This window comes from Chlorocebus sabaeus, chromosome 11, assembly GCF_047675955.1.
Source record: "Chlorocebus sabaeus isolate Y175 chromosome 11, mChlSab1.0.hap1, whole genome shotgun sequence".
Classification (NCBI taxonomy): domain Eukaryota; kingdom Metazoa; phylum Chordata; class Mammalia; order Primates; family Cercopithecidae; genus Chlorocebus; species Chlorocebus sabaeus.
The window spans coordinates 50,308,070-50,361,745 of NC_132914.1; the positions used below are offsets into that span (position 1 = coordinate 50,308,070).

Sequence of the window (53,676 nt, forward strand, 5' to 3'; positions counted from 1 at the left end):
CCTCTTCTGTAGCTCCTTGTCGAGCACTGGGGAAAGTTTTGTGGAAAGTTTGCCTGGATTTGGAGAGGGCTCTGGGTGTGTAAAATCTCCAGGCTCTCTCTCCTCCCTTGGGTGGACATTGCTTTGCTGCTCCTGGCATATGCCTGAACACCCTGCCTCGTTTGGGTTTGCGTGCTTCAGGCTGTGTCTCTCCCACTCAGATCAAGACCAAAGATGCCAATCTCATGGGCTCTCCAATAAGACCCTTTGGAAATCTGTATGGTTCTGCATGGACCCACCTTCCCCACCAGGCCTCTATATTGGCACTCCACTGGCACTTACACACTACAGCCTATGTGCTGGGGGCTTCCCAGGACCCCTTTTTGAGGGTAGGCCCCAGACACCCACTCCTCTGGTCAGGAGTCCTCTGGAAGCCCATTAATATATCCATGAACTCAGCTTACTGTCCATACATTGGAAGACCAGATGGTGCCTGCACTTCTCTCGGTACAGGGATTAACTCCATGCCATTCACACTATTACGCAGAAATAATATTTTTCTGGTAAGGAAGAGAGATGATAATGACAGAATTTTATAATGGGGACATGATGGCAGGCTTGTCTGGGCAAATTCATGAAACCAGATTACTGCCAACATTTTCCACTGCCTGGTCCTGTGCAGACACTAATCATCAAGACACACGCAGGGGCCTTTGCAGTGTCTGATGTTCTGGGTTTCTGCTCAGGCCCAAAGGGGTGGAGACATTAGTGGGCGAGCACAAAGGAGGGGAGGGCTGCTGTGGTGGTGGTGGTGGGCCAAGGAGGAGTTGGCAGGGGCAGTATAGTAGGCTATCATACTGAATGTGAGGAAGAGGGGCTCTTCCCTCCTCCCATGTCCTGGGGAGTTTATGTCACCTACTAGAATGGCCAGAGAATGTGGGGATCCTTCCCCGACCACTCAGAGTGTGAATACAATGCACAGCCTCTTCGATGTGGCATTGCCAAGATAGCAGAGAACTGTCCAGGGCCTTATTAAGACCCAGTTTCAGAGGCCCTCATCCTGCTGTCTCTGGGGACAGAGGCATGGACACAGACTGCCATGCGTGGTTCTGAGCCCAGGTACAGCTGGAGCAGGAAGGGTGGGCAATGGGCCCTTGTCCTGCCTATAGCCAGGAGCCCTGCACTCATGCAGTGGGCAGTGAGGGGTGAATGGAGGAGATGGGATGGGGAGTTGCCATCCACAAGGTACAGGAGTCCCCAGTCTCCCTGGGGAGGAGGTCTCAGCAGTGTGGGAAGGCTGGGAGACAGAGAGCTTGGTCTCCTGGGGGCTGTTCAAGGGAAGACACCTGGTGGGAGCCACCAAGAGAGTGAATCTGCCTGGAAGGAAGGAGGGGAGCCAGTAAGGAAGCACAAAATGTGAGCGCCCATCCTGCTGCCAGTCTCTAATGCTGCTGGAAGGCATGGCAGGGTGCCTGCACAGTGTTTTACAGCTCCACACCCTTGGGATTTGATCTCTTACTCACCAGTCACCCTCCTCTAGTTTCCACCTCTGCTTCCCTTCTTCCCTAGACCAGCAGCCAGGAGATTGAGCTCAGCCGGGTCCCAGGAGCCCTCCACATCTTCCGAATCCTTGCTCTTGCAGGAGTTTTCTACACTCCCTCACCCACCCAACAGCCGTGTTGCCTGGCATCCTGGCCCTTCTTGGGGACACCTGCTTTCCAAACAGCAAAACAAGGAGCATCATACTAGAGCAGGTTGGCTGTTTACATTATCCTGGGAAAGCAGACTTTGCCTTTGTCCTAAAACCCAAACGATCATCTGTCAAGGGGTGAGCAGGCTCCCCCTGGTTGCTCTGAGAGCTAGAGGAAAGAGCACTGCCAGGCAAGGGAGGGGAGGGACGGGGGTGAGACCTGATGATAAGGTTGGGAGATGCCATTTTATGTTTCCTCACTGGTGTTTCAGCAGCAGTGCATGGCACTGAGCTCTCTGGCCTGGAATTGGTGGGGAGCAACTGCCCCTGCCAGAGAAGACCAGAGTCCCTTCAAAGGACCAGAGGGCACAACTCCTCATCACTCTCCCCAGGCTGATGGAGGGAAAGAAGATTGCAAAGGAAGCGTCTGAGGCCGGGTTCGAGGCAGACTTGCCCTGCTCTACCCTGGCTGGTGGAAACCCCAGGCTTTCCGACACTGGGCTGTTGAGCCCTCTGCCTATCCCCTGAGTCTTTTCTTTGCCTTCTGTCCTCGTATAAAAAGTGACTACAGTATTCCGAGAGAAAACATTGAGAGGGATCTTCTGTTTAGGAAGAAAAGCTAAGTAATGTAATTAAAAGTAATAGCCTAAACCACAATAACTTTTGCACCAACCTAATATCACAATTAACTATCCTTGCGTGGTGCATTGTAACAAGCAAATACTGCCTGTGTACTGGTTAAGGACATGAATTTGTCCCATACACCCGGGTTGAATCCAAGCCCCACCACTTATTGGCCTCTTGGCCTTGGAAAGGTTACCTACCCTTTTGTGTCCTCCTTTTCCTCATCTACAAAGTGGGGATAATAGTAGAGTTGACCCTTTAACAACTGAATGGTTAGGGGGTATAACCCCTCTTGCAGTTGAAAATTCAAGTATAACTTTTGACTACCTAAAAACTTGACTACTACTAGCCTACTGCTCACCAGAGGCCTTACTGATAACATAAACAGTCAATACATATTTTGTATGTTTTATATATATTATGTCTGTATTCTTACAATAAAGGAAGCTAGAGAAAAGAAAATGTTGTTAAGAAAATCATAAGGAAGATAAAACATGTTTATAGTACTGTACTGTATTTATCAATACCATAAGCCTATATCATGTGTTTGCAAGGTCAATTATCTGTAATGTCAGAAATGACAGGTGACTGCAGCTGCAGACCTCCATCTATGGTACGTATCAAGCAATTCAGCATTTTTTGTAATGTCATGGCTTCTCTCTGTTTCTTGGGAGTACTTCCAGCACCACTAGTGGCACTCTGCATGGGTCCTGTGGTGTTATTCAAGGTTTACTGTAAAGCACTAAACATAATGAAAAATACGGGAGAACCTCCAGAGATCACTTTTTACTGCTATAAGCAATTTACTGGAGGAGCTAATTGCTCTTGTGGAGATGACTAGCATCACACAGTGTTTTAATCGCAACACTTGAGATCACTGAAGTAGCAACAGGAGGTGGCTACAAAATGATTACAGTAGCACATATGTATCATAGTTAATTTTATGCAGTTATGATTTAATAATGCACCTTTACAGTTGCTTACATTTCTCTTGACTTTGGCACTATGTAGAGTCCATGTGTGCACACATTTTGATAAATTTTAACTTTTCATAACAGATTTGTGTCTATTTACGGGAGTAAGTGATAAAATAGACTAGTATCTACATATATTTTATGCATTTATGACATGCCTAACTTTTGCTTAATTTTTCTGATGTTTCTAGGATACAAGTGCATCTTCACATTTTTTCAAATTGTAACAAATCTCCAAAAAGTTTTCCAACATATTTACTGAAAACAAATTCACATATAAGTGGACTGGTGCAGTTCAAATCTATGTTGTTCACAGTTCAACTATAGTACTTCAGAGTTGTTGTGAAATAAGTGATTTATGTGACACAGCACAATTTCTAGCACAAAGCAAATGTTTCTCCTTTCACATTATCTGTAGAAGTTATAGGAAGTGTCTAGAACTTCTAACATTATGTCAATTTTATGTTATTGCCACAATCTCCTAGCCTGCATCTTGCCACCTGACTATGCACCTCTTACCTTAGTTTACAAGCCCACCCTAACCCTATGCCCTGGAGCTCCTGCCCTGTCTCCAGTCCTGCTCCCAACTGGTGGTCCGCTGCTCCCTGCTCAGTCACTGACTGGCCATTCATTACAAGGCCAGTGGTCATGGGTTTAGGATATGAGCCCTCTCTTCATGAATGGGTATTTCTTTTAAAAAGAAGACTCTTTAGTGCTTCAAGACCCACAAGAATGAAGCACAGGACCCCACTTTGGTCCCCACTTTGGTCCCCAAGGAAGCAGTCCTTCCTGCGTACCCAGGCTGCACCGCTGCTTGTTGGCCCCATCCCACTCCCACCTTTGGGTGCCTTCTCAAGGAAGAGCAGCAGTGCTGATGATCACTCCTTTCATGTATTACTTCTGGTCCCTGTTGTATGGGTCACTTCACTTTGACACTCTCCCTCTGAAGTAATTAGGGCAAATGTTATCCCATTTCACACATGACCAAACTGAGCCTCTGAGAAAGTGAAGAGACCTGCCTGAGATCACAACATTAGTGGTGATAAGGCTTGGCCCAATGTCCCCAGACCCCACATCCTTCTGGGAGCCCCACTTCTGCCTTCTCCACCCTCATTCGCCTAATTCCCTGTTCCTAACACAGAGATTGAGTGAGAGTGCTCTGCCCTCCTACAGGTTCTCCACCCCACTCTGGCATCTGTGCTAACAGCTCAAAGACGTGGTAGAAACCACCGTGGCTGACATCTGCATTTCTAAGATGAAGACACTGAGTTCAGTGCTTGTCAAGACTTCATGACTAAAGGGTAACCGAGCAGGAGCCCGGCCCTGCAACTCCTCCACTTCACCACACCAGCCTGACAGCACTGAATTTCAGAGCCAGAAAAGGCCTCAGGTAGACCAAAGTCAGGGGCTTAATAAATACTGCAGTCAACGCTCAATTACCCATAATAATGGAAAATAGGAAGCAAATAGGAGTTGTATCCTTTACAACTTCTAAATCTGTCATTGCCACACTTCCCCCAGGGCTGTTAAGGCATCAGACCAACTGCTCCTCCTATTCACATCCCTGCGGATGGCCAGGAAAGGAGCGAATAGGGTGGGTACAGGGGCAAGATGGTTCAATCCTTGCTTTATCAGGCCCCTAGTAACCACAATTTGATGACTGTCCCACTATAGGATGGACTACATTTGCCCTGGTCCTGCCAGTTGTGCACCCCTCCATGGTGGCACATGGCAGGTCAGAAGTGCCAATGAGGTGGCATGAGGCTCCTGCCACACCACCTTGCCTCAAAACCTTATGTCTTCATCATGGAAACCTTGTTTATCCATTATCAAGCCAAGAGAGAGGATTACTGAGGAGAACGCAGCCAAAAACAGGGCACTCCCTTTGGAACCAGCAGGGTTTCTCCGCTCACAAGCACACCCTAGTAGTTAGCACAGTGTGAATGAAGACACCCAAATGTTCATCTGTGAATGCTAATAATGAATGGTTGCAACTACAGGATCAGCTTGTTCTTCCTTCAGGGACATGGAGGCAGATATCATGTTCTCCACTTGTCTAAAATGCTCTTCCAGCTCCACCAGGTGTAGAACAAAAGGAAATCAACTGTGCTGGCATCAGCAGAAACTTAAGACCGATAACAAGAGGGACTAACCAACTACTCCATTGCATACAGAGCAGTAATGTGGAGGGTAGGAATGTCTGGATTGTTGGGTCTGGAAAACTAAGCTAAGAACATGCCCTGCCACACACTTTCGCACTGTCCATATAATTGAGGTTAATTAAGGACCTAGAGCCAAGGGAGGGGCAGGATGGTCTCATCTCAGACCTTGTCTCATGCATACCTCTGCCTGTAGACAGGTGACTACAATCCAAGATGGAGCTTGCCTCACAGGATCTTCTTCTCAGACAAGAGTTCCCTTGCACTGGAACTGGTAACATCCCCAGGGATCCCGCCTACCTCCCCGCAATTACTGTCAACCCATCCTCCAAGACCCAACTCAACTCAGATGTTCTCTCCTCTTGACTGATGACCCTGGTGTGATGTGGCCCCCTCCTTCCTGTATTCCTCCAGTGCTTACTCTGTCCAGTTCATTGACCAACAAAAACTCACTAATCACTGCAGTAGAGTACACATTCTGCTGCATCCTCAGGATGAAAAGGTAAAGAAGACAGTCCTTGTCCTCAAGAAACTCATTATTCCATAGGTACTCATTTCTGTGGAGTAAATATACCTACCATGGTTGATCTCAAGCAATCAACATGGTGTTACTGAACACGGAGTTAGGAAGAAAAGCAGGCAATTGGCTTTCATGAGCTGGTGCGGGCTGGTTCCAGGACACTGCTGGACATCATATGCCAGAAGCAAGGAAACATAAATGGAAAAGTGAGACAGGAGTCAAGGAAGGAGAAACTGTGAACTGGCTTTTAAAGGATGAATTAGAGTCTACACACAGAAAAGGGAGAAAGGAACTCCAGGAAAGTGGAGAGACATTTGCAAAGACCTAACAACATAAATATGTGTGAAAGTTTGGTATATTTGGAGAACGACAGTACCCTCTCCCCTAAGCCTGACCCAGATGAGAAACTGGTTGACACTCAATCTCCAACAGATGCCCATGACAGGTGTCCTGTGCACATTCTCGGCCAGGACTCTGATGGCCCTGCCACCTGCTTCCAGCCTGCCTCCATCCAGCTCACCCCAACAGGGCCTGGCCTCTGTCCCATGCAATCTCAGGAGAATCTTCTCAATGTCTGTAGGTGTTTGGGCAAGACAGCTGTCTTGAGGAGAAATCATACCAAACAAGGTTTTAAACTAAGGTCAGATGTCCTTACGCATGTTTAATCATCCTGTTCTACATTTGGTGACCTTAAGGACAGATCTTAAAGAAAAGGGATGGCACTCAGTCTTCTATCCCAAAGGCCACTCATCCCAGAGATACAGCTGGCAGCACCTGTCTATGGCTGTGGCTGAACTCCGACAGCCCTTTGCTCATCTCCCTAGTAAAAAGTAAGGCACTGTGCTGAAGTCAGGAGTCCCAGGGCATCCCTAGAAAGGCCTCAGAGGTGAGGCCATCCTGACTTAGCTTTCCCTGTCCAGTTCTCCTAGAACCTACTGTTGTGACACCCACTTTCACCCCATCAGAAATTGTCCCCTGGTGAAGCATGCAATAAACTATACTCCCACCCCACCCAGGGATCCCACTTAGGAGAATTGTTACCCCCTGAGGTCTTTACTAGGAGATTGGGCCCTAAACCTTCCCAGTCCCTATCCCCTCACCTTGCTAGTTACTTGTCTCCCTAGGTAGGGATGGTCACCAAGGACCTTCCCTGGCCCTGGATTTGTCAGACATAGCTACTCCTAATGGCCAGTTGAACTCAGCCTGCAAGAGACAGCTCCCTTATAACCCCTTCACCAAAGGAAATATGGTCTAGGCAGGTGAAAAGACACCCAGTAAAGCCAATAAATGCACATTTCAGACCCTTGAATGTGCTTTTCTAGGACAAGATTCCTCACCCAAGGGGCCCAAAATTAAGGACGCCATGTGTTGCTTTGTTGAGGGATTCTTAACGTATTTTGTTGGAAATAATCAGAAATAAATAAGGCATGCCCCCACCACTCACTCACCCATTTTGGACAACACAAATCATTGGAACAGACATACTTGCAGCTACCTATATTTGTTATTAATGCCAGGTCACAGGCAGGTAAAATGGGATGGGAACACAAAAGAATGTTTTTTCCCCTGCAGGAGAGGGTAGGATTCACAGAAGTTCTGGCATTTAACTGGACCTTGAAGAAAATGTTGATGATCAATATTAAAATGCATGCTAATAACTATACCTACTTTCAGGTTACAGCTGCATTCATTCATCTTTACATAGGAAGAGGGTCTAGAATGGAAAGGAAAACTTAATAGTTCTTAGTTGAGGTGAATTTTCTGTTAATTTTGATTTTCTTTCATATGGTTACTAGGCCGTTTGTGAAATTTTTCAGTAAAGATAAAAATACATCCCAGTAATTTCATTTGTACTATTTCCCACCCCTCCCCTTTAAACATCCTTATGAGGTGGCTGGAAGATGTAGCTCCTTCAAAGTTGGAAAATTTCTGAAGTTATACAGAACTGCATGACAACTGGGCATGGTGGCACATGCCTGTACTTCCAGCTACTCGGGAGGCTGAGGCAGGTGGGCTGCACGTGCAGCCTCAGGCTGGCCTCTCCTTCATGACAGACCCCCACCTGTCAACACCCCTACGGAGTATACACAATAAGAACTTGAGCAGGATTGAACCAAATCCATCATAAACAACCCCTGCTCAAGAACTGAACTCTGACATTTTTTAACTGAACAAACAAAAATGTTCACCAAAACACCTATGAGATCAGCTCAAACCAGAACCAAACCTTTATGCTCTTTAAAAGAACTGCTCAAAATATTCTGGGAGTTGAGTCTAGGAATTTTGGGAAAGAAAATTAAAAAGAGAGAGAAAGAAGAATCTGGAGGACTTGTGAGGAGAATGGGGAAAGAAGGCAGCCTTGGGATCTCCAGGTTGGAAATGGTCGAATTTCCGAACCGGGGCTGGACTCTCTGCTCAAGTGCCCTTACCTTGGGAAAGACCCTTCTACTTGTTTCTCCAATGCAGCTTAACTCATCTCACAAGACAGCTCCTGCAATATTGGGCAACTGGGCCAGGGTGAAAGTTCTTCTTTAGAGTGATTCCTGTAACTTCCAAGCAAGAAGAGGCTGACCCTCTTCCCTACGAACTATGGTGTGGTTTATGTGGTGTGGTTTATCTTCATTGAAAGTGACCATTGGCCACGTACAGTAGTTCATGCCTGTAATCCTAAAACTTTGAGAGGCAGAGGCTGGTAGATCACTTGAGCTCAGAAGTTCATGACAAGCCTGGACAACATGGAAAATCCCATATCTACAAAAAGAACAAAAATTGGCTAGGTGCGGTGGCGGGTGCCTGTAGTCTCAGCTACTTGGAATGCTGAGGTGGGAGGATCACCTGCTCCCAGGGAGGTTGAGGCTGCAATGAGCTGAGATCGTGCCACTGTACTCCAGCTCTCAGAAACAACACCCTGTCTCAGAAAGAGAGAAAGAAAGAAGGAAGGAAGGAAAGAAGGAAGGAAGGAAGGAAGGAAGGAAGGAAGGAAGGAAGGAAGGAAGGAAGGAAGGAACGAAGGAAGGAAGGAAGGAAGGAAGGAAGGAAGGAAGGAGGGAGGAAGAAGGAGGGAAGGAAGGAAGGAAGGAAGGAAGGAAGGAAGGAAGGAAGGAAGGAAGGAAGGAAGGAAGGAAGGAAGGAAGGAGAGAGAGAGAAGGAGGGAGGGAGGGAAGGAAGGAGGGAGGGAGGGAAGGAAGGAGGGAGGGAGAGAAGGAAGGAAGAAATCATCACACCCCACCCTCAGCCATCTTCCTTGATCTTCTTTCCAGTCCCTTCTCTGCTCTAGTTCTTGACTCTGTGCTCACATTAACCTTTCAGTGGGTCACTTGAACTTCCAAGATGCTCAGGACTGAGCTCAACACCCAGGGACAAGAGCTTTCTCCCACGATCAAAGATTCTTTGTATCAGGAAGGATTTAGCTGCTTCCTTACATCTTTACAACTTGTGAACAGAATCAAGAGAAGTCTTTTCTTCTATTATTCCCAGAAAGCTTTCTGAAATATCTGAATTATGTAATCTTCATCCTCACCCTCCCTGGGAGCGGCTATATTGTGGTGACCATCACAGGTACCATCACTGTGTGTAGAGGAGCCTTTGTACCAGCAGAGGACACTCCATACTGACTAGAGAGAATACGCAGGGCCTATTGACAGATTGGAAACCGGGCGTGGGCACCTGGGAGGGGTGGGGATAAACCCACATGAACTCGGGAAGGTTGCAAGTTGACTAACACTGCACCATTTTTCTGATAATGGATTGGCAGGGAGTGTCAGGTTCCCTCCAGCAGATATGGGAGGGGCAAACACAGTGACACAGAGCATCCCAGGGCATCGTGAGGATCCAATCTTTCAACAAACAAATAAATTTGCTGGCACCACCCAGACATCTTGTGGGCATCTTTACTCTCCCTTTCACCCAGCACAAGGCTTCAGCCCACTGGGCAATTTTAGAGACCACGTTTTTGGCCTCTAATTGTAGTCAGACTATTATCCATGCCCCCTTCACCAGGAAAGGGGCCTATAGTGCCACTTCCTTCCTGTCACCTACCCAAATCTGGTCCCTATTTCTAGACTTGTCTCAACTTGCAGCTCCTCCACGACTCACATTGACTTCTCCTTCTGGCTGCTGATGGAAATGCGCTGGCCTCTTGGTTTCCAAGACACCGTGCTCTCTCACTTCTCTCATCCTCAGTGATGACTCCTTTGGACTCAACTGATTGCCCTTTCATTGTCTAATCCTTAGGCATAATGGTCCCTGCGTTCTGTTATTGATGCCCCCATCTCTCTTTAAGAAAAAAAAAAAGAGAGAATAAGTTACTTTAATGGCAAATAAAACTGAAATTAATGGAGAACTAGTTACACAGTTCAGGGGTCCACATAATCTACTCTCAGGTGGAAATATATGCTTTCCACAACCCTTCCCCACAACACACACACACGCACACACACACTAACACATATACAAACAAGTACAGTTGAAAATAGGTACCTATTCTCCCTGGATGCTCTAAAAATGTCCCCAGCCACAAAAATGTCCTAAAGCAGCAATATTGTCTAGAAATCTTTTAGAAATCTGCGGATGCATTTTTGTTGTTGTTGTTGTTGTTGTTGTTGCTGCTGCTGCTTGCCGCTGTGACATGGGGAGCTGTGACTGGCATTTAATGATCAGAATCCAGTTTATGCTAGGCCTCTTGCCCAGCTTTCGAGTGCCCCATAATGTATAATGGTTGAACCCAGAACCTAACTCTGTATCACATACAGATGCAGAGTTTCAGCACAGTTTTCAGGTACACTGAGTGGTTGAGAACTACAACTACTGTATAAATAGAGAGAAGATCATATTTCTTTTCATCAGAAGCTTACAGGAGTTTTTTGTTTGTTTGTTTTTGTTTTATTTTGTTTTTTACCTTTTTTGGAAAATTGTGTCATCAATGGCAAAACTACCAGAGTTTTTAAGTTGTCCACAGACGTCCTACATCCACCTGCATTTGTAGCTGGTTTAATGCATGGTGGTTTTACCTATAGGCACAAACGTCTGACTGCTTCATTATGTCTTCCATTGCAGTTCCGCCTAAGATCTTACAGGTTGAAATATAATGTGATATTATACCTTTTTTCCTTTTCTGTCTCCTTTATATTACAGTGGGGATTTTTTTAAATTATGTGTTATTACAATATAACTATGCTTTTCTTTTTCTTCCTAACAGTAAAGGGTGTTACTTTAATTTTTGTTATAAGACAAGAGACAATGAGACTGATACCTTTAGAACTGCTAATTTAATAAAGAATATTCTTTTCAAAAGAAAGTTTTATCAATATCCATAAAGTCCCTGTTAAAATTTTCACACTAGTTTTTGATAGAACTGGGCAGTTTTGTGAGACTTCCTCGTGGTCCCTCCAAAGGACAAACAGAAGGTTCCCATTCCAATGAAGTCTTTCCTGTACCTCCTAAAATTCCAAGAATACTACAGGCTCCAGCTCAAGACCATCATTTGGAATTATCTCTCCCAAAGTACTAGAGAACAGCCCCTGGGGCCAGTGAAGATTTCCCATAGGAAGGAGTTGGGATAGCAGATTCGGGCTGAACTAGGATTAGGATCTGAAAGGCAAGGGGTCCAGGGAGAACTACTGGATTCTGCTGTTCTCCACGGACCGTCAGTGGCTGTCTTAGGCCTGGAGTTGTTGGAGAGAAGGCAGTTAGTGTGTGGGAATGAGAAAAGGTGGGAAGTCTGTTCTCTCTAGAATTAGATGAATCCCCAAGCTCTGTTAGAGATGTGGCTGTGTAAGAGCCACACACTTATGGGGGAAAAAAAAAAAAAAAAAAAAAAAAAAAAAAAAAAAAAAAAAAAAAACTTTGATCAGTTATGGAAGGAAGCCTAGCCACTGAATTGATGGCTACAATGTTGGGGCCATTCAACAAAGAAGCATGGCCCAGAGGGAGCCCCATGACTCCATTGACCAACCAGCTGAAGGTGAGACTCTGTCCTTCTAACTGTGCTGCTATGGGGGAGGCACATGGATCTAGACCCAGGGAGAAGAGATGCCTGCAGATATCCTAAAGTAAGGACAAAATGCAGGAACTGGTCAGGTCTGGGGGCTCACCCCTGTAATCCCAGCACTTTGAGGGGCCGAGGTGGGTGGATCACCTGAGGTCAGGAGTTTGTGACTAGCCTCACCAATATGGCGAAACCCTGCCTCCACTAAAAATACAAAAATTAGCCAGGCATGGTGGCAGGTGCCTGTAATCCTAGCTACTTGGGAGGCTGAAGCAGGAGAATCACTTGAACCCAAGAGGCAGAGGTTGCAGTAAGATGAGATCGCGCCATTGCACTCCAGCCTAGGTGACAAGAGCGAGACTTTGTCTCAAAAAAGAAAAAAGGAAAAAAAAATCCAGGAATTGAGTCATAGGTTGTAATGTATGGACAGAAGCCACAGTCAGACTCCAAAAGGCCTATCTGCTGAAGAATATGCAATTCAAATCCCATCCGGGTGAAGATGATCAAGTTGGCTGTGGTGGGAAGCCCAGAGTAGCAAGATATCTGGAAAAAGAGAATTAACATGTACATTTTTGCTTGCATGTTCATAGATACCTTTTGAAGGACACCCAAGAAAGTGAGGGGAGTGGTTGCCACAGAGAAAGGGAACTCATGGCAGGGAACAGGAGAACTTTAATCCCACGTTTGCCCTTGTAGATTGCCCTCCTGCTGAGTATTGTTACCAGGATAAGCACCAAGCATCAAACACACACTAGACTACCTAGGGATGAAAGAGTACAGTCTAAGGTTTGGGGAGGTATCACTAGATCTGGGGATCTCAGTAGCTTTGGTGGATGGCCCCTGAGGAATTCTGACCAGCTTCATGTCTGTTAAACTTTGTCCATTTGAGCAAGTTTCTCCCATTTGCTTCTGGTTTTCCTTCCAGGGAGTATCAGTAGTTCTCCTTCTGCTCCTTCTTCCTGAGTTATCTGATGATTTATTCTACCCTCCAAATGCTAATAATTATTCAGTTTACACCTTTAGCCCCATTCATTACATGGATAGAGCAGATGCACTTGCTACGTAACTCAGCATCTTTCCCCGCAAGCCCTCTTGCTGGATTCTTTGTTACTACCCAGACCAGGAATGTGGACTCTCCTCTTGCCTCACCCCACCGCATCCTCATCCAATCTGTCACCAAGTCCTAATGATATGACAGCTAACTATCCCTGTAATGCATATTGTCATTTCTGACCTTCTACTACCTCTAACGCCTGGAATTAAAGTGCAAGTCCCTATCGTCTTTTGTCTTCTCCTTTGCAATAGTCTCCTAAGTCTTCCTGCCTCCAATATGGACCTCTCCGATCTGCCCTGGCTGATTTTTCCAAAACACCAATCTAACCATGACACTGTCGTATTAAGTCCTTTTACCAGTTCCTCCTCACCTATGACAGCTGTTTCAGACATAAAATTCCTGAGGGAAAAAGACACTTCCATAAATAGATCTCCCATCAGCAGACCAGATTTCTTAGGGGATATTTGGAAACAAGACAAGCTGTGGTCCATACTCAATTCCTACTCCACTAGCAGTAAGACAACCCCATTCCCTTCCAATGGACCAGTACATAGTAGGTCTAATAAGTCAATAGGTATGAAAACCCTATCTGAGAACCTCTGACCCAGAATTCAAAGTCCAGACTCCACAGGATGCCTACAAGGCCCTTCTTGATTGGATCTGGATATCTTTTCCACATCATTTCTGTCACTAATTCCATGCTTCTTCAGATGCTCCACTACTTCATGAAATTTCACTCTTCCATGTCCTTATCTATATGATTCCCTCTACCTTGAATATCCTCGTCTGCCTGAAAAACTCTGATTCATTCTTTAAAGCCCTGCCAAGCATCACTTTCCATCATCTATACTCCTGCATATCTATTTCTGTGTCTTGTATGTATCTCTACCATTGCTACCACCCAGGTCTCTAGGCTCTCTGAAAGCAAGAACCACGTCTCACTCATGATTGTCTCCCCAATGCCCAGTTCCTCATACACAGTATTTGTGCAGAAAATGTTTGAACAGAACTGAATCCAGAGTCTTCCTTTATCGTCTTTCTGATATGGGTGCATTTTGGCATTTGGTCTAACTCAGTTTACTTCTTCAATATATACTGACTTACACAGGGTTTTCATTTAATCCTTGTAACCTTACAACCTTGGTAAGTTTCCCTGCAAATTGTATTTTTCTCTGTTTCATGACCTTACCATAAAAACTCAAGTCCAAACAGGATAAACAGGAGTATTCCCAGTACTGAAATGTGACTAAACAAAGTTGTAACTTAAGAAAAACTCTAGAAAATGTGGGCCAAAGCATAAGAACACGTCAGTGTTCATTCAGTAGTGTCCCTGGGAGAGACGTGTTACATCTGTTGACCCCAGAGGTCAGCTCTTCTGTGGAGGAGAGTGAATCATCTCCCTCAAGGCCACTTAACTTTCATTGTTCTAAATCCACAGATCAAGCCAGCACTTGTGACTACTTTAGTTTCCCAGATCTCTTGATAACAGGATGGTATTTCAGTCATTGAAAGTATGTGTTTCCCCACAAGCTAATGCATGGACTTTCTGGTTGACACACCCATCATCTCTTGTGTGTTTGGTTCCCATAAATCAGTACTCAGGAGCAGATTCAACTTTGGGTACACTAACAAATCAATTTCCTGTCCCTGCAGAGCTGTCACTGAGCCACAGTGACCACATCAAGATACTTCCCCCCATGGAGGCCCTGAGCAGCCAGCTGCCTTTTACTTTTTTGTCACTCCCTTTTAATTCTTTCAGCTACTTCTTTATATAACACATTCACAATTCACAAATGTTTTCACATTATATTTCTTTTCCTCTTGATGTCTAGAGGCAAATATTCTCATCTCCATTTCCCCTCAAGACAACTTAGGCTCAGGATGGCCAAGTCACATCCAAAGATCCACACATCCTATAAGCTATAGATGCCTTTTCTTTACCTGCCCTTTAAATAGTACAGTTCCTTGTTCTTTCTACTCCACCATAGTGCTTTTCAAATTCTCACATCAGTCCGAATGGAAATGGACGTGATGAAGGTGTTTCATCCAGCCAAACCCATTGCTGGACTCACTCTGACAGTGAGAGCGGTGAATTTCCATGAGGAAGTGCCCCAAACCATCCCAAAATGGGGCCAGGTGGGATTCCAAAAAAACAAAGCACTAAACGCCAGGGTGATCAGTGTGCAGTATTTAAAAGGTGGACCAAACGTTCAGAGTGAAGTGCAGCATTCCCACAGTGGACAGGGAGATGACGGATGTTCTAGCTGGGTATGCCTGCAGTTAAGGAGTCAGGTTATGGAATTTCATAGAAGAGTTTAAGAAATTTGGCTCAGGGCGAAAGCTAGTTTCTGTGTGTTCAACAAAAGGGCTCTTTCCCAGTGTTTCCTAGCAACAACTAAACAGCTTTGTCAGTGCCTGAGAATGTCTGAGACCCACTTTGCTTCAAGTGTGCAGAGGAAAGCATGCAGCTGGCCAAATGATGGCATAGCCAAGGCACTCTGTGTTTCCAGGTCAGGACATAGAAAGACAGCAGGGGACACTGAGGTCCCTACAGAAGGGATAACTGAGAAGGAAGAATAGAGCTCACCTGAGTTGTGTTCGCATAATACATGTGTGATCTATTCTCTCCTTATTCCGTTAGCCCTGTGGGACTCTGGAGCTAAGAAGGCTTTTCCTGTCATAGAATCATTACAAAATTGATGGTAACTTGTTTCTTTGAGCAAGCATCTACTGAGCTGTATGGAGTCCAACAAGCAATGTTACATCATCATCATCATCACTATTATCATTGAAACTGGCACTTATTGAGTGCTTACTATGTGCTCAGCTATGTGTATTCATCTTATTCAATCCTCACACTATTCCCACAAGGAAGGCATTATCATCCCCAATTTAGAGATACTAAAACTGAGGTGCAGAGATGTCTGTAACTTGCACTGTATTACAGAACTAGTAAATGGTGATGGTAAGATTCAAACCCAAGCATATCTGAGTTCAGCTGTCCATGCTTCTGGCCACTATGCTATCCTCTTGTACTACTTTACAAGTATGAGATATGTGTCAACAAGGGAACTTCTTAGATTAGGCAGAGCTTTGGATGATGGCACAAAAAGAGAAGGGAAATGGAAAATCCAACGCTCTATTACCACTCGTAGTTCTTGAACTCCCCAAGCCAAAGTCTGTATTCTGGCTGCAGTAACTGCTGACCCTATATTACTCATGCCCCTCCTTACTGGCTGTTCCACGTGAAGAATTACTTTTTCGTGCCATACTCTCCCTTCTTCTCAATGCCACACCTCTCCCTCCCAACCTGCTTGCTCACTGCCCTTTTCAAGAAAGCCTTCTCAAATGAATAAAATCTGCCACCCAGTCTCTCCATTTCTCCATGACGTCCCCACCGTCTGGGAAAGTGCTTGCTCTCTCTCTGTGATTCCAATCTGGTGAAATGTTGCCTGGTTGACCTCTGCATTTTTCTCATGTTTGTGTGCATGACTCTCCCATATGCCATGTGGCTCTAGTATCTTCTTTTACCTCACAAAACACCCATCCAGGTTAGAGAGTGCCGTAAACAAGGGAGATTGAGACACATGGAGAATTTCAAATGCAGTTTATTGCAGCAAAACAAGGAAACGGGGAGTTTAAGACCTCACCACAAAAGAAAAACAACTTGCTAACACCTTATGTACAAAACCAAAACAGCACAGAGATAAGATGCTAAGGAGCTGTCCACACCCTGGATCTAACTGGTCCTACTCTGGCTGGCTTAAGAAGGTGCTTTGAATGTCACTTGGGTGGTCACTGCTGAACTGTTTCTCAGGGAAAGCACAAAGCAGGGTCATAGCCAGGGGACTGAGACTGCCACTGATCTGAAAACTTCATTGGGAGACAGCAGAAAAGAAAGAGCTGGGGGAATACGATGAGCTAGTGTAACTAACCATAGCTCTTTTCTCCAGTAAGGCTGGGACAAATTGACCTTGGTCTTGCCAAGCATATTTGTTAGTGATGCCGGGGAGAACTAGAGCTAACGAAACAGAGGGCATCTCTTTATCTGGTTACTCCGGAGTAAGTGGTAGAAACAAACTTCACGCTGGAACTGCCACCAGAGGACTTGACACCCCCAGAGCTGGATCCCCGGCCGCCTATGGAGCCTCCGGAGCTCCCGCCGCCAGAGCCCCTGCCGCCCGAGCTGCCGCCGCCGCCTCCTCCAGAGCCGCCTCTGTAGCCCCCACTGCTGCTTCCGGAGCCGTAGCTGCCATGGCCGCCGCCGCCGCCTCCGGAGCCGTAGCTGCCACCTCCGGAGCCATAGCTGCCACGGCCGCCGCCGCCGCCACCTCCAGAACCATAGCTGCCACCTCCGGAGCCATAGCTGCCACCTCCAGAGCTGTAGCCTCCGCCGCCACCTCCTCGGCCGCCACCTCCACTGATGGTTGTGTGGCTTGTGCTCACAGCTGCAAGAGGAAGCTCAGTTATTTTCAACTTCAACTCCCTTTCCAACCCAACAAAGCTTGCACATGCCCCTAAGAAATCCGCTTGGACTTACACACGCTCACGTTCGGGGCACATTCTCCAGACATCCTGTGGGAGAAAAGAAGAAAATTCCTCAGGACACTCCAGCTTCACAAGCCCCTTCCCCATTCCCCCCGCTCCGCCACCTTGAAGACTCTCCCCGTCTGGGGCTGCTCCAGTGCACCTGATCTGAAACTTCCCAGTTCCCTCAAGCCTCCCAAACCTGTCATTTTTCTCAGCAAGGGCCAAACAGGGAGAAATTCTCATATAAATGAGACAAGAGCCTTGCAGCCAATGAAGGCCCCCTCTAAAGGTGCTGACTTTAGGCCAGCCGCCATCTGAGGCAGCCCAGATATAGAATAATTTGCTCCACCTCAAAGCTCTTTCTAGATATGTTACAGCCCTACAAGAAAAAAATAAACAGCTTGGAACTCCAGCTCCCAAAGTAAAACTAGGTCTTTCCTCCTGCTCCGTGTACTTTTCATTTCCCCATACCCAGGACAAGCTGCAATCAGATGGTTGCGTCTTCAACAACAGTCAGCTTGCAAGGAAGGAAGACCATGAGAAGAGGTTCGACTCCCAGCGTCCCTTCCTCACCTGCTTTCCTCTCCCTCCAGGAGGGTCCTGTAGGTGGCAATCTCCAGATCCAGGGCCAGCTTGGTGTTCATCAGCTCCTGGTAGTCGCGCAGCAGGCGGGCCAGGTCTTCCTTGGCCTGCTGCAGGGCATCCTCCAGGTCGTTCAGCTTGTTCTTGGCATCCTTGAGGGCACTCTCACCACGCTGCTCTGCATCACTGATGGACTGCTGCAAGTTGGCGATCTGAAAAAGAATGTGACATCCTCTCGTAACATGCACTCCCCCCGTGGCCTTGTCATCCCAGGTCTCCCCACTCCAGCGAGGCCAATAATGAGTCCAACAGAGCCATTTGGCCTTAAGTCATATCACATGGGATATCGCATCACCATGTTGACTTCCTTAAAAGACCTTAGGGGTAACTCAACAGCCTCTCTTGGCCCTGAATAAGGCTCCTACAATCCTTACAGACTTGACATTCTTCTAAACACCTACTCTAAAACCTCCTGGCTGCACTTCCTCTCACTCCCCAACTCTTAAATCCACTTTGGGTCATAGGCTAGATTGCTCACATTGACCATCCCATCTTTCTCTATTAGGCCATTCTCACAGATTTCCTTTAAGAGAACCCAGCATGATGGCTGCATTCTGGAAACTAGTATAGTCACAAAAGGAACCAGGGATAATAACGTAGCCTCAGTATGAATTGCAAGATTCAAAACTAGGAAAGCACTCACCGTTTACCTGAGGGTTACCCCCACTCCATGCAGCTGAGTGCTAAAAGGAGGAAGCACATACCTGCTTCTTGACATTGTCGATTTCAGATCTAAGTCTCTGGATCACACGATTCAGCTCAGAAATTTCTATCTTTGAATTTTTCACACTATCCCCATGTCTGCCAGCGGTGATCTGCAGCTCTTCATACTAAAGATGGTAGATAGCATTTGTTAAATGTGGGCAGAACTCAGCATGGCCCAGACACACATACATGAGATAACACAGGATAGCAAGACAAGCCATTTCAGGGAAACTGGCTAGGCCTTCAGCCCACTCACCTTGCTCTGGTACAAGGACTCGGCCTCAGCTTTGCTCTTCTGGGCAATCTCCTCATACTGGGCCTTGACCTCAGCAATGATGCTGTCCAGGTCGAGACTGCGGTTGTTGTCCATAGACAGGATGACATTAGTTTCACTGATTTGAGTCTGCATCTGAGACAACTCCTGCAAGACATAATAGGTTAGTGACTCTTACAACTCTGAAACAAAAAACAACTTAGACAGAGAAAGCAGTCAGAAGATAAAAGATAAATATCTATTCTTCTGAATCGTGGTGGATTCAGGCTTAAAAACTCTCCATTTAGAAAAACTTGGTTGAAGCTAGAAGACTTACTGCTTGGTAGAGTGCTGTAAGGAAATCAATTTCCTGCTGCAAGTTGTCAAGTTTGGCCTGAAGGTCCACCTTGGTCATATAAGCACTATCCACATCCTAGAGGAACAAAGGGCATCATGAAGGCACATTCTCTCCAGGGCAGCTCCCTCTCATTACCTGTAAGGGGATTCTCCAAGCAAAAAAGGAGCTTTGGGTCTACTCCACTCCTTTTTACCCCAGGTAGATCACAGTTCCCTGACTGCCCCACCCCCAGATAGCACCATCAAGGGAGTACGCCTGGCTTGCTGAGAACCTGCCTCTCCACCTACTATGTAAGGTGCTGAGAAATACGGAGAAGCCAAGTGTCTGGATCAGTCCAGGTCCATGATGATGTGAAAATACAGCCCCACTCCAGATACTCCTCAGGTCTACTCCCTGGCTCTCCATATCATGGCTGCTTTCTGCTTAGTAATTGGAGACTCTCTTCCATTATTTATTTCAAATGTGAGTTCCATTGTACAGAATTCGCTCACCTTCTTGATGGTCACAAATTCATTCTCTGCATTTGTCCGCTTGTTGATTTCATCCTCATACCTGCAGGAAAGCAGAAATAATTAGGAGATTCAGAGGGGGTAAGACCTGAAGTCCAGCATTCTAGACTAAAGGTGGCATTGCCTATCACTGCCTTTCTATTATGAACCTGGGACATATTGGCCACTCCTTTCTACTGAGCAATAAAACCACTAAACTATTTCCATCTCCTGAGAAAATGAAGATTTCTGAAAAAGCCAAATTGATGTGCCTCTAACCTAAGAAAAGACATAGCTACATACTGCTTCATGATCTTAGCTTATCACTTTCTGGAACTCTTTTGGAGCAAGAATTAAGAATGGCCCAGACAGGGTCCCTTACTTGTTCCGGTAATCCTCCACCATGTCCTGCATGTTCTTCAGTTCTGAATCCAACCGAGATTGATCGCTCTTCAGTTGGTCCACTCTCCTTCTGAGATTGTTGATGAATGACTCAAAGTAGGGCTCTAAATTATGGGTTCTAGTGGAGGTATCTACCTGCTGCAGCAGCTCCCATTTTGTTTGCAGTACCTGGTTCTGCTGCTCCAGGAACCTCACCTAAAAACACAAGACCCCATTACTCCTGATACAGAAAAGGGGTCCCATAGCCATGGAGGCCTCATTTGGAAAAGAACTTCAGTTCCTATCTTCTGACCATGACAGATAAATAGGAAGAAGATGATCAAGTTAGCATCATCTGCATAACAAAACCCAACTCGGTAATTCAGAGAGGGCTTGGAAGGGAGTAACTAAACAAATACCAATAGCAAAGTACATACAGAATTATTGCAATTATGTTTCGAAATAGGTGCATGGTATTTAAGAGATTTGCCTTCCAAAATTTTGTGAGGTATATTACCATAAAAATTGGTTTACATCGCCAGGACACACACACATTTCAAAAGCATATCAGGAAAATTCAAAATTGGATTTGAAATTTGTTGTGGATAAGCTTGGATTGGCACTATTAATGATTAAGCAAAAAGTTAAAAAATAGTTTCTCTGGGTTTTTTTAGAACTGATTTTTGGAGATATTAGTGTAAAAAAGCTCTAGCCTCATCCAGTACCAATGTAAAATTATTACAAGGCAGAGCTCCCCTCTGACAGCAAAAGATGTTTGGCACTGACTTACTACATATTTTCTGCTACAATAATACTCTATACTATGTTCACACTCAGCTCCCTTTCTATGGTTAGGAAGACCTTTCCAGGGTTCTCACTTGCACCCTGGAAAGTTCAGTTAGCCCCATTTCTATTATCTTCATTCAACAGATATGAGTCCCAATTCAGCTCAAGAACTGAATAAAAAACACTTAAATGTTAATTTCACACTGATCCATCTTTAGGTAGACCACAGAACCCTTTGTCCAAGAGAGAGTCATTAGCACCATTCACAAGCATGCTTCTAACATATCTCCCAGGAGACCATTCCACAAAACATCCTTTTAACCATGTAAACATGGAAACTTGAGGTTCAAACCTACATGTATTTTGACTGCACCAGTCCCAAGTGGACCAGCAGCAGCCCTACCAGTGCACTGAGCAGAGAAACTCACCTTGTCAATGAAGGAGGCAAATTGGTTGTTGAGTGACTTGATTTGCTCCCTTTCTCGAGACTTCACTTTTTGGATCTCAGGGTCAATCTCCACATTGAGGGGCTGAAGAAGGCTCTGGTTGATAGTGACTTCTTGTATGCCACCAGGGGGGCAGACAGGCCCATAACCACCCCCATATCCACCACCACCAAAGCCACCTCCACCAAAACCACCACCACCACTGCCAAAACCACCAAAGCCACCACCCCCAATGCCACCACCACCAAAGCCACCTCCACCAAAACCACCACCACCAAAGCCACCGCCACCAAAGCCACCACCACCATAACCACCGCCAAAGCCACTACGTCCACCTCCTCTAGCCACACTTATGGAGATGCTTTTACTGCCACCAAGGTTAACAAGACTCCGACTTCCAAATCCACCACCAGCACCAAAGCTACCACCACCACCACCACCACAGCTTGAAAATCTCCCACCACCTCCTCCACTGCGGCGTGTGGAGCTGCTGGTGGTCCTGCGCTGGTAGTTGACTATCCCAGCAGAGCCGGAGCTGAAGCCCCCTCCACTTCGGTACCCAGACCTGGAACTAAACTGTCGACTCATGTTGACTTAGAGAAAAGTAGGAGCAAGGTAGAGTAAGGGAAGGAGCTAAACACTCCTCTACCCCAAGCATAGACACTTCCCCTTATATACAGGGAAGCAATTGGGCTTGGTCCTCCAGAGTCAGCGGAGATGCAGTGCCTCTCAAGGGTTTGGCTTGCCTGCAGCCATACAAGATTTTTACGAGCCTCAACAATACGATAAACACTACACACCTAGCTCCCAGGATGGGCTCTCAAAATTGCTGTGCATGCAAGATTGGTTCATGTGGTAATTATTTTATCACACGAGATCTTCCTTCAAGCGTTTGTGGCTTTGGGAAAACAGGACCCCACATCTGATACCTGGTGTTTCTTGGTAGGATTTCATAACCCCCATCACAAAGGTATGAAAGTTTCCATTCTCACCTTGCCCTTGTGAGCTACCAAGCACACTGTCTTACCATGCACAGCAGGTGCAATTCCCTGTGCTTGGATCTCAGAAGGAGCTCTCTGGCCCACTTCTAAGATCTGCCTTCCAAACTCCAGAGCTCACTCAGTTACACCCTGACAAAGAGTAAGGGCTTTAATAACTAAAAAATTTAAAGATCTTTTATAAATATAAAGATCTTTATAAATATACCACGTTGATTAATTAAAGGAAGAGAAGCTGTCATTGAACAAGATGGATGAGTGGGTGGTCTGGAAGAACCAGAAGGGAAAGACAATTTTTTGTCTCTGTTTCTCAGTTGTTACTTTTCTTGTTCCTTTTCTTCAAAGATGAAGCAGGAGACAGACACCAGCAACAGAAAACAGGTGGCAACGGATAGCATGCAAACACCCATGAGTGAAAAAGCCCACAGAGCAGTGAGATGAGTAGACAGAAGCTCTAGGACATTTTGTAAAGCACAGGGGTGGAGGTGAGGCTTGACGGGTGATTTAAGCCTCACACTGGACTGTAAAGAGGGAGAAATAAATGCAGATTTGGAAAGGAGGACAATGAGAAGTATCTGGAGAGCCTGATCTGAGAAGTTTAAATTGTTTCTGGAGGTAATAATAATGATAATGATAACACCTAACAGTATCAAAAACTGACCATGTACCAGGCACTGTTCTACGTAGCACATATGTATTAACTTGCTTAATTTTCACAACTTTGAGATAGATGGTATTTTTCTCCCCATTTGTAGAATGAGAAAACTGAGACACGGGGTTGAACAACCTGACCAAGTCTACACAGTTGGTAAGTGGGGTGGCTGGGATTTGAAGCAAGGATACCTAGCTATCGTGTGTAAGATCCTAAACAGCATGTTGTACGACAGCACAGCAGCAGAATTCAAGTCATTCTGCCTGCTGTGTGTAAAGCCAGACAGCACAGGAAGTACCCCACCACAGAGAGTTCTGAGGGCAGAAGGCCTGTTTTATCACTCTGAATCCTTGGCTCCTCGCACATGCAAGCACTTGGAAAATGTTTCTTCAATTCACTCTGAGAAGGGGATTTTGGTGGTGCAGAGTTTATTGAGGAGATTTTACTTCCACCCAAGTGCAAGAGCCCCCGGCATGCATTGCAATGGACCAGGGAACCTCAGGGGCCTTCCTGGAGAGCAGCACTTGATCAATGTCAGTGGATAATAGTGGCACTGAGATCTGGACAGACCAGAACCCCACGCAGACTTTCATTTGAAGACTTCTTAGAAGCCTGGCATGGTCTCCAGGCCTGCACATAAACACAGAATTGAAGACTCAAAGGGAAGAAACCAGCTCTAACTTCTGCTGGCTCCAAGCAATTCTGTAAGTGGCAAACCATAGATGTACTTGACAAGTCTCCACTATGGTGTGCAAGATCTATGGGAGAAAGAGAGTCTGTGAAGATCATCTGATCCCATTGCTCTGTGGCTCTGAATCGGGTTGGCTGTGTTTGTCCCTTCCATTGCACTCTTCACATTGAGCCTTGTTCCTCTTTTCCTCCCACAGTTTTTGCCGTATACCCTCCTCCAGAAAGTGCCCCTCACCACTCCCCTGCTACCCCGCTCCCTCGCCATCTCCATGGCACTGCTATGTGGGACTCCGTCCTAGCACTAAAATCCTTCGGCTGCTAAACCAACCATCTCTTTAGGGAATGAGTAATTCAGGTCTTGTTAGGAACAATGGAGACTGGGACAGTCTTGACATGGTAATGACTGTTGCCTAATCATTTTCTGACAGGCAATCAAAATTATTTTAGTTCAGCATACTCCCTCATGAGACATATTGTTCTGCACCATCGATTCCTTCTAGCATTTTGGAGGGGTGTGAGTATGTGTGTGCACACATGTTTGTGTGCATGTGTGTGCCAGCCAAAACCAGATCCTGGCAGTGATCCACACTCCCATCTTTGAACTAAGAAACTGACACACAGAAAAATCAAAGGTTTGGATGGTCAGGGAATTGGTAGACAACTTAGCTGCAAAACATACTCCAGGTGCTCCTGTGAGAAGGGAGAAATGCAGGACTAGAAGGAATAAGTGCCGTAAACCTCACCATAGCTTACATTTGCACAGCTCACCCCACCAAACACATACACAAAGAGCATCCCACAAGAGCCCTGAGAACTGGGCAGTCTAGCTGTTCTCAACCTATTTCATGAAACAGAAAACTCATGCTCAGAGATTAAGTGGCTTCCTCTAGACACTCCAGCTAGGAAAAGACACATCTGGGACCAGAACCTGGGTTTTCTGATTTCAATTCAAGTGATATTCCTCCTAAACTGGGAAGAGGCTCAAAGACAGGCAAGTGGAACTGGGCCCTGTAAACGAGTACACAGAGAATTACAGAATGCTCCCATCCGTAGAGCCGCAAAGGTCACACCATCTAACCTGCCTCACAGAGAAGTGAGAGCACAGGCCCAAAAAAGTAAAATAAATAAATAAATAAATAAAAGTCTAAGTCATAAGTCAATTTCTGAGACTCTTCCCATCGCTGAATCAAACTCCTATTCTTTTTCCACTGCCCATTTTCAAGGCAGCCCAACAGAGCTGGAGCTGCAGTGCTGCCAGACCAGACCCGTCATCTCCTGTGATGTCCCCAGGATCAGGGTGGGTGTGTGGGATATGAAAAACCACATGCAGGAAAGGTGTGAGCCACACACTCTCTCCTGGCTTACTTATGTACTGTGCATTTATGAAATAAAGATAAAATGAGAGAGAAAGAGACACTAACATCTACAGGCAGCAACTATGTTGTTAGGAACCACATTGCATTTAAATACCACACAAAGTCTGTGTGGTGGGAGCTCTTAGCCCCATTTTAGAGAAAAGGCATCTTAGGTTTATAAAGGTTGAAATATGTGCCCAAGGTCATCCAGCAGGTAACTGACAAGCCACGCTTGCCTCACTCCAGAGTCCAAGCCCGCTGCATCGCATGGCCTCCTTCTGTCATCGGCCTGCTCACACCACCCGCACCTCCTACATCTTGCCCTGCTCACCCACTCCCCCAGCCTCACACCTTGACCACTTCACTCTCATGCTTTGCCAGACTGTTCAATCTTCTTCTTCCCTTTCCATCCCTGTTCCTCTCTGTCTTCCAAGCCCACTTCTACTCTTCTCTTCTCTGAAAGGTCTTCTGGTTGCCTTGGCAACTTGCCACAAAACCCTACCCTTAGTCAAGCCCTGGGCCACCAAAGATCTCAATTCCTGAACATTTGGTCCTGAATCTGTTTTTGGTCCATCAGGCCTTGCAGGCAAATGCCATCTCCTACAGGAAGTTTTCCTCAATCCACATCAGGCAAGTGCTCTGTTGGTCTCTTTTTCCAAGCTCAGCTGCTGCCAGACTCAGTAGATATTGATGCATTGCTTGGCTCATTTTCATGCATGTGCTGTGTGTTTCCTGGCCCTTCAATCACTCTGTAAGCCTTTTGAAAGCAAGACTGAGTCCCCTGTGTCTTTTGATGCCCTCTCAGCATCCCACATGTCCCTTATACTTGAGAGTTACCCCAGCGGTGCTGGATTACAGAGCACCAAAACACCCCCACCCAAGGACTCACACACACAACCCAGAACTGATCATTGAGATGAGGCTGCCAGGGGCTCGCTGTGGGGCATAGGCAGGAGCAGGTGTGGTGATGTTTTGAGAGCTTTTTGTGGGATGGGACCAAGAAAAGAGTGAAGAGAGACATGCAATGACAAGCCACCCAGCCCTGAGGGACTCCACCAGGGACGTGGAACAGGGAAATCCCAGGGGAGTGGGGAAAGCTGAGGCCTGGGCGGAGTGCAGAGAAATCACAGACAATGGGGAGGTAGGGTGAGATGTTGAAAGCAGCCAGGCAGCAGAGGAGGGGCCAAGGCTTCTTATGTAGGAGGGAGAGGTGCAGACAGAGGGGCAGCCCTATTTAGGACAGACGGCAAAGAAGGAGGTCCCCAGGAGTCACTCACTAGCAAGGCTGGAGCAGAGCAGAAGCCAGGAAGGAGGAAAACAAAGATGAGTGTGGAGGAGAGAGGCGGTGGGGCCCATCTTACTCCGTGCCATGGAGGCCACCAGGCCTGGGCTCTGCTCCGCTCCTGATTCTGCACTTCTCTAGGCAGGTCACTGACCATCTCTGAGCCTAAGTTTCCTTCCTCTGTAAAAAGGGGGCTCTTTGTACCTTCCAGGGAAACTGAAGCATAGTAGAGGATAGATAAAGAAAAAAGGAGCCGGGCGTGGTGGCTCACGCCTGTAATCCCAGCACTTTGGGAGGCTGAGGTGGGCAGATCACGAGGCCAGGAAATCGAGACCATCCTGGCTAACAAGGTGAAACCCAGTCTCTACTAAAAATACAAAACAAATTAGCCCAGTGTGGTGGCAGGTGCCTGTAGTCCCAGCTACTCTAGAGGCTGAAGCAGGAGAATGGCGTGAATCCAGGAGGCAGAGCTTGCAGTGAGCCAAGATCATGCCACTGCACTCCAGCCTGGGCAACAGAGAGAGACTCCATCTCAAAAAAGGAAAAAAGGAAAGATTTTTCCCTCACTCTTGCATTTGAGAGAACCCAGAAGCTGATATAATAATCAGACAAAAAAAAAAAAAAAAACTTTAGAACAAGCCCCTGCTTTACTGGAAACAGTGAAAAGGCTGGAACAGGACATTTAAGCTCTTGACATTTGAGAGAACCCAGAAGCTGATATAATAATCAGACAAAAAAAAAAAAACTTTAGAACAAACCCCTGCTTTACTGGAAACAGTGAAAAGGCTGGCACAGGACATTTAAGCTCTTGACATGGGCCCATTTCCTCATCTTGTGAGAGAAAGCCTTAAGGAGTCCACAGACCTGCCCTAGGAAAGCTAGGCACCATCACGTGGAAGAAGGGATGCTGGGTGCACCTGAGGCTGGAGGGAGCTGGGGCCAGATGTGGGGAGCCTTTGCCCTTGCTGCAGAGTGATTGCTCTGCAGGGGGAGCACAAACACTGAGGGCTGAGCACACAGGGGCAGGCGTGGAGGCCAGAATGCACACTTAGAGCCCCTTGGAAACCCTTCCAGGCTTGGGATTGGGCCACTCGAATCCGGTCCTCCACGCTAGAAAACCTCCCAATACCCCAAATTCCTAGCCAGCCCTGCAACACAGCATTGATCAACCTGAAGACATCCATTTCCCAGACTGATCGGAAAGCTGATACAACCAGGGAAACCTTGAAGAGGGACCTTCAAGTTCGGGGTAATGCCCAGTAATTTGTTGGACTTGTTTCCCTGGGACCAATTAATGAGCAAATGGCTCATTAATTTGAAGATGCATCCTGGGCCAAAGGGCTGGGTAACTGAAAAGAGATGACATTCTCAAGAGACTCTTCCTTAGACCAGGAACTTTCCCAGCCCAGAAACGCACACCTTGTCCAAGGTCAGATGGAGTTAGAATTTTACTGAGTCAATGATTGCTCCTCCGGTTCACCACGTCCTCAGATCAAAATCTCTGTGGATGAGAAGCTGGTGGAATTAAATTTATATTTCCAGAGTGCCCCACCCTGCCACCCTGCCTCTCAGAGCGAAGAGTAGCTGGTGGCCTTTCCCTGGGACTCTCACCAACCCAGGTGCTTGCTCCCTCCTGCCAGCCTCTTGGTTTGATTGATGAATGCACCTGCTTGGCTCTCCCTCTAAGTATCTGCCTTGTGGGAATAGCATTGATCAGGGGCAGGGATAGAGAACTCTGTGGTCCCTGGAAGGACTTCAGACCCCCACACCTGGTCTCCCCACTCCCAGGTACGGTGGGACTCAGGTGAGATATTGCACGTGTGGGCATTTCCTACATGGTTTATAGAATTGCTTATTGTTTTCACTGGGGTGAGCTGAAAGTGACAGACATTTTCTCCTGATGGGATTTCTTATTGTCTCTGATGGAAATATTATCTGTTTCAGGAAATCTCCTCAGTGTCTTAGTGCTAGCCTTCCTTGTTTAGGTCCCTAGAGTTACTCCCTCTTGCCCTGAACTTCAAATTAAGACTACTCATTTAGACACTGAGATAACTTCTTTGACCAACTCCTCTCCTCTCTGTCCTTTATTTCTCCTGCCCCTGCCTTGTGGAATCTCTATTCCAATATTCTTCAGATTCAGGCACATGATTCCCTCCATCTGTCCCCCAGGCCTCCATGACTGGACAAAATCAAGAATTCTGAAGAGAAAAGTCAGGGCCACATTTTCTGGGACAATCCCAACTTTTTCTCAGGAGAGAATGAGAAAGGTGAGCTGTGGTTGGCTTTACCTTTGCGCTTTTTATCAGAGCCAACCTGGATCCCCTTAGAGTATCACACACGCATGACCCCAGGGATAATCAAACTCACACCCTGTAATAGACCCTGTGCTGCCAGAAAACTTAGCTTCATTTTACAACCCTGGCTAGGGCCCTTGGCCTCTCTGTGACTTCAGCTTTCGCTGGCACCTGACCTTATTCTTCCCATATAACACGGAGAGTAGAATTTTTTTTCTCAGGCTCCACCACGTGAACTCAGTACAGCAAAGATGTGAGACACCTTCATACACATATCCCCGCCCATCTCCACTCCCGCCCTCAACCTCTTGCCAAACGGTGAGCCAATCTCTGCTTGAAATTTGATCACTCCCCAGGTAGTCTCTCCCATGTTGGGATCAATAGAAAGGTACTTCTTATATTGAGCCAAATTTGTTGTAGCTTCCTAAAGCAATATTGATGGAATCTGGATAGGGGATTCATTGGAATAAGACAGCAACCCATATGAATAAAACATTGTGTTCCCAGGCACGCCCCTCCAGAAGTCTTTGTGGGGGATGTGGCAGCTAACTGCAAACATCGTATCAACCCGTAGTGATAAGACACTCTGTTCCCAAGCACACCCCTCTATTCTCTCTGAGAAGTTTCTCCCCGTTTCACCTGTCCTGGCAGCAGGCCTGTCAGAGGACAGGCAGAAAAGGGAAAGGTGGGCAGACAGTCTGCCCACATGTGGAGGAGAAGCCCACCTTTCAGGGGACATGTGGGAACTAACTGCAAAGACACTGCCTGATCTAGGTCATCAGCTAGAGCCAGCCACCCTTCCTGTGGTCCCACGGAAGCCTTTCAAATCTTTGCAGTTAGCTGCCACATCTCCCTCAGAGTCTGCTCTCCTGGGCCTTTCACCGGTACTCCTGTGACCAGGCTTTGGTTCCCCACCATCACGGTCCTGGTCACCCTCCTCTGAGTAGGCTGTTTATTACTACTGTCCTTGGAGATCAGAGTCCCCAGAGTGATCTGCCTCCAGAAGAGCCTAAACAAGCTCTAGACGTGACTCTCTTCCTGATTCCCACGGCTGCCTCCAGCAGCTGCCACACCTTCTGACTCACGTCTCCTCACCTGCCAGCTGGACACTCGAAGTCATATTTATGCCCACTGCTCTCCATCCATGTCTTCCTAGTCCTTGTGATCTTGGCTGTTGGCTGCAAGTGTGCTACACTGCATCTGTCTGCTCCCTCTCTCCTTCCCTTCGGACAGCCTCTCTGCCCATCTCTGCCTTTCCCACCCATCCCCTGACAGGCCTGCTGCCAGGACAGGTGAGATGGGGAGAAACTTCTCAGAGAAAATGGAGGGGTGTGCCTGGGAACACAGTGCCTTATCAATATGGGTTCTAGTCATATTCGAATGAATCCCGTATCCAAATTTCATCAAAGTCCCTCCAGGGAATTAGAAAGTAGATCACATCTTTTTATGTGACTCTTTTACATGGACTCAGAACTACCACAAAGGATGAGGTGGTGGCTTAACTTGCTCCATTCTGGAATTTCTGCATCTCTGCTTCCCTCAAGTCATCGATTGAAGATGTCTCTGCCCATGACCCCACTCAGTTTATGGGCCTCAGCCCCTTCCCTCCCCAGCTCAGTTTCTCCCGTCCAGCTGCTCCCTCTCACCCCCACACTCACTCTTATTTTAAGTCTCTGAGCGGACTATTCCCCTGTTTGGAAGGCCCTTCCCTCACCTCCCCACCCACACCCCCCTTCCTCGGCCCTGTTCCATATCCCAGTCCTCCAGGAGTCTGTTGGAACCAAACATCCCTTCCCCAGCACTGGCACCTGTCGTAAGTCCCACTGTTCCTGTTTTTGGGGGTCTGCCTGTGTCCTCAGAATAGGCCTTGCTTCCACTCTCAGGCTAGGAGGTCCTTAGAAGCACACTCAGATTTCTCTTCTCTCTGTATTTTCCCTCCCCCATAATATGTCATTTAGTTGTGAGCAACTTAAGATTCAGAAACATGTTCATTCAACATTGCATTCCCAGTGCCTAAGCCACTGCCTGCCAGACAGTAGGAGCTTAATAAGTGTTTATTGAACAAATGTATAATTGACTTTTGAATGATCAGCCACTTTAAGGATTAATAAGATTATGTCTGCAAGATTCTTCAAGACTGTGTATTACTATACAATAAAAAATAAGAAGAAGAAATTTTAACTTCCCAAATATGAATAATTTCAGGTCTGCAGACATTTTAAAAGAAATGGCCCAGGTACCGTGGCTCACACCTATAATCCCAGCACTGTGGGAGGCCAAGGTGGGAGGATTGACTGAGCCCAGGAGTTCAAGACCAGCCTTGGCAACATAGTGAGACCCCATCTTTATTTAGGAGAAAGAAGAAAAAGAGGAGAAGATGAAGATGAAGATGAAGAAGAAGGAGGAGGAGGAGGGGGAGGAGGGAGGAGAAGGAGGAGGAGGGGGAAGGGGGAGGAGGGAGGAGAAGAAGAAGAAGAGGCAGAAGAAGAAGAAGAAGAAGAAGAAGAAGAAGAAGAAGAAGAAGAAGAAGAAGAAGAAGAAGGAGGAAGAGGAGGAGGAGGAGGAGGAGGAGGAGGAGGAGGAGGAGAAGAGGAGGAAGAGGAGGAAGAGGAGGAGGAGGGAGGAGGACGAGCAGGGAGGAGGAGGAGGGAGAAGAGGAGGAAGGTGAAGGATAAGAAGGGGAAGGAGAAGAAGAAGGGGAAGGAGAAGAAGAAATAATACATCTCCTGACCAAACAGCAGTTTGAGATCACAGAAAAATTTATTATAGAAATACCAGAAATGCTGCCCCTTGACGGTACAATTTTGAACCAGGAAATGATGAAGTCACAAGCACTGCCTAAGAGACCCACACTGAGCCCATCCAATGCCCCAAGAGAATCATGGACTTGGAAGTTGTGTTAGGACTCAGCTAGCAAGTGAAGGTGACTCCAGATCTTAAAAGCAAAGCTACATTCTGTCTCTCAAGACCTGTTAGTTGGCTGATAACTTTCCTCTTCCTGCCCTCTCCAGCACATCTCAAGCCTCTTACATAAGATTCAAAATTAAGAGTCAAATTCTCACAAAGTGCTCACAGCCACAGAGAACAGAGGGCGGGAGGGACTAGAGAGGTCTGAGAAAGGGCATTAAACTGCCTTGCAAAACAAACAAACAAACAAACAAACAAATGGGCAGCTTCCTGACTGACTTGGGGTTGGAACCCTTCCAAGACCCAAGTCAGATCCTCAGACTCCTCAGGCCCAAGGCACCTGGATAGAACAGAGCTGGGCTTCACGTGCCCACCCCATGGGACAATTCTCAGAGTGGTTATGAAGCAGAGCTTAGGAAGCGTCAGGCTTTCAAGGAATGGAGCTGTCAGGAGGAAACAGGACAGAAGCAGAACTTGCTTGTCTGTTCATCAACTCGCGCATCCACTGCTAAAACAGGCTTCCCTCTGGGTGAGGATTCGTGACCCCATGCCCTCTGAAATACTCCCACCTTGAGTTGTTTACACAGGGGAGAATGCTTCCTGAGACGGAGGTTCAGAATCAGGACAGTGATGCCTTACAGATATCTGATGTGGGCAGCAAATCTACTCTACTTTTCATCAACCTGAGTGCATGAGGCTGTGGACCAAGAGGCAGGAATAGGCGGCTGGTGCAGAGGTTTTCCTTACCAAGCTAGCTTGTCCTGCAATCAGCAACTTCCCCCAAAGGGATCATCTTGTGGCCCCCAGAAGGGCAGGGGGTGTGGATTCTTGTTCACAGAGCAGCCCAGGTGCGGCAAAAGGAGCCTGGGGCTGAGATACCAACTCTCCATTATGCGCCTTGTCGATGCTTTACAGGCTATTTCTCTCCATCGCTAAACTAGATGCCTGGTGTCTTTTAGCATTGTGGATCAATACTTAGCTGCAGTGGCTTGAGTTGGGGCCTAAGGGCATTCTATTTGGAGGCAGAGGAAAGATAGCCATGACTTCTCCCTAACCTGCCAACTCACACAGCCTCTGCCTCTAACTGGAATGTTTCTGCTCACCCTGGGCTACCGATCTTTCCAAAAAGGTGGGAGCAGGAACAGCAGCAGGGCCAGCTGAACGGAGTCTGAGTGAGAATGTGCTTAGCTGTTACTCTGACTGCAAGCCAGTGCCCTCCAAAGAGATCTGCTGTTTGGGCTTATCCACACTGCTTCCCCCCATTAGACTCTAATTTATTGGCAAAATTGCTGAGACCCATCAAGAAAAGTGAACGACAGGGAGTCAGGAAGGGCGTGGAGGGGAGGAGTTTGAGGAGAGGGCGGCGCGGGTGCAGGCTTGAGGTATGGCAGAAGCGAGGCCTCTACTCCAGGATCCGCCTGTGGGAGGTGTTGGTGGAGGTCTGGATGATCTGCACTCGCGAGGATCCGCGGCTGCTTCTGCTGCTTCCTCCGTAGCTCCCGCCGCCGCTGCCATAACCGCCTCCACTGCCCCCTCGTGCGCCTCCTCCGCGGTAACTTCTTCCACCGCCATAGCCCCCACCGCTGCCGCCGCCGTAGCCTCCAGAGACGTAGCTGCCGCCGCCTCCCGCGCCGCCGCTGATGCTCACCTGGCTGTTCTGCACCGCTGTGGGGAGGGGACAGTGCACAGGGGGTCAGAGGGACCGGGCAGGGCCCCCACCTGCACCCACCCCTGCACCTGCAGCCTCCTCCATCCTCGATCACCCGTGGCATCGACTTGCAAACCGACACATTGAAAACTGAAAGTGTTCCCACTTGAAAATTATTCTTCATACTACAAAGGAATGCCAGGGTTCCTCTCAGCAGCACACTTTCATTGTTTATTAAATATATACCCTAAAGAGTTCTAGCCACTGCTGATTCCTAGGCATCATTTAAAAAAATATTTTTTTTTAAGTTTAAAAAAGGCATCCTAACAATTAAGATAAGTAGACCTGAAATCACAACCATTTATTTCAAATGAATTCTTCCAGACTTTGCCATTACACTTGCTTACTTTGATGTCTGTTGTGCAAGACTGGAAGCTAAAATGCCAGACTTTCAGTTCTCTGCTGGCCACCTCCCGGCCCTCCCTCCACCCAGGACCACCAGCCTCTCTCTGTCCGTGGGCTCTGCTACTTACAGATGCTCACATGGCTCTGCAGCTCTCCTGACATCCTGTAAAACCAAAGCACAGGGTCAGCCAGACCCACAGGACCTGAGGAGGGAAGGCGGTGGCCCACAGACATCCGGATCAGAGGTGTCCCCAAGCCTTAGGGAAATTTGTGTGCATGAGAGCAGGAAGCCAGTGGAGCCGAGAGAATTTTCAGCGTTTTCATGAAGACTTTTAGCATTGGGGGTGAATACCCAGCTGCAGTGACTTGGGTTGGGGTATAAGGACATTCTACTTGGAGGCAGAGGAATGATAACAATGACTTCTCCCTACCTTGCCAACTCACACAGCGTCTGCCTCTAACTGGAATGTTTCTGCTCACCCTGGACTACCAATCTTCCCAAAAAGGTGGGGCTTATCTTTTCTCCAAATAGCCAGTCCCACAGTTTCATGGGTGCATATCGAGCCTTAGCCCCAGAAACATAGCTGCCGGACCCACCTGCTCTCCTCGCCCTCCAGCAGCTGGCGGTAGGTGGCGATCTCCACATCCAGGGACAGCTTGGCCCCTAGCATGGCCTGGTAGTCACGCAGCAGCCGGGCCAGCTCCTCCTTGGACTGCTGCAGGGCCTCCTCCAGGTCCTGCAGCTTCTGCCGCGCATCCTGGAGGGCCTGTTCGCCTCTCTCCTCGGCATCCGAAATGAGTGACTGCATCTGTTCAATCTGCTCCAGAGACAATCAGAGACCATTTTAGGGTTAAGCTTCCAGACCTCGATCTGGCAGGGCATTGTGGGAGGTGCAGGGCTTAGTCAGCCCTCCCTGAGCACCCATCCCACCTGCTTCTTCACATTGCTGATCTCTGCCTGCAGCCTCTGGACGGTGCGGTTGAGCTCTGCAATCTCCATCTTACTGTTCTTCAGGTCGTCTCCATGTCTCCCTGCCGTGATCTGGAGCTCCTGGTACTAGGGGCCAAAGGCAGCATCATGGTCAGCATGTGCTGCCCACCACAAGCCCCTCCAGGAGGGAGTAGCTGGGTTGCTCTCCCCTGGGAGATTCTCACCCATCTTCTGCTGTGGTCGCCCTACATACACACTCACAGCTATACCAAACCTCCCTCACCCGGGCTGCAAACACATGTATACATGCACACGCTCACACCATACCAAGCCTCCTGCATTCCCACCTATCTCTGGGCAGACTCTCATCCCAGCCAGACAAACCTGCTTCGTGATGCCCTTTCTAACACTTTTTCACACATCTAAGCCTTCACGTTGGTCCTTACCCACACTGAGACCCCGTCACTCTTTCCACCCACCATATAGCTTCCCACCCTTTTCCAGGATGATCTCCCTAGCAATCAGGCAGGACCTTATGTCCCAGAGGCCCTCCACCTGCTCCACGTTCAGTCTCATCTCCCCTCCATCTCTGTTTCTGTCTCTGTATTGCCCCATCAGTCAGAACTCCACCCCCAGGACAGGGTTTTGAAGTGGGTGGGAGAAGCGTCAACTTGAGGGAATCTGCATTCTGCTGTTTTCACTGTTGGCCATCTGCCTCCCAGTCTAAGGTCGAAATCCATTCCACCCCAGAACACTGTCTGTAGGACAGTGGGACAGAGGTCAGCCAGGATTGGGGTTGGCCACAGATCATCCTCAAAGCCAATCATCGATGCTAGTTGTTCAGAATTTAGTGACTGGACCGTCAGCCATGCCCTTTCAACCAGAGGATTCACCATCCAAAAAGATCCAGGTCAGTTTATGGTAAAGAAGTAACCAAAGATGTGCCCAACAACTTAGCCACAAAGAGGTTGATCTAATAAGGGAGGGTGTAGTCTTACAATATAATACCAGGCTGTTAAAAATGCGGCAGATTATTTAGTGTCACAGAAAGGTATCCATATGCGATAAGTAAAAGAGAAAGTACAGCCTGGCCAACATGGCAAAACCCTGTCACTACTAAAAATACAAAAATTAGCTTGGTGTGGTGGTGTGCACCTGTAATCCCAGCTACTGAGGGGGCTGAGGCAGGAGAATCGCTTGAACCCAGGAGGTGGAGTCTGTAGTGAACTGAGATCACGCCACTGCACTCCAGCCTGGGAGACAGAGCGAGTTTCCATCTCAAACAAAAAAAAAAAAGAGAGAAAGTAAAAAAAAGTACATTTTAATGGATACCATTATGAAAAAAAGAATAAAAATCATTCTAGTGGTGAGGGGAATGAGTTTGTAGACACAAACCCGAGTTTAATTAAGCTGTGGCTCTGCCATTTACTAGCTAAAAGGCCTTAGAGAAATTAAGTAATCTCACGCACTATTATCTATTATAAAATTGTGATAATGAAATTCTTACCTCATTGGTTGTTGTAAGGATTGAATGAAATGATATATATATATTATGTAAAGCACTTTGTGCAGTGCCTAACACATATGAGTTCTCAATAAACATTATTGGGTTGGTGCAAAAGTAATTGCGGTTCTTATCATTACTTTTAATGGCAAGAACCGCAATTACTTTTGCACTAGCTTAATAGCTACAAAGAACTGGCAGAAGAGATATTAACATATTAATAGAGGTAGTGAGAGATTGGTAATCTTTACATGTAATTTCTAGAATTTGTATAACAAACACATTTTACTTCAGAAATAAGAAAGACAATGCAATAAGAGAAAGACAATTCTGGGAAGAATCTGTTTTTCTGGGCACCAGATCTGGGGGCCGTACCCACCTTGGTCTGGTACAGGGCTTCGGCCTCGTCCTTGCTCCTCTGTGCAATCAGCTCGTACTGGGTTCGCACTGCATCAATGATGCTGTCCAGGTCCAGGGAGCGATTATTGTCCATGGACAGGATGACGTTGGTGTCGCTGATGTGAGTCTGCATCTGAGACAGCTCCTGCGAGGCATGGCGCACAGGCTGACTCCTTCCATTCTCCTCTGGGGGCCTCAGTTTTCCTCTGCTGCCCCCTCAAAGCTGTCAGGGGAAGCCAGAAGCCTGGGCCAGGTAGTCTTGGGGAAAAACTCTTGGAATTGTTGTGTGCAATGAGAGATAATAGGGAGAGTCTTCACTGCCTCCAGGGAGAAGGAAGGAGCCTAAACCTGGAGCCCTTCAGATACCATCTCCCCATCACACCTCTTCTGCAACTGCCATTCTGCCTTGCTCTGACTTGGCCACCATAGTTAGCTGGGCTCCTTGGCAGGCATGCCTGTTCCTTGAAATCACATGAGCTCTCTGAGGCAGTAGAATGGACTCCAGTTGAGGAGCCACTTGGACTCACTTTTGAGTCTTGGCTCTACCATTGACTAGCAAGGTAACCAAGCAAGTAATTTAACCCTTCAGTGCCTCAGTTTTCCCATGTGTAGAATGGAGATGCCCATAACATAAATTTCTAACACAGCATCTGGCCCAGAGCACGTACCCCCAAATTAGACACAGGCAAAAGAGGGCTGGGTGACAGAGTGTTTGATCCCCCACCACTAAGGTCACTCCCTTTGAGACTCACACTGTCACCTCCCACAGAGTTTCCTAACAGCTCCATCAACTCCCCAGAATTAATGAAGATTTCTGGTTGGTTTTGCCCCTTATATGTCTGGGTGATTTCCCAGACAGATTGGAAGCCATGAACCAGGGACACATTCGCCTCCACCTAACTCAGGATTCTCCCAGCCTTCCATCTCCATTACCCCAACCTGGGGATTCTGAGGATTGGGGTGGAGAGGATGGCTGACTCCAGGCCCACAGAGTTGGGGTACCTGGGGAGATGAGTCCCTAGTGGGTAGCGTTGGGTTTCAGACCTCGCCTCTTATAGCCCATACTCCTTGTGAGATGTGAGAAAAGAAAGGGCGTTCTTATAAACGCTTAACTCACCGTCAAAAATAAATACTTCAAGAAATTGACCTCCCCAGTCAGAGTGTCCACCCTGGACTCCAGGTCCACTTTGCTCGCGTAAGCAGCGTCCACATCCTGAATAGCAGGCAGAAACAGTTTGACTTTATTGCCCAGGCATTGCCTGCCACCAGCTCACTGGGTGGCTCAGGCAAGTGGCAGAGCCACTCTGGGTTTATTTCCTTACTTCAAAAATTCATCACCTCACTCCAATAAGGGATCTACATGTCCTGGCTTTCCTTGCCAGAAGGAGATGTGACACCAACCTCTACATCTCAGTCAGTCACACCCAACACCCAGGTCCTTCCCCGGGTCCCAAGGCTACACATAACTGACATTCAAAAGCTGTCATTTCACTTCATTTCACTTTCAGGACCCCAGAGAGATACAAACTGGAGGCTTCCTAAAGAGTCATTATCAGTGTCAGTTCTAGTGTAAGGGCCCCACATTTAGGCATCACACACAGCAAGCCGGCCACAGAGGCCACCCTGCCATTGCCACAGAGGTCACCCTGCCATTGCCACAGAGGTCACCCTGCCATTGCCACAGAACATCCCATAGGGATTCCTTACTCCCCGAAGCCTCCTTGGTCCACAGCCACCCTTGGGACTCCCCTTTCCCTCACCTTCTTCAGGACAACAAAGTCATTCTCGCTGCCAGTCCTCTTGTTGATTTCATCCTCATACCTGTCAGGCAAGGCAAGGAGCACAGAAAGGCTACAGGCTGACCTTGGCTCTCTGAGGTTCTTCCTCACAGCAGAAAGCTTGGAATTCCCCCAAACATTTGCTGTCCTGAGCTCAGAGAACCCTGCTCAAGGTGCTGGCTGTCCATTCCGGGAGGCTGGTGCTCTCATGGATGAGGGCAGTGCCAACTCCTGGGTCTGTGGGCCAACAGAGGGGAGCCCAGGCCAACATGGAAAACCCAGAGCCACAGAGAAGGTCCCTGGAACGTCTATTTTTATTTTGATGTTTTACCTTTGTAAATGTGTCAAATTCATTCATTCCTTAAAATTGAGAACATGAAATACCAACCACTTTTACTAAATACTTTTGAAGAGAAAAAATTTAACCTACAATTCTGTGCCCCACCCCCCACCAGCACCTCCAGCGTGGATTTCATTTTTCCCTCGTTGACTCACACACACTTGGATCTCTACTGGCACGGCACAGTAAGCATGCCAAGGTGATGGGAGAGAAGCACCCTGAACCCCACATGGGGAAGAAGAGGAAGGGAGAGGCTCGGCTGCCTGCACAGCTCAGGAGCAGCTGATCTGGAATTCGACAACTCCTGTCACCCCTACTGTTTGTGGTCATAATAGCTAGGGTTTATTGACTGTAGGGGTGTGCAGGCACAGTACTAAGAACTTAGTAAGCATCATTTCATTCAAAACCGGCAGTTCTCAAAGTGTGGTCCCCAATCCACGAGCATCAGCATCACTTGGAAACATGTTAGAAGTACTAACACTCTCCTATATCTGCTGAATCAAAAACTTGGGGGGCAGAGCCCAGCAATCTGATTCCAGCAAACTGATGCATGCTCAAGTCTGAGAACCACAGATCTACCACAACAATCCAACAAGGGAGGTTCTTGCTCTTCCCACATTATTAACATGAACACCAGAGGCTTAAAAAGATGAATTTGTAGGCAGCTAGTAAGTGGAAGAGCCCACACTGGAAATCAGGCTTACTTGGCTTCAACATCCATAAAGCTATCCTGCCCCTCCCCACCCAATGCGATTGACAGCTGGCTGCCAATATCATCTACCTGGGTTGCCACATACAAAACAGCGCCTCCTGCAGTTGTGCAGTGCAGAGCCTGCATGTCCCGCTCCCCTACCCTTACACATAAACACTAAAGCAGAATGTCTTGCCCCTGTGACGAGTTTCCGGCCATGCTTCTCCCCTGTTTTCCCCTGCCTGGAGTCTCACTTGCTCTTGTAGTCCTCCACGACATCCTGCATGCTCCTGACCTCTGTGTTCTGGCGCATCTGCTCCGCATTGAGCAAATCCACCTGCTTCCGCAGGTCACCGATATAGTTCTCCAAGAGGGGCTCCAGGTTGTTCGTTCCAGTTGAGGTGTTCACCTGCTGCAGCAACTCCCATTTTGTTTGTAGCACCTGGTTCTGCTGCTCCAGGAATCGCACCTAAGAACAAGAGACCCCAGCCCACCCCAGGCCATGGATCAGAGCAGCACCCCCATGAGTAGGGGGATCCATAGCCCCTCAACACATCTAGACCTCAGAGAATCAGGATGGTTCCTCCAAGGGTCAGAGAGCTTCCTTTTCTCTGGGATTGAGACACACAGAGGGCAATGTGGTTTCTTACGGCCAATGGCTGTACGGTCAACTTGTCTAAAATTGACACTAAGCTCACGCTGGTTTTAAAAGTAAATCACCTCCTTCATTTACATCATAGAGCACTCGCCCTCCAAACTCAATTTATCCATGCCAACGTAAGGAAATGGTGTTTCGGAGCATCTGAGACACTGATGATCCCAAGGCTCCTCTCTCTTTGTGGTCAAAATGCATTATGCGATAGAGGAGAGGAAGAAAGAAAAAGCGAGAAGGATAAATTTGGCTTAGAACGTTAAACTAATTCCTGAGCACACTTGCTTGGGTGCCCCGGCCCTGCAGTCACCACCACCTCTGCTGTCTGCCAGGATGTTTGTCAGGAAAGTAACTCATTTAAATGCTTTTATAATGCAGACAGAATTTTTAAGGCAAATGTTCTCATTCTTTTAAAAGTCTAATGCAGTCAAGTGCCCCAAAGTGAGGACTTGGGTTGTCAGGTGTTTGAGAACTACCCACTTGCTATTTCCTGGGAAATGGAGAGTGGACATCACCTAATATTTTCACCACCTCTTCTCCCAGAACTGTGAATATGAAGGTAAGATAAGGGGCCCAGTAAGGCAGCTGGCTGTGCAAAGTGTGTGGCTTGTCCTTGGCATGGTAATGACCAGCCTCTACCTTTCCTCAGCCAGCTACACACTGTGGAGCCTCCACTCCAGTGCCCTGATAGAAGCAGTGGTGCTGCCTCCAGAGTTTGCTCGGCCGCTTGCGGGCGCGCACGCGCAAAAACACACACCCTCCGGGATCCAGCTTCCTCCTCCGGGCACTGTGTAAAGGGGCAAATCCACTGCTTTGTGTGGTCGGAACGGGACTCTGAAGACACTCCCTTACCACGTGACACTAGTGAGGGTCCCCCAAATCCCCTGGCCCTTGAGAATCTGCCCGTCTGAGGGGCCAACTCTGGTTAGCTCCCTTTGGATTCTGACTCTAGGCTGGAAAATGTTTGCAGACAACACCACCTCCCATGGCTCATTTTTGCTGGCCTTATCAAAGCAAGAGATTAGGCAAGCAGCTCTCCCAGGCTTGTCAGCACAGCTCACAACACCGTGAGAAATTCCTGCCACTCTCTATTTTTACTCTGTGGTGGCACTCCCAGGGAGTGAAGAAATCAATTCAGCAGTCATTCACTGCGCTCAGTGGCAGTGGCATTGTGGGACCAAAAGAAAGAATCCTGTGGTCCCATGGAGAGTCTCTACATAAAACAACGAGGGAGCAGTGACACAACTCTGGGTGTTCTGACTTTAGCCCAGGTACCCACCCGCAATATCCCAGGAGCTCATAGAAGACACTGTGGTTTTCATCAGGCCACCCAAACTGCAAAGGCAGAGTCTGGCTGCAGGGAGTGCCTTAACCACTAGAACAATCAGTGAAAGCCACTGTGTTTTTCCCCAGGTTCCCCAAAACACTCCTGGTCTGTGTCCTACCAGCAAAACGCAAAGGCAGCTCAGCTAGCACAGATGGAATGAGGCATGCTGCTGAGCGACCTTCTCGCCCACCCTCTGCTTCAGTGCCCCTCCCCTGCACAGGGACCTCCCAGTGCCCTCAGCACTCCAGGTCTCCTCAACTCTTTGCCCAGCAAACTCCTACTCACCCTTTAGACCTCACCTGAGGTGGCGTCCCACCAGTGTGTCCCCTTTGCAGCCCCTTGTTCCTTGCCTTTCTAAATCTGTTGAGACTTGCAGTCATGCAGCAGTGTGTGAGCATCTCTCTCCCGGGCTGCACTGGACCCCATGAGGGCAGGCCTATATCTGCTTTGTTCTCCAGGGGACACAGTGGACCCATGGACACACAACACCCAACCCAGAGAAGACAAAAAGTGTCATGCACTCATGAAGTGCAAAAGGTTTTAAAATTGCCTGCTGGTGTGGGCTATCCAGACCACTCGCCACCCCTGGCATAGAGGTCTAAGGATCAGCTGAACAAGGCCAGCCCAGTGTCCCAGGGGGAAGAGCTGGACCCCTCCTTTCCTTCCTGAGGCCCTATCCCCTTGTCATTGGTTCTAGAAAGCCTTTGGCTCCATTTCCACTCTCTGAGCATCCAGCACTGACCCGAGGGGCTGACCCAATTTGTCATCCAGCTTCTATTTACTGAGCAATTCTCATGTGTCAGGAACTATTCTGGGTGCTAGGGATTTGGTAATAAGCAAAACAGGCAAAATCCTTGCTTTCTAGGAGTTTGCATTCTATTTAGAGAGATGACTATAAAGAAACAATCACGTAAAAAATACAGGGCCTCAGACAGCTGCAGGGACTATGGAGTCACACAGGGCCGGGGCATAGGAACGCTGAAGTGGTGGTCAGGGAAGTCCCCACTGAAACTGTGGCATCTGAGCAAAGACCCACAGAAGGTAAGGGAGGAAGGTGGGCCTCTCTTTGGGGGGAAGAGTTCCAAGCAGAGGGAATGGCAGGTGCAAAGACCTTGAGACAGAACTGAGCCTTGGATGCTGGTGAGCAAGAGGAGAGCAGCTGAGGAGGAAGAGGGGCACAGGACACTGCAGACAACAATGAGTTGGAAGCCTGGAGGCTATTTTCCAGGCCTCATTCTGCTCACTAGCGGTTGTATCCTGAAAGCTGTCCCACCCAGGGAGGGCAATGTGGCCTGATTCCACAAATGTAAGTGTGGGCTTAGCAGCAGCCGCAGGGTAAAGGACAGATAATATAGGGCCTTATAGGACTTGGGCTTTTCCTTCAGTTGAGACAAGAAGCCACTGGAGGATTCAAATGGAAGAGTGGTGTGACATGCTTTTAAAGGATGGCTCTGCTGTGGTGTCAAGCCTAGGCTATACAAGGGTCAAGGGTGAAAGCAGGAAGACCAGTTTGGAAAGCAGAGTCAGAAGTCACCTGTCATAGAAGCCTTCTACCTTCCAGTCAGGCCACAACCCACCTGGCTGAGGAGCCTCTCCTCATAGTCATCACAGGCCGTGCCCTTCAAAGGACAGGAGACCCAGGTCTCTCGCACCTTAGCCTCTGCCCACTGCCCCATGCCATGCAACTGGACAGGCACCCTGTTCATGGCAGAGGCCACAATTGGATGAGCCTCAGGAGGTCAGTTGCCAGCGGTCTGTGGTTATTTCCCAGCCCTCTCTCCTCCTTGCTCCTCTCTTGGCCCAGTCGTGAGCTCCCAGTAGGGACTCCTTGCTCCAGTGAAACCCTCTAACCCCCACCTGTGCCTGAAGCATGGTGGTACTCAGCCACGTTTCCCACGCAGCATGATCAGAAGCCACAGGAGCACTCTGCTGTGTTGCGCTCCTCTTCGGCAGCCTCTGGGCCTCAGCACCCTCACCCTCCTCCACCTGCTCACACACTGCCCCATCCCCAGCATCTGCCCAGATATCAGAGGCCTGCTCTGCCACCCAGCATGGCCTCTGGCCACAGTTACCCTACAGTCAGGCCACAGGTCAAGCTCTGGCCTCAGCACTGAACTCCTGTGGTGACTGAGGGAAAGTCACTGACCGTGCAAGTGGCCTTGGTGCTCTGTGGGGCTTCCCACTGCATCCCTGAAGGCAAAATTCCTCCTGGAGAGGTGCTAGTGGCTGCTGTACCTTGACCTCCAGACAAAAGGAGATGCTGGAAGGAGGTCTTCACCATGGTGAGTTCACCAGCCTCTGTTGCTGCTTTGGACCTAATCTGAAGTTTCAACAGGGAACTAGGGACAGGGGCTTCTGTGTCTCCATCTGGCCCATCCTTGGCCCTTGGTGAGCCAAAAGGGGGAACTCAGACAGAACCCTACATTGCATGCTGTTGACTTTAGCCCCAAGAGATACCCACCACCAGGGCATTCACCATGCCCTGCCTGCTTCTCCTGCCCTGGCTCTGTGGCTTCATCTCTGCTTCTCTCATCCACCCCCTGGTGTCCCATTTTCTCCAGGAATTGTAACCGTTTGAAATTCCCTAAAGGTGTCACACTTTCATGCCTCCTGGTCCTTCTGCCTGAAAACCCCCTCTGCCCTTAGAACCCATTTAACTTGTGCTCGCTTCGGCAGCACATATACTAAAATTAGAACCCATTTAACTTTTCATCCGTCTTCCAGACTCAGCAGGCAGAGCTCATGACACCCTCCTTTGAGCTACCATGTCCCAGAGAGTACTTCCCCTCTTGACACACTTCACACACACTGTCGTAATTCTCTTCCCTTTAGACGTCAGGCCTTGTGTCCTAGTCACCTGTAGCACCTGGCACAGTGTCTGCCCTATCATAGATGCTTAGAAAATATGTGTGGGCTGAATGGGTGGATGGATGCATGGGTAGATAGTTGAGTGGCTTGATGGATGAGTGAATGAACGGATGAACGTGTGTGTGTGTGTATAAATGGATTGTGTGGATGAGGATGGATGGATAGATGGATGGATGGATGGGTGCATGGGTGGATGGGTGGATGGAAAGTGAATAATTGTGAAAGAGAATGAGGGTACTACACCATGTATCTGTTGAGTATTTTCACACTGCTTATCTCCTTTCCTGCCAAAAGGAAAAGATAGAATTAAATCCCCGCAAGAAGACAAATTGAAGCCCAAATGGGGTAAATGATTTCCTAAGGTCCCAGGTATCACCACCAAGCTGAAACTGCACGATGCGCTGAGAGGTGGCAGGGTGTAATCTCTCTCAGTCATTTGGTCAGTGACCAATGACCCTCCCTGCCCCTGAGGTGCTCACCTTGTCAATGAAGGAGGCAAACTTGTTGTTGAGAACCATAATCTGCTCCCGCTCCTGGGTCTTGATCCTCTGAATTTCAGGGTCCACCTCCAGGTGAAGTGGCTCTAGGAGGCTCTGGTTAATGGTCACCTCTTGGATACCCCCAGGAGGACAAGAAGGACCAAAACCTCCAAGCCCAAAATTGCTAGCCCCAAATCCAGCACCCCCAAAACCACCTCCTCCAAAGCTACCACCTCCAAAGCCACCAGCACCAATGCTGCCAACACCAAAGCTCCTGACCCCTCCAAATCCCCCTACTCCCCCACCCTGACAGAAACCACTGGCACTCCTCCCCACTAGACTAATGGAGATGCTTCTACTGCCACCCAGATTATACAGGCTCCTAGAGCCAAACCCCCTTCCACGGATCCCATATCCACCACTACCACACCTCCCTCGAGTATAACACACAGAACCCACAGCCCGACTCCCACCACCAGAGCCTGCAGAAAAGCTGGTGCGATAAACCTGCCTGCTCCTTGAGCTAAACGCGGACTGAGAACTATATTGGCGGCTCATGATTGCTGGAGCATCCAGATAAGCAGGCAAGAGAAACAGCCTGGCAGGAAGGAGGCAGAGACCAGAGAGGAAAGGAGCTCTGACTCCTTTGGAAGGGATCTGGCTCCGTCTCTATATATAGACACACACATATTGCTGGGCTGGGCATCTTTACAATCCTGAAAGGGGAGTATTAATGTTTAGTTTGCCTGCCAGCAACATCTGTTTAAAACCTCACACCTATGAGTTGCAGAAATCAGACTGCAGACAAACTTCCCCAACTCGATCATTTATCATTCATCTCTTGCCATTTAGAGATCAGAGTGCAATAATCTCTCAGGACCTCATTGCTGGAAACTCCTATACAGATTCCCCCCAAATCGTCAGTTCATCTCTTCCTAAGAAACTCCACCACTGAGCTGTTTGTTTCTGGGGTGTACCTGGGAGATCTGGGGCAAAGTTAGATAGTGTCTGGAGACCTCAGGACAACAGCTGGGACAGAGGTGGAAATACTTTCTGTCATAGCATTGTCCTGGTGGGGCAAAAGTTTTGTTCCCATCTCCCCACGCACTGCTTCTGCTCCCTGAAGTTATCACCATGAGCACCCAAAATTTTATCACATGGAAGTGCAATATTGTGGTCACTGAGTACAAGTGTAGGCCCACAGATTCTGCCCAAGGTCATTCACGTTGTGTGTTGCTTGATAAGCCTCAGACTCCTCAAACACAAAACCACACGAGGTACTTCAGCACCAAAAATCAGTGGTTCAAGATTTGTTGAGCGTCTACCAGTACCTAATATTGCCTTCTAGACCAGAAGACAAACCATCCCTATTTCTCTTTCTGTTTTATCATTTCTGGTTCTTTATAGACAATACTTTTGTAAAATAGAATTAAATGAATTACCTCTTAAAGATAATTTTTAAGAGATATACGAAATGCAAGCCCTAATTTTTTTGATTTTTAGATTCAGCAAGCAAAACATTGTTTAAATGCTAAAAATAGCAACAATAATAATAATTTTCTAAAAGGCTACTCTCAAATTCTGTGCTTACCACAAGGCAATAACAAAGCGCTGTAGACCAGCACTGATCTGTGCTCACACTCTGAGAAGCACGTCCCAGACAGCATCCTGGAGAGAAGCTCATTCAGTGATCATCAGTGTACGCTAACAAAAAAATGTGTGTTTTCCCTCTGGACTCAAATAGCTGTGGCTTTCATCCAAAATGTAATGATAATTTTTTTAACTTGGGGAAAAAATCTCCAGCCTTAGAAAAATGGCTGTGATGGCTTGCCCAGTTGGATACAATTATTTTAAATCATCTTGTTGGAGACTCTGCAGCAGAACCAGAAATGACTTGTACCATATTAAAGGGAAAAGGCAAACTACATGATGAAGTCTGTGCTGTGAACTCATAAGAATTAAGAATGCAGAAGGCCAGGTGTGATACCTCACTCCTGTAATCCCAGCACTGTGGGAGGTCAAGGCGAACAGATCACTTGAGCCCAGGAGTTCAAGACCAGCCTGCCCAATATGGCGAAACCCCGTCTCTACTAAAAATACAAAAAATTAACCAGGCATTAATTTTTTGCTACAAGCACACGCCTGTAGTCCCAGCTCCCAGGGGTCAGGGGGGCTGAGGTAGGAGGATTAATTGAGCCTGGGAGGTCAAGGCTGCAGTGAACCCTGATCGTGCCACTGCACTCCAGCCTGCACTCTCACAAAAAAAAAAAAAAAAAAAAAAATACAGAGGTCAGGAGATCGAGACCATTCTGGCTAACACAGTGAAATCCTGTCTCTACTAAAAATACAAAAAATTAGCTAGGTGTGGTGGCACATGCCTGTAATCCCAGCTACTCGGGAGGCTGAGGCAGGAGAATCGCTTGAACCCAGGAGGTGGAGGTTGCGGTAAGCCGAGATCGCGCCATTGCACTCTAGCCTGGGCAACAAGAGTGAAACTCTACCTCAAGAAAAAAAAAGAAAGAAAGAAAAGAAAAGAAAGTTGTGACAGAAATCCCAATAGACGTGGGGAAGAACAGGTGGTAGAAACAAGAGCAGTGTTGGGGAGCCAGAGTGAGAAGCCATCCTGGGGCAGGGAAAGGCACCAAGGACAATTCCAAGCTTCCACGCCCTCTTCTCATGAACCTCTGCATTCCGTGCATGTTATCTGTTCAGTGGGCCATCCAGGAGACACTGTGGGATAGAGGAGGCAGTGAGCCTGAAATGTATAGGCAGAAGCCCTGCTGCTGGCTGGCTGTGTCATCTTAGGCAAGCTGCCTACTCTAGAGCCTCAGACACTTAAGGAACCAAAGTGTCTACTTCTCAGAATTCAAAGCTGTAAGTCATGTGGGGAGAAAAAAGCACAGAGCACTGGAATCACTAAACAGGCAGAAATAGCTGCTCACAGATCCTGGTGGGATGACAGCTGTCCTACTTTGCCTGAGATTTTTAGTACTTAAACCAAGATATACCTGGGCAAATCAGAACTGTTGCTCACCGTAGTCCTAGGCACCTATGGTCCACACAGCCATACTCCTAACCCTAAGGCAGAAGAGGGAAGTGAGGGCCTAGCCTCCAGCACAGAGTGACAAGGAGAGAACCAGTAGAAGCAGAAGAAGGAAAGGGAGGTGAAGCTAGGGAATGGGGTGGGTTCGTGTGAGAAAGCTGCCTGAAGACCAGGATTCTGAGTCAGGTATCAGAGAAGAGGCAGAGAGAACAGAGTAGGGGGAAGAAGCAGGGGTCTGGCCGAGAAAATGGGGGCGGTTATGGAGAAGGGATAGTAGGTCCCAGACAGGAAACAGCAGGGGTATGGCGAACAGATCCTTGAATTGGGCATCTTGAAACCCAGCTCTGACTCCTAGCTCCTCCCCTTCCTAGCCCCATGACTAGGACACTTGACTCCTTGAACCTCAGTTTCCTAACCTCTAAAATAAAGAAAATAGTAGCCAGCCGGGCGCAGTGGCTCACAACTATAATCCCAGCACTTTTGGAGGCAGAGGTGGGTGGCTCACCTGAGGTCAGGAGTTTTGAGACCAGCCTGGCCAACATAGTGAAACCCTATCTCTACTAAAAATACAAAAATATATAATCCCAGCTACTTGGGAGGCTGAGGCAGGAGAATCACTTGAACCTGGGAGGTGGAGGTTGCAGTGAGCCGAGATGGCACCACTGCACTCCAGCCTGGGCAAAAGAGGGAGAGACTCTGTCTGTCTGTCTGTCTGTCTGTCTCTCTCTCTCTCTCTCTCTCTCTATATATATATATATATATATATACACACACATACAGCTTTGCAGAGTGATTGTAATGAATAGCTAAGAACAAATATGGAAGAGCACTTTGTAAGCCCCAAGGAGTCACACAAGTGGGGTTCCTTCCCCTAACCCCTCCTTGTGAACCCTCCTCTCTGTCTCCGGCTGCACCACTCACTTTCAGCCCCACCTCCCCCTCATGAAGAATGCACATAATTAACCCCTTCACATCTGTCTCTACTGCCACCTAAACAGATAGGAAGCTCCTTGCTTTTGGGAAAAAACTTCATGGACCAGGAGCAGCTTTCCTCTCGCAACTGCTGGGCAGAGTGGGCCAATAACAAAGGCCTACCTGACTGAGTTAAAGTGAAGACACGTGGACAGCTTGGATAACCAAGAGCTTGGGCCCCACAGTTAAGTGCCCCTGAAGTTAAAACCCAGCTCCCCCATGTACCAGTTTTATGATTGAACTAATCACTGAGTTCCCTGAGCCCTGTTCATCTGACCCTTAAGTAGAGCACTTGAAGACAACAAATATTTTGAAAGGCTTGCTCTTACGAGTGGTGTTATTGTGTGGCTGTGGCTACAGCATTGAGACCTATGAGTGCGATGAGAGTTTTTAGAAAGAGAAGCAGCTGGAGAATCCTTCACAGAAGCAAAGGTAAGCTCAAGCTAACCTTGAAGGATGTACTGTAGGCCAGTAGGGAGGGTGCCCTACAGTAGGGACTGAGACAGGAAAGGACCAGAGAAACTGCTTGTGCCAAGGCCTAGAGGAAGGAATGGGCATGTGAAGGGGTGCGATGGGGGAGCCAGGAAGAGGCCCCCTTGCCTCGAGGGAGCAACTGCGAAACCGTGAGGCCTGAGCTTGGCTTGGGTCACAGAGGGTTCCAGCAATGTCTCTGAGTGGAATTTGTTCAGCACTCACACAGTTTCTATATGCTCTCATGCTGAATGTGAAAGTATTCCATTGTGATAAAATAAAAAAGGAAGTCCCAGACAGCAGTTTAGGAAGCTTCTTTGATCTCTGTCTATGATCAGCTTTCAGCATCCAATGCCAACATCCTCGTCTACCTCCCATCAGCTGATGGCCCCTGCTGGGCTGCTGTCATCCCTTGAAGGGCTTGGGAGGGGAGAGGGCATACACTCACTATCCAAGCTTTTGGTGGAGGGTGATAGCTATTCTCTACTTCCTCAGAAAAAAAAAAAATGACTTAAAGTGAAGCATGAGAGATTTTGCTTGTCTCAAAGGAAGTGTTTCAACTCAAATCAATATTAGTGGGTAAATAATGTTCCTAGGACGAATCACTACCCCTAAAAGAAACTCCTCAGCTGGTTAGACTGCAGACAGCCACGGTTTCCAAACTGGCTCACACTGGAATCAGCTAGAAAGCTTCAAAATCACTGGTGCCTGGGCCCACACCTAAGGAGTGGAGTTTAATTGGTCTGGGGCTATAGTCTGAACTTTAGAATTTTTAAAAGGTGGTTTTAATGTGCAGCAAGTTTGGGGACCACTGGCTTGGAGGAAACAGAAGGACAAATGAAATGGCCTCTTGAGATTCCATTCAGTCTAAGGACACAGATAGGAGTAATGATCATTATCATAATAGTGAACTTCACCAGGTGCTTTCCATGGACCATGCACTGTGCTGAGTCTATAACATGGAAGGTCTCATGAAATCTAAATACCAACATCATAAGGAAGATATTCTTACTATGTTCATTTTGCAAATGGACAAAGCGAGACTTGGAACAAGAATCTTGTCCAAGAATACACTAATGAAAATAGTGGAATGGAGATTTGAACCCAGGCATTCCCACTTCGGAACTTACATGTATTGCAGAAGAGATGGGGCCCTTGGAGAAAGATGTGCCCGCTTCCTCCTCTCCCCACCTGCCACCTTAAAAGAAAATGGGGAATTAGTTGAAGGCTCCAGCTCCCCCAGCCCATCTCCCAGTTACTGAAACTCAGGGCTGCCAAGAGGATGAGGCCCAGAGCAAACTATCAGCCACCTGGATCACAGTTCCAGACAGCAGCTGGAAGCAGGGTTCAGAAGAGCTGCTGGTGTGACCAGCAGGAGCAGCTACCAAAGTTCTATCGCCCACCTCACCCTACATGTCCCAGAGTCTGGAAGTGGATATCACAGAGGTGCGTCAGGGGCGTGGGGCTGGAATAAGGAAGGGAGGGAGACTCTCACTCACCAGTCCCCACCAAGGAGAGAGTGGAGAGCTGCAACCCTGGTCTAGGAATGGTGGCCTTTAATCTCCTTGAAATGAGAGCCTTTTGATCTGTCGTCAGCACAGTGGAGGCAGTGATGTGACACATATCAGGGAGAGAAACCTCTTGTGACTGAATAGAATCTCCTAGCCTTTGCTTGCCCACCCTTGGCCCACTCTTCTTCCTGCATAGGAGCATCACAGCCAAACATATGATGGACAGTATCAGCCCAGTTCTCCATTTTACAAGGAAGAAATGGGTACAAAGACAGGGACATGGCCAAAGTTACCCAAAAAAGTTGGTGGTGCAGATAGAACTAGAGCTTGGCTACCTTCCCCTCCCTCTGAATTCAGAAAGAATAAGGAGTCCTGTGGGAAATACCCAGGTGCCTCTGTTCTCCTGCAGCCTGGGAGAGATGAATGTATGGGGTGTTGCACCTTCAATCTCTAACAAGCCTGAATGCAGGGGTGGGAATGTGGTGCCAGGCACACAGGAACATCCCTGGTGAATCCTCTGATTCCTGGGTTAGGGTGTGTGTTTGGGGCAACAACTAGGGCCTTAAGCTCCTCCTGAGGCCCAAAACTAGCCTGGATGCCACTTTGACATCCGTTTAACTAGAATCTCAGAGTCTGCCTAGAACATAAGAATCGGGCAGTCTCCTTCCTTCTCGGTAAACTCAGTAGGTGCTCTTGGGCCTGGATATTGTCTAGAGGCCTCACCAAGGGCAGCTTACAAATTCCCATGGCAAAGGTCCAGAGACAATATTGTGCCAAGCATGCCAAAGCTCTTCCATCCAACATGCTGGAAGTCATGATTATTTATACAACCATTTATTTATTTATTTATACAACCATTTATTTGTTTATAATTCGCCCAGGCTGAAATGCTCACTGCAACCTCCACCTCGCGGGTTCAAGCAATTTTTGTGCCTCAGCCTGGCAACTCTCTTGTCTCTGAAGCAAAGGGAGCAGCTAGGCAGGTGTGGCCCCAAAGGAAAATAAGGCTACAGGTTAGACTTGGATTGAATTCCAAAAGAAACAGTGAGGTCCCGGCAGAGGAATGGCGCTGTCTGGGCAGAGAATGCTTCTATATGTTGGATCAAAGAGGACGGGCCAGTCTCAAGGTTACAGGGCTAGTTAGTGGTGAGGTGGGACCAGCATCCCAAGTCCCTGAGGGTAATATGAGACCTGCCATCAATTCCAGGTTCATGTCTCACTTGACTATGGTGGGAGAGATTACAGTGCTTTATAACCATAAGGAATTTGCAGTGTGTTATTCTCTTCGTTTAAAGAATAGACAGGTTCGGCCGGGCGCGGTGGCTCAAGCCTGTAATCCCAGCACTTTGGGAGGCCGAGACGGGCGGATCACGAGGTCAGGAGATCGAGACCATCCTGGCGAACACGGTGAAACCCCGTCTCTACTAAAAAATACAAAAAACTAGCCGGGCGTGGTGGCGGCGCCTGTGGTCCCAGCTACTCGGGAGGCTGAGGCAGGAGAATGGCGTAAACCCGGGAGGCAGAGCTTGCAGTGAGCTGAGATCCGGCCACTGCACTCCAGCCTGGGCGACAGAGCCAGACTCCGTCTCAAAAAAAAAAAAAAAAAAAAAAAAAAAAAGAATAGACAGGTTCCTGAAATGTTGGCCATAATCAGTAATGACCCTTTATTGAGCTCTTACAATGTGCCAAGAATTAAACAGATGACATGATTCCATCCACACAACTGCATTTTACTGATGACTTTTGTGTGAAGGGTCAGGAGGGTGGCCAAGCAGCCTGTTCAAGGTCACACACTCCTGGTAAGGAGTGGGCCCAGATTATACCTGGCAGCTGGGTTCCAAAGCCTGAGAGTTTCTTGCTGTACTATCTTATCTTCTGCTTTATGGGGCAATTTAGGAGGGCTTTCAGGTTAGGCCTGCTGGAGTTTGAATCCTGGTGCCATCCCTTCTAGTTATGTGACCCTGGATGAGTTCATTCATCTCTCTGTGCTTTCATTTCCTCTTTTGTGAAGCAGAGGCCATAACACTGCCTACCTCACAGGGCTGTGAAGATTAGATGGGTTAATTCAGATAAAGCTCAGCACATGTCAGGCAAATAACAAGAGATCATCAACTTTAACGATTACTATATTATGACAAAAGCAAATTTCTATTAACCAAACTGCATTTTCCATCCAGCTTCCCTTAAATTAGAATGTTGCCATAAGCAGGAAACTGACCCCGTAATATATTGTAAATCATATAAAAGATGCAGACAAGCTTTTCTTTAATCATCTATTTAAAGGAGCATGGCAATTTATTGATGAGTTTGAAACAAGCCGAAACTATCTCCTCTGTCATTAAGCTAAAGGACAATCTCTCCAAGCTGCATTCACTGCTTAAGAGGCACATGTGGGCTCGCTTTTTCTTGTTCATTTAGAGAACTTATTCACCATAGAGAAAATTTCATCATAACTGAAATTTCATACACTTTAACCAACATCTTCCCATTTCCCCCACCCCTACTTCCAACCCCTGGCAATCACCCTTCACTCCATTTCTATGAGTTTGACTGTCTTAGATTCCACATATAATGAGATTCTAAAGTTTTGGTTTTTTGTTTTGTTTTGTTTTGTTTTGTTTTGAGACAGGGCAGGGCTTTGCTCTGTCACCCAGGCTGAAATATTCACTGCAACCTCCACCTCCCAGGTTCAAGTGATTCTCATGCCTCAGCCTCCCAAGTAGGTGGGATCACAGGCATGTGCCACCATGCCCAGGTAAAATATTTGTCTTTCAAAGTCTGGCTTATTTCACTTAGCATCATGTCCTCCGTTTGTCTATGTTGTCGCAAATGACAAGATTTATTCCTTTGTATGGCTAACTAATATCCCATTGTGTATATAGTCTACATTTTCTTTGTCCATTT

General features: G+C 47.6%; 2 protein-coding genes across 3 annotated transcripts; both read right to left on the bottom strand.

Annotated features, from left to right (window-relative positions):
* Positions 1-16,067: 16,067 nt before the first annotated feature.
* On the bottom strand, positions 16,068-22,222 carry KRT1 (keratin 1). Of its 2 annotated transcripts, none has more exons than XM_073021340.1 (9): positions 21,558-22,222; positions 20,345-20,559; positions 19,966-20,026; positions 19,454-19,549; positions 19,120-19,284; positions 18,863-18,988; positions 18,090-18,310; positions 17,527-17,561; positions 16,068-17,434 (listed from the first exon to the last, which is right to left on the bottom strand). In XM_073021340.1, exons 1-9 carry the CDS (start codon positions 22,161-22,163, stop codon positions 17,031-17,033), a joined length of 1,929 nt encoding a protein of 642 aa, XP_072877441.1. In that variant the 5' UTR covers positions 22,164-22,222; the 3' UTR covers positions 16,068-17,030. The 2 variants fall into 2 exon arrangements, with proteins under 2 accessions (XP_072877441.1, XP_072877440.1); XM_073021339.1 differs by having other exon boundaries at positions 16,068-17,462; positions 17,531-17,561; positions 21,558-22,163.
* Positions 22,223-31,531: 9,309 nt separating this feature from the next.
* KRT77 (keratin 77) lies at positions 31,532-45,423 on the bottom strand. The gene is made up of 9 exons (XM_008003344.3): positions 44,776-45,423; positions 39,704-39,918; positions 38,401-38,461; positions 37,758-37,853; positions 36,621-36,785; positions 34,738-34,863; positions 34,404-34,624; positions 33,935-33,969; positions 31,532-33,418 (listed from the first exon to the last, which is right to left on the bottom strand). Exons 1-9 carry the CDS (start codon positions 45,331-45,333, stop codon positions 33,156-33,158), a joined length of 1,740 nt encoding a protein of 579 aa, XP_008001535.3. The 5' UTR covers positions 45,334-45,423; the 3' UTR covers positions 31,532-33,155.
* Between the last annotated feature and the right edge of the window lie 8,253 nt (positions 45,424-53,676).

Coding starts and splice junctions, on each gene's coding strand:
- KRT1 (XM_073021339.1), bottom strand. CDS start 22,163: ATGAGTCGACAGTTTAGTTCCAGGTCTGGGTACCGAAGTGGAGGGGGC. Junction 19,550..19,965: donor AATTTGTGACCATCAAGAAG/GTGAGCGAATTC, acceptor TTGTTCCTCTAG/GATGTGGATAGTGCTTATAT. Junction 17,562..18,089: donor CTGGAGGGAGAGGAAAGCAG/GTGAGGAAGGGA, acceptor TTTCTCCCACAG/GATGTCTGGAGAATGTGCCC.
- KRT77 (XM_008003344.3), bottom strand. CDS start 45,333: ATGAGCCGCCAATATAGTTCTCAGTCCGCGTTTAGCTCAAGGAGCAGG. Junction 38,462..39,703: donor GTGGAGGACTACAAGAGCAA/GTGAGACTCCAG, acceptor CTTGCCTGACAG/GTATGAGGATGAAATCAACA. Junction 34,625..34,737: donor TCAGCAATGTGAAGAAGCAG/GTGGGATGGGTG, acceptor TCTCTGGAGCAG/ATTGAACAGATGCAGTCACT.